At 44.1% G+C, this 72,089-nt stretch overlaps 1 protein-coding gene across 4 annotated transcripts; it reads right to left on the reverse strand.

Moving 5' to 3' along the window:
• Positions 1-31,250: 31,250 nt before the first annotated feature.
• On the reverse strand, positions 31,251-45,215 carry C7H8orf48 (chromosome 7 C8orf48 homolog). Of its 4 annotated transcripts, none has more exons than XM_042480470.1 (6): positions 45,111-45,215; positions 44,228-44,484; positions 41,251-41,379; positions 35,501-35,748; positions 34,677-34,829; positions 31,251-32,167 (listed from the first exon to the last, which is right to left on the reverse strand). In XM_042480470.1, exons 2-6 carry the CDS (start codon positions 44,454-44,456, stop codon positions 32,048-32,050), a joined length of 879 nt encoding a protein of 292 aa, XP_042336404.1. In that variant the 5' UTR covers positions 44,457-44,484; positions 45,111-45,215; the 3' UTR covers positions 31,251-32,047. The 4 variants fall into 4 exon arrangements, with proteins under 4 accessions (XP_042336404.1, XP_042336405.1, XP_042336403.1 ...); XM_042480471.1 differs by lacking the exon at positions 45,111-45,215 and adding an exon at positions 44,654-44,699 and having other exon boundaries at positions 41,251-41,376; XM_042480469.1 differs by lacking the exon at positions 45,111-45,215 and adding an exon at positions 44,654-44,699.
• Between the last annotated feature and the right edge of the window lie 26,874 nt (positions 45,216-72,089).

The following is a 72,089-nucleotide window of genomic DNA, read 5'->3' on the forward strand; positions in this document are numbered from 1 at the left end:
TGTTGCCAGACACAGAAGTTATGACTGCCACCGACAGGTTGGCCGAAAGCCCAGAATTGCATACAGATGTTCCAGAGGAGGAGGTCATGGCATGGCAGGCAGTTGGGAAAGATTTGGGGGATCTTAAGGGGAAGGTACTGAGAAAAGGGGGGCCATCATACAACAAAGCAAATATGACATAATAGGCATCACTGAAACCTGTTGGGATGAGTCTCATGATTGGAATGTGGAAATAGAGGGGTATAACCTTATTAAGAGAAATAGGCCAAACAGGAAAGGAGGAGGAATAGCACTATATGTCAGAGATATTTACACCAGTGAAGAGATCCTGGACATCAATCATGGAAGCCAGGTGGAGAGCATCTGGATAAGAATCAAAGGGGAGGGAAACAACAGGGATGTTACGGTGGGAGTCTACTACAGACCCCCAAGTCAGACTGAGGAATTGGATGATATCTTTCTAGAACAGATGACCACACAGTCAGAAAAGAGAGATGTAGTAGTGATGGGCGACTTCAACTATCCTGATATTTGCTGGAAGTCAAACTCAGCCAAATCCTCAAGGCCTAGCAAATTCCTCACTTGCCTGGAAGACAATTTCATGGTCCAAAAGGTGGAAGAGGCAACAAGGGGGTCAGCTATTTTAGATCTGATCCTAACCAACAAGGATGACTTGGTTAATGGGGTGCAAGTGGTGGGATCATTAGGTGGAAGTGACCATGTTCTCCTGGAGTTTGTTATACAGTGGAAAGGAGAAGCCAGGCCTAGTCAGACATGCATCCTAGACTTTAGGAGACTTAGAGAAGTATTGAGGGCGATTCCATGGTCAGAAATACTAAAAGATAAAGGAGTTCAGGCTGGATGGGAGTTTCTCAAAAGACAGATACTGAAGGCACAATTTCAAACAGTTCCAGTGAGAAAGAAAAACGGGAGGTGTCTCAAGAAACCAGGATGGATGACTAAGGAACTTTCAACCGAGATGAGTTTGAAACGGAACATGTATAAGAAATGGAAAAAGGGGGAAATCACAAAAAAAGGAATTCAAAGAAATAGCAGGCATTTGTGGGGTAAAGTCAGAAAAGCTAAAGCACAGAATGAACTCAGTCTTGCTAGAGAGGTTAAGAACAATAAAAAGGGCTTTTTTGGATATGTCCGCAGCAAAAGGAAGAAGAAGGGAACGGTAGGGCCATTGCATGGAGAAGATGGCAAAATGCTAACAGAAGACAGAGAAAAGGCAGAATTACTCAACACCTTCTTTGCCTCAGTCTTCTCAGAAAAGGCAAAGGGTGCTCAACCTGAGGATAATGGAGCAGAGGACAGGATAGGGGCATTTCAGTACAGAATAAGTAAAGAGATAGTAGAGGAACACCTTATTAATCTAAATGAATTTAAGTCTCCAGGACCAGATGAACTCCATCCAAGGGTATTAAAAGAACTGGCAAATGTAATATTGGAGCCATTGGCAATAATCTTTGAAAACTCCTGCAAAACAGGAGAGATCCCAGCAGACTGGAGGAGGGCAAACGTTGTCCCCATCTTCAAAAAGGGGAAAAAAGAGGATCCCAACAATGATCCTCCAGTTAGTCTGAGATCAGTACTAGGAAAGATTCTGGAGCAGATCATTAAACAGAGAGTCTGTGAACATCTAGAAGGCAATGCCATCATCACAAAAAGTCAACATGGGTTTCAGAGAAACAAGTCATGCCAGACAAACCTAATCTCTTTCTTTGATAAAATTACCAGCTTGGTAGATGAAGGGAATGCTGTGGATATAGTATATCTTGATTTCAGTAAGGCCTTTGACAAAGTTCCCCATGACATTCTTGCAAACAAGCTTGTAAAATGTGGGCTAGACAAAGGAACTGTTAAATGGATCTGTAATTGGTTGACCGGCCGAACCCAAAGGGTGCTCAACAATGGCTCCTTTTCATCCTGGAGGGAAGTGACCAGTGGGGTGTCCAGTGGGGCTCTGTCCTGGGCCCAGTGCTATTCAACATCTTTATCAATGACCTGGATGACAGAATTGGGAGCATACTTATCAAATTTGCAGATGACAAATTAGGAGGAATAGCTAATACTCCAGAGGACAGGACCAACATTCAAAATGACCTGAATAGACTAGAAAGCTTGGCCAAAGCTAACAAAATGAAATTCAACACGGAGAAATGTAAGGTATTGCACTTAGGGCGGAAAAATAAAATGCACAGATATAGGATGGGTGACACCTGGCTGAATGAAACTACGTGTGAAAGGGATCTAGGAGTCCAAGTAGACCACAAGTTGAACATGAGTGAACAGTGTGATGCGGCAGCTAAAAAGGCCAATGCTATTTTAGGCTGCATCAATAGAAGTATAGTGTCTAGATCAAGAGAAGTAATAGTGCCACTGTATTCTGCTTTGGTCAGGCCCCACCTGGAATATTGTGTCCAGTTCTGGGCACCACAATTCAGAAAGGACATTGAGAAACTGGAGCGTGTCCAAAGGAGGGCGACAAAAATGGTGAAAGGTCTGGAAACCATGCCCTATGAGGAACGACTGAGGGAGCTGGGGATGTTTAGCCTGGAGAAAAGAAGGTTAAGAGGCGATATGATAGCCCTGTTTAAATATTTGAAGGGATGTCATATTGAAGAGGGAGCAAGCTTGTTTTCTGCTGCTCCAGAGAACAGGACCCAATGGAGCAATGGATGCAAGCGACAGGAAAAGAGATTCCACCTGAACATTAGGAGGAACTTCCTGAGAGTAAGGGCTGTTCGACAATGGAATGCACTCCTTCCTCGGAGGGTGATAGAGTCTCCTTCCTTGTAGGTCTTTAAACAGAGGCTGGATGGCCATCTGTCAGGGATGCTTTGATCTGGATTTCCTGCATGGCAGAAGGGGGTTGGACTGGATGGCCCTAGTGGTCTCTTCCAACTCTATGATTCTATGATTCTATCATTCAGAAACCTAATGGCATTTACAGTCCTGAAAAGGCGATGCTTTTCCAAACCGATTTCCCTTGGATGCAGTGAAGTGTCTTGGCTTCCTCATCAAAAGCAAGTCTCTTCTCTAATAATGGCATTGTGATACTGCAATGAGTTGTATCTCATTGTGATACAGTATTACAATGACTTGCATCTCAATGAGGAATGTCTCAGCACCCATACCAGCTTTCTTCAAGCAGTTGGCCTTCAGTGATGCTGGACTACAGCTCCCATCATCCCCTGGGGTTATATTCTAACAGATGGATGAGAAATCCCACTCCAGTTGTCCCAGTTTGCACAGAAACCTAAGCATCCCATGCTAAAACGATACTTATCTCATCACTAACACCAAAGTGAGGACCTCCGCTATGAACACAGTACAGTACTTGGGTAAAATTGAAAGATAAACAAACAAACAAACAAACATGTGGGACCTCTGGTTTGTCCCACCACTATGATGCCAAAGTTGCACAATCTCACTATTCAGCAGAAACAAACTTTAAACAAGTTACAGATTAATAAACGACGGCAACAGGAAACGAATATTAGTAAATGCCGAATAGAAGGGAAGTAACATCTATGGAGAATGTTTAATGATGCACAGAATATTACTATCAAATAGAAGGGTAGTAGTATCTAAAGAGATTCTACATACAACTATAGCCTTGTTCCTATAGTTTCTTTCTTTCTTTCTTTCTTTCTTTCTTTTTCATCCTCATATAAAAGGACTAAAGCTAGATAGGCTAGAGAGCTGAAGATACAATATTTACCTCTGAAACTAAAAGTATATATAATAGTATGAATCAAGACTAAAGGATTGGAAGTACTACTGTTTGTTATGAATGTTAGTTTTGTATTTTATGTCGGTTGATGTTTGTTGTCGTTGAATCTTTAATTTTGAATATAATGTGGTATGTTGTTTTTTGGTGATGTTGGGTGAAAGTGGAGGAAAAATAAAGTATTCAGCAGAAAGGTGATGTAGTTAACCATGTAGTTAACCATGTTAACTACATGAGTATAGATTGCAAAGTACAGTGTAGGGTCTCAGCCACTTGTATTTTCAACAATCTTCAGCGTAGGACTTTATCATATGAAGCTGCAAAGTAGCATTTGAACTGGATAAAAGTGTTTTTGGCCGGTATTTATCATGCAACAACCTGTTTGTCCCAAGGCTGCCTTGCATCCCATTGGTTAATGTGGTGCACCTTTTCATTGATGGGCAAAACCCATCAAAAGGCTCCGAATGTGACTGCTCTTCCATTATTGCCTTGCAAGGTAGTTCCTTCTGCTGCAGTTCTGCTTCTCAGGCAGCCATGTGTTGTGAGCAGTCATGATTCTGCTCCTCTCCCCACTTCCATTGCCCCTTATAGCAATTACATCCAACACCTTCCTGGAGTCCGCTATTGTGTACACATTCGCACAGCATCCAGCTTCGAGATTCACCGCTCTGCAATAGCTGACTTGATGCTGGACTTCCAAGTTTATCTTTTACGACCTGGAAAGAGGGAGATATTCGGAGGCATGAAGCCAGTTGTGGTTAATTAATCTCTTTGCGGAAGCCCGCTTGTCACCTCTGAAGCGTTGGACTTCTGCTCCGTCTGCAGCACAAATCATTGCAAGGCAGCAACTTGGAACCACATCTTCCCTGGGGCCAGTAATTAATATTATCCAGATGTTGTAAAAGGGCATCGCAACACATGCTGTAACCCTTCTCAGAAAGCCATCCGGGAGATGAAAAAAGTGGGATGCGGACACAAGCGTTTGATGCCTAGGCCAGGAGTTCAGAACGGGCGACATTAAAGTAAATGTAGCACCTGGGAATGCATTTAGACCTCCAAGGAGACTCAGACAGGCTGAAAAGCTCAGGCCAATCTACCATTTTATTTCTTTTCACACATACACCAGTTGAACAGAAGCTGCAAGCCTACAAATGATTATGGCAAGGCAGGGCAACTGTGGTCCTCTAGATCAGTGATGTCCAAACTCTGGCCCTCCAGATGTTTTGGACTTCAGCTCCCAGCATCCCAGACCATTGGCCAAGGTGGCTGAGGCCTCTGGTAGCTGAAGTGCAAAACATCTGGAGGGTCAGAGTTTGGACATCACTGCTCTAGATGGTTGCTGAACTGCAGTCCCCAAAAGCCCTCAACACTGGCTGTGCTGGCCAAGGCTGATGGGAGTTGTTGGCCAGAAACATCTGGAATGCCACAGTTGCTCAGCTATCGATTACAGTGTCTTCAGCTTTCTTCCCTTTTGGATTGAGAAGCAAGTTGAAAGTGAGGGCCACTGCAGCATGATGCAACAGACCCTTCTTGCAAGGCAGATTGTTTGCAGGAAGGGGCTGGAAATGTCATCCTGCAGTGTCCTGATATCCAGCAGAACAGACCTCCATGGCTCAGTGCAGCTACTCGCTCTTCACATTGGTTTGAGAGCCATTTGCAATATTACCACAATCATGAATACAGAGCATGGTTGAATATGGAGCAATTAGGGATCCGTCACTGTAGGTTACAAATCTGTAACTGCAATGTAGGAGGCCAGCAATACCAATTGAACAGGTGGCTAAATCTTCCATCGGTAATCCTGATAGAACAGTATCCACTAAAGGCTAACTGGGGGCAGAGAGGAAAGACAGGAGAATATCACACAACTAGCTCCTTCCTCCAACACCTTGTTGCCACTTGCCAACCTCTTCTACCTGAGATGCCTTTCTCGCATTGCCTTATGGTAGAGCTAGCCTTCTTGCTACTACTACTACAAGCCCCTTTCTGTTCAACAAGGTTTATTAGTATGTGCCTTCGAGTTCCCCATCAATTACAGGTCCTCCATGGATTTCATAGGGCTTTCTTAGGCAAAGGATACTCAGAAGTAGTTTGCCATGGCTTTCTTTTGAAATATAGCCTGTAGTACCTGGGATTCGTAGGTCGTCCCACCCAAGTACTAACCAGGGCTGTCCCTGCATAGCTTCAAAGCTCAGATGAGATCTGGTGCCTTTGGGGTTTGTTTTTGTCCATTTTCCTCCCCCAAAAGTGGGCACAGGATGGCAGGACATAATTTGCCGGAACTTATTTTGGTGCAAATATGAATCCACATTAAAATTCATTTCCCCCCAATAGTTCATTCCTCATTAAACAGGTAGATTGCTATGAGCCTGGGATGTGTCATCCTATCAACTTAATCCTTTGTTGGAGACATGGCAGGGAGTCATCAATGAAAACCAATCATATCTTTCTTTCTCTTTTCTCTTTCAAAAAAGAACCTTGTCAGATTATTCCTTGAGTCTGTTTTATTAGAATCTCAATTATTCATAATTAGGGCTCTGACGAAGTCGGCATGCCAGGCGGAGGTTTACGTCTGACAAATGCATTACCTAGAGACATGTAATATTCGTTCTGTATCCGAGAAGCCATCATTTCTAGGATGCTCATGGGGTGAAGGAAGGATGAGTTACACACCAAACCAATATGTTCCTTTAAAATAGAGAAGTAAAGGCAGGGCGTTCAGCCTGGAAGACCAGCAAGTCCTCAAGAAAATATCTCCTCTTTCTCCCTTGGATACCTTAGCACTAAATCATTTGATAACTTGCACTTAACCGTTCTTTGGTGGCCATCGATGCCTCTTTTCCAGGAGTCTGCAAAATTAACGAATGGATTTTTCGCCCCTTAGTTTTACAACCAGAGAAAGTTGTAAAATAAATACAAAAATACAAAAAGTCCTGAGGTGTTAAATCTCTCCTTGCGGCCGCACTAAAGAGGGACTCGGATTGTGAATTGGGCCATAATGTTCTTTTCTAAAAGCCCTGGGAACAGTGCTGTACAATGGCATTTTATGTTTAACGGAGCTGCGGATGGTGTCATTTCCCCACCTCCCCATCTATTCCCTTTGAGTTTGGCTGCAATCCTCATAGTAGCAGGGATTGGGAGAGGAACGAAATTGATTTTTATCTTTTAGCAGCAATGCTTTGTTATGAGTTATTCCTATGATCCAGAGTGCTGGGTGTAGCTTACTCTTGGATGTGCAATTATGATCCTTTAGCTTTACAAAAGACCAGCTCTTGATGGGGATAGAGATTTCTGGAACTGAGTTTTATTATAGTGATTGACACAGATGCCTCCACTGATATGGAAGCCGCCAGTTGCTCATATCTCCATCTCCAATTGTAGCCTCTCACTGTTCTAGTTTACCTCCATTGAATGGAGACCTGCCAAAGTGGCTCAGACTAGTACACACACACTCCATTGTGAGGTATTGTGCAGCTTCTTGTGGGTGATTTGATGGTGTATTCCTGCATGGCAGGGGATTGTACAGATGGCCCTTGAGGTCTCTTCCAACTCTATGATCCAGAAATGTTGGCCAACCCTATCTAGACTTGTAAGAGGATGAATGTCTATATCTAATTGGGTTCGTCTCTTGGATGCAACTCCATTGTTTTTGACTACCCAGACCATCTAACAGTCATTATTGGTGCCCAGAGTTCGCATCTGACCTTAGCACAAGATTTTGGACTTATTTCTATAAGGTTTTCTTTTTGAACCCTCCATAGAATAATATTGAAGTCACTTTTTTCCCAGCCAGAGGTGTCCTCTTTATTCCAGGTGACAGTCGCCAAGTTAGGAGAAGGTTGAATAAAACCAAAAGGAGAAAGCGACAGGGAGACAAGGATGCTCCTGATAGAAAAGCAGAACTTGCTTCCCTGCCTTCTGCTGCTCTGATCTCCATCCATCCTAGACTCTACTTCACATCAAAGGATGAGAAAATCCATGTGTACGTTTTAGTCTTTAGTCCCTTAAGCTTAGCTACTACAAGCTTAGATTGATTAGGAGTAGGATTTTAGCACCCGTGCTGTTTTCCCTTGCATTTAATATAAAGTGTTCTGTTGGTTTCTGCTGCTATCTTTTCCTGACTTGTTTCTGCTTGTCCTCAGTTTGATTATTTTATTTGTGGGGAAGGGGAGCTATTCTGGTTAACTGTCCATTTTTAAAACCTTAGCTTATCAGATCTTGCAGAGAGCGTCGAGAGGAGCTTCATCCCCCCAAAAAGACAGTAAACCCAGTGCGCTGTTCTTAAGAGCACATTGCAGAATCTCAGTCAATAATCCTTTGTGCACAGGACTTCTTGCCTCAGGCAAAGCCTTCAGAAGAGAGTGAAGGAAGGACAAGGCAGCCTCATTCTGTGCGCATCAGCACCCCTGGCAATGGCTTCTCCCTCCCCTCCCTTTCTGCATCCAAGTGATGCCTTGGACATCTGTCGCAGGCAAGATTTGCATTTCTGTCACTCTGCATCACCTCCAGCTCTTAACTCGGGGCCGTCACTTCTGATCACACTACCTGGCATTGGGATGCGATGTAATTGAACATGTCAGGGCAACTATAATGGAATTTAACCTATCAGAATTCTCTTTCCCCCGTCATTTGGTGAAAGGTGCGCAGGGAATGTTGATGCGCCGGCAAGGAGGGAAAACATTTGACAAGTCTGGTTGGAGTCCTCATTCTCTCCAAGAGAGTGACAGCTGTTACTCACGAGGCAAGTGATAGCTCTAATGACACTGTCTCATAGGATCCCTGGAGGAGGCATGAGGCCAAAATCCAAGATGGGAATCCTGTATCTCTCCAAGACCTGGTTGGACTGCAAGTCTTAGCAGCCCCAGTCAGTCTATAGTCAGGAATGCTGGGAGTTGTAGTCTGATGTTTGGACCACATCATTCCCACCCCAGTCTTAAATCCAAGCAAAGACTTTGAATACTTCCACAGGCCTTTGGGACTTCACTTTGCAAAAGGGCTTTTAAAGGTTGTTTAAGAACTGCACTGTACCAGTCTTCTATCTTGCTTTTTAATGGGTATTTTTAAAATAATACTTTTAATTCTATGGATAGTTAATGGTTGACGTTCTGTTCAGTAGTTATGAGATTGCAAGCCGTACAATTTTGTAACTGATGGGGATTCTTGTTTGCAGTTATTAATGACTATATGGGACCCAAAAAACCTACACTTTCAATGGGACGGTGGATCTGCAGAAGGGTTTCCAAGGTGCTGCGGATCAGGATGATGAGAGATAAGTGTTTTTATCAAACTACAAATCCCAGGATTCCGTAGCATTGAATTGTGGCGGTTAAAGTGGTGTCAAACTGGATTGTTTCTGCAGTCTCAACCTGTTCCGATCTGGAGAGCCAATCCTCCAAAGACTAAGCCACTATCCAAGGAGAAAGAACAGCATGAAAATTGGTCCTGGGTGTAAAAAATAAAATAGGAGGTAGCGTGACGCCTGCTTGTTAGTTTTCCAGCTGTGTTGGGTTACAATAGAAAAAGACGCAGGGGAGAGGACACACTCTTCTCTAACCCATGTGCCACATTTTGTTAGCTGGAGAGCAAGAGCAGCAATCTGTCTCCAGCTGTGGCGCATTGCAATGTGCTCCTTTTCCTCATGAGACCCTGGTCTTGGGGCTTATGCTGAGATCCCCATTGCGAATATTGTGAATGTCACTCCTCTGCTCCAGCGACTGAACAGAACAGTGACACAAGGGCCACACCGCAGGGGCTGAGCCCTTGCTCCTTGTTCTTGCGCAAAGGACGCCAATCCCAGGAAAAAGTTAATAACACCTCCCATGAAACCTGCTGAGAGCTGAAAGTCAATGTTGCTTCCTCCGTTGGGCACCATCCCTTCCCAACCTGCCCTGCTTTTTGTTTTTCTTCAATCTATTTAGAGCTGCTTTACTAACTGATCTGCCAACACCTCTCCTCCCTCCATAAAGTGTTGTTACATTAAGTTTTGCAACATGACCAGTTTCTTTTTAAGTACTCGGCGTCGATATTGTACAAACGAACGGCACGATGCAAAGCTCCTCTTCTTTGCCTTCAAGGACTGAGCTCTGTTTTGCAAATGCTGCTGGATCTCCTGTACCAGGATGGATGCAGCAAAGATCGACCGGTCCTATTCAAAGCTTGGAAAGTTGCTTTCAAAAAGTAGTGGGTTATAGGCTGCAATGTAACACCTCCTCAGCATAGAGGAAGTATGCGCATGTGGAGATATCCTGCACCAGAACTGCAGCTTAGTGCATAGAAACATCCCCTCAAAGTCAATTTTCATAAAGGCAATAAGGTATACCCATATGTCGAAACTGAAAGAGGCAAATGTGCATTTTGACATTGTGCTGATAGTCACATTGGTTGGTGCTTCAAATCTGCCTCTGGCACATGCTGGGGGAATAAAAGAGCATCTATTCAGCTCCTAAAATCATTGTCGAAAATGATGTACCTGCCACCTCTTTGTCAGACCTTTTGTTGTTCTCTGCTGGTACCAGAAAATGCATTTCTGTGAGGCAAATCCACTTTGCTCCGCTTTGACAATGTTGCCTGGGAACTTGCGGTTTAAGCTGATGCAAGCTTGTTTAAAATGCTTAACAAAACGAGGTACCAGCTCTCGTTGTGTGTGTGTGTTGTGTCACCTGGCCGACTTATGGAAACCCCACGAATTTCCTAGGGCTTTTGTTAGGCAAGGAAAACTCACAGGTTGTGTTGCCAGTTCCTTCCTCTAAACAGACTCTACATCGCCTGTTAGTGGTCTTCCACCCATATACTAACCAGGGCTGACTCTGCTTAGCCTCCAAGATGAGACAGGATCTGGTACCTTTCGGGTTGTTGTTGTTGTTGTTGTGTGACTTCAAGTCATTTCTGACTTATGATGACCCTAAGATGGACCTATCATTGGATTTTCTTGGCAAGATTTGTTCAGAGAAGGTTTGCTCTGGCTGTTCTCTGAGGCTGAGAGCATGCGATGTACCTTTGGTTTCATGTGGGTTTCTTGGACAAGTTGGGAATCGAACTCTTGGGACAAGTTGGGAATCGAACATTGTCTCCAGAGTTGCAGTCCAACACTCAAACCACTATACCATACTACTGTTGCTGTAGCTGTGTGCCTTCTAGTCATTTCTGACATATGGCAACCCTAAAGGCAACCTATCATGGGGTTTTCTGGGGCTGAGAATGTGTGACCCAGAGGTTTTCCATAGCTGAGCAGGGAATTGAACCTTGGTCTCTAGACCCATAGTCCAATGCTCAAACCATTACACCATGCTGACTATCTCACCTTTAGGATATACCCTATACATTTCACAAATGAAGACCAGGACCCATGTGAGATGAGAAAGGATCCATTGCCAAATCTGGACAGTTAAAATATATGTGAATAGTATATAAAGAGTTGGAGGGCATCAAAATGGCTACCCCACCATCCCATGTGGCTCAATCCCCAGTCAAAACCAGTCACTCCAGACCCCAAAATAAGCATGTATCAAGGCTAGCTATGTCCTGCTCTCACTCTGCACCTGTTCATGCAATATAGCTATGCAAAATTGCCTTTTTATAATGAAATTGTCCTGACACCCACGTCTTTGGTTTTGCGCTGCCTACCTCTGCGAAACGCAAAGGGCAGCAGCTGGGATGCTAAAAAGGAGTAATGGGACACCGGAGACTGACAAGGTTAAAGACCTGAGTGGTCGATGTGATGGGATCTATCTTTGTCAAGCCAGGGAGATGCCACCTGCGTTCTTTCGCCCGCCAATTTTTTATTCCCCCCCCCCAAGCAAAATCCAGACCCTGCTTTCTCTCTGTGGCATGTGATAGTTGTCCTCTGAAACGCAACTGAGAAAAGTGTGCTATTGAGGTGGCATATTGTCTTGGTATGTTTGACTTGTCACGGTTGCTCATGTGTGACGCTGGAGAGGCCTTCCGGTCTGCCAGAACTTCCAGCCATGAAATTCAGCACTTTGGCTGAATGGATCTGTCAGCGATCCTGTCAAAATGCCAAATGCATGGTCAGCCCTCCATATCCACAAATTTTTTATCCACTGATTCAAGCATCCACAGTTTGAAAATATTTTTTAAATATATCAGTTCCGAAAAGGAAACCTTGATTTTTCCATTTTGTAAAGGGACACCATTTGACTAAGCCATTGCATTTAATGGGACTTGAGCATCCACAGATTTTGATATCCATGGGAGGTCCCGAAACCAAACCTGGGCAGATACCAAAGGTCCATCGTATTACCATTTCTAGTGGCACAAACATATGCAGGAATCCCACATCACCATCTGCATTATGTAACTTTATATACACTTAGCTATACACTGGTACCCCGGGTTACGAAATTAATTCGTTCCGCCGCCGCTTTCGTAACCCGGGATACTTCGTAAGCCGAATAGCCCATAGGCGCTAATGGGGAAAAAGCCGCGGCTGCGCCGCGGCTCCATTTAAAACAGCGCCGGGGTTTTTTCGTAACCCGAAAAAACCTTCGTAAGCTGAAACAATAAATCCCTATGGGATTTATTCGTATCCCGAAAATTTCGTAACCTGGGTATTTCGTAACCCGGGGGACCAGTGTATAGCGGAGATGCTAAGGAACTCTGTTAATGAATTGTAAAAATGCTTAACAAGATCCTGTTGTGCATTGGTCCCTTTGCACAATGGCCACTTTGTTGTCTCTGCTATATAGTAACGTAACAGTAGCCAACTACTAGATAGAGATGTTATAGAGCTGCCCAATTTTAATTTCTGCAGATGTAACTCCATTTAGGAAGAGCTAAGTCCCCAACTGGCCACTCATTTCTGTGTGGACGAAGAAATGAATAGGATTCTCACATTAATCCTTGGATATGAATTGCAAATCCAGATTGAGAAAGAGAGAGTCAGGAATCTCCAGGTTAACCTGAATGAGTTCAGATCTGCAGGGTCAGACGAATTCAGAGTGACCAGACATCCTCCTTTTGCAGGACGTGCCCTTTTTGAGCATGACTAAAGAGCATGAATTTATACTTATGGTTGTGTTTTGAGGTTTTATGTTGTTATGGCCTGCCTTTTCCTGGAACGTTCTACATTTTGTGGTGTCCACCTTTGCAGTTTTGTGATGTCCACCTGATCCACTGGGATTGCAAAAACGACCTGCCCATTGTTGACCCATGCAACTAGTTACACACTGTTAGTAATCAGGAGAAGGATGCACAGTGTAAAACCTACTCGTAACTATGGGATTGTAGCTATGCACTAGATAAGCACGATGTAGCTTCCCAGCTGTGGTTTTTTGTCTTCGCCGAACGCCCATGACTCTCTTTTCTAAGAGCATCTCAGCGGTGGATCTGGGAGTGGGTGGGTGAGGGCATTGCAAATAGGAATTCAGCCTCCCACCCTGAAATTTTCTCTCACTCTCCAGATCCCTGGCATTGGAATAACTTAAAGATGAAGCCGAGCATTCAAAAAAATATTGTTTAAAGCATCCAAAGAAAAGGGGCAGGCAAAGAGACCGAGGGAATGCAAACGCAGTGAATGGAAGCGCCCTTGGTGCCAATGCTTTTCAAAGTCTCACTCTGCAATGCTAGAAATCTGAGGACTGAAGGAACGTTTTAGGGGGTCTGTGCAGGATTCCCATTTGGGGGACCCATGCGCTCCTGTTTTTCCCCCACCATAGCTTAGCCCTGCAATCAATTGTAGCATCAGTTTCTTACTATCAGTAAGTAAACCTTAGGAGAGGCTTCTCAACATTTGGTTAGGATGGTGCAAAATTCAGGTAACCACTTTCCTTATGGTGGTTTCATGGAAAACAAAGCTAAGTTTCTTACTGTTGGGTGCCTTCGAGTCATTTATGGCGGCCCTAAGGCAACCTTGTCAGGGTTTTCCCTTGGCAAATTTCTTCAGAGAGGGTTTGCCACGGCCATCCTCTTACTTACGTCTTAACTAAACCCTTAGGAAAGGCTTCTCAATATTTCAGAAGAGAACCATACAAAAGATGGCTAACCCTTTCCATGGCCTTCTAGAGAAGACAAGAGGGTCAGCTTGGTCCCGAGTCCCAACCAAGTCCCTACAGTTAGTTCCCCATCTTCTTTTGGAAGGAACAAGTGTAAATCCCACACCGATGATCCTTTCACAGTTCAGTAAACACATTCATGGCACAGTAAACACATTTGTTTAGGGTTTCGACTGGGGCTTAGATGGAGAAAGCTGTGTGCGAATCTGAAAGAAAAAAAGAAAGAGAGGCCCTCCTGGAATATAAATCCTAAGAAGATCGCCATATTGCTGATCAAGATTGGTTTTGCAATTACTCGGGATTGTTGGCGGTTTTAATCAAGCCAACGGCGCGCCTCGCGGAAGAGGTTCGGCAGCTAGGATCGCGTGACGGCTGGCATGGAGTCATCCATCTTTACAAGCCCTGGGGGGAAATTTGCTCAATATTTTCACAGACATGAATCCCTCGACTTTAATCTATTATTGGCAGGCTGCCCAAGTAAAGGAGAAACGGTGCCCTCTTCACAAGGACTGAGACCGTCCGACGCAAAGAGGATGATCGGATTGCAGGCCAACATTTGGAATGCGTAATTGTCATGTAAATATTTGCTGCTGTTTATTTGTTTGTAAAACCCTGACTGTTATTCATCCATGCTCCAGAACATTGGTTCCTAACCTTCAGTGCTCCAGATATGTTGGACTTCAGCTCCCAAGGAGCTTCAAAAGCTTGCAACGAGTAAATTGTACATTTCAGTTGGACATTAAAGTTATCGCTGTTTGGTGGATTTTTGTTTGGATTTACTAAATGGCCGATGCAGCTACCCCTGCACATAACTCCAGACTGTTTACCAAGTTGGATGTGGATTCTGGGACCTGAAGTCCAAAACAAGTGGAAGACCAAAGGTTGGGAGCCACTATATCCAGATACTGGATCTTTCCCAGCCTATTCCACTCCCATAGAGCTGTGCCTAGTCACCATTTGGCAGTGGTTTGCAGCTACGCAAGACCCAAAATCTAGCAAAAACCATCTGTTCACCAAAGCACATGCTTCTCCTCACCTACTCATCTTGCATTTAGTGTGCACCATTTTCTGATTGGTCTTTGGAAGGGAAACCCAGGCAAGTTTGAATGCTGAGGCTCAAATGTCAGGAGATTAGTTTGAAGGATCTGTTGTGGTTGGCATCCTACATCCAGAATGGTTAGGTAAAAAAGCAGCAGCTTTCACATTGCAACTGAAAGGGAAAAAAATGGCCTTCCCTCCAACAATCAATAAATGGCAACTCCACCTCCTATTTTTTAATTTTAAAAGGGAAAAGCCCAAGGAAACAAACAAGCCAAACATTAAACCAATCCCAAAGTCAGCTTTCATTCATGGGAGGACTCCATTCAGCCCTATATCCTTATTCAATGCAAAGTTTCCATTCAAAAGCCTTGTTCGGGATTTAAAGACCTCTGGCTCCCTGTAAAAGCAATGGAAATAGAAGGAGTACTGAACACGGGACTTTATTGGAAGGATTATTTAGGGCCGTCTTGAAAACTGGGTCGCGACATTTAGCAGACCTGTCATCATCACCTGATAATAATCCGTGCAACATTTTTAAAAGGACTTTGATTATTTTTGCAGCAAAAGTATCTACATCAAAGGTTCTCTTCGGTGGTTTTTAATCTCTTTTCCCATTTCTAAAAGCCAATGAATGATGCTGACACCAATAAAAGCAACATGGATTTCTTTGCTCAGATTTAAATCTCATGGAGGCTGCTTTGGCCAATTGGACGGGGAATCTGCTCTGGGTTTTAGTCCTAATTTTAATGGAGTTATCCAAGATCTTGGAACGATTTCAGGGATAAAGCCTGGCACTTTGGGGTTGTTGAGACCATGCATCTTCAAATAATTTTGAACAATTTTGTTATTTATTTATTCATTCTTTATGCAAAGTTTACATAGTTATGCACTGCACTGGTTTGCCTCTCCTCCCAACTGAGCCAATTAATTTACACGATATTAAATAAACCTGGACATAAAGTTGAAGTTGGTTTCTTTGTGCTTCTTTTTCCTTCATTGTATTTGCACCAACAGCATGTTGTTGTTGTTGTTGGGTGCCTTCAAGTCATTTCCGACTGAACCTGCCAACAACTTTTGTTGCAACTTGCAAAGCCTCCCCTATTTGTTGTTGCAACTTGCAAAGCCTCTCCTATGTACAGGTTGATTCGGAAAGAATGGTGTGAAACCGAATAAGAACAGCTTTACTTTTGCACCATTCTCTAAAAATAATCCTGTACTTAGATAGCGTCTTTCTTTCCTTCCAGTCAGTGTTGCACCTCCATTCTGCTCTGCATCCACTTTCTGGATAGAAGCAAGTTGTTGTTGTTGTTGGGTGCTTTCAAGTCTTTCTGACTTACGGTGACACTAAGGCAAACCTAGTAAGGTACTGCACTTAGGGCGGAAAAATGAAATGCACAGATATAGGATGGAGGACACCTGGCTGAATGAAACTACATGTGAAAGGGATCTGGGAGTCCAAGTAGACCACAAGTTGAACATGAGTGAACAGTGCGATGCGGCAGCTAACAAGGCCAATGCAATTTTAGGCTGCATCAATAGAAGAATAGTGTCTAGATCGAGGGAAGTAATAGTGCCACTGTATTCTGCCTTGGTCAGGCCCCACTGGGAATACTGTGTCCATTTCTGGGCCCCACAATTCAAAAAGGACATTGAGAAACTGGAGGGCGACTAAAATGGTGAAGGGTCTGGAAACCACGCCCTACAAGGAACGCATTAGGGAGCTGGGGATGTTTAGCCTGGAGAAGAGACGGTTAAGAGGTGATATGATAGCCCTGTTTAAATACTTGAAGGGATGTCATATTAAGGATGGAGCAAGCTTGTTTTCTGCTGCTCCAGAGAACAGGACCCAATGGAGCAATGGATCCAAGCTACAGGAAAAGAGATTCCAGCTCAACATTAGGAAGAACTTCCTGACAGTAAGGGCTGTTCGACAGTGGAATGCACTCCTTCCTCGGAGATTGTGGTGGAGTCTCCTTCCTTAGAGGTCTTCAAACAGAAGCTGGATGGCCATCTGTCAGGGATGCTTAGATTGAGAGTTCCTGCATGGCAGAATGGGGTTGGACTGGATGGTCCTTGCAGTCTCTTCCAACTGTGTGATTCTATGATTCTCTCATGGGGTTTTCTTGGCAAGTTTCTTCAAAGGAGGTTTGCCATTGCCATCCTCTGAGAGAGTGTGACTTGCCCAAGGTCTCCAAGTGGGTTTCCATGGCTGAGCAGGGATTCGGACCCTGGTCTTCAGAATCATAGTCCAATGCTCAAACCACTGTGCCATGCACCATCCGTTTGCCTTGGACTTGTGGTGATGCCATGAAGGAAAGGCATCCAACGAGACACATCATTAAGTCGATCCATCTGGAATGTGGTCTCCCTCTTTTCCTGCTGCCTTCCTCTTTTCATATTTTGACATATTTCCCCGTGAGTCATGCCATCTCTTGATATGTCAAGCACCGCAGCTTCACTTTAGTCATTTTGACTTCCGATGAGAGTTTGCATTGGGGCCCACTGATTTGTCTTTTTGGGGGTCTGCAAGACCCTTCTTCTCCAGCCCCACTTTTCAAATGAGTTAATTTTTCTTCCTGCCAGCTTTCTTCACTGTCCAGCTTTCACAGTCACTCTTTCAAAGGAGATCAATCTTGCTCTGTCAAATCTGACCAGGAGCAAGAAGAAATGCTCGACGCACTGAACAAATTCCAGGTTTGGAAGAGATGGTGGCTGTTTGTTTTGTTGGGAGAAACCTCACTTATTGATTTCCACTCCTTTCCAATGATGAAAAATAGAAGGCTTTGGAGGAAATGCTCAAGAAAGCAAAGGTTACCCCCCCCCGAAAAAAATGTTTATTCAGTGCCTGATCTACTTTACAGGGTTGTTGTGAAAATAAAGTGAAGGAAGATTGGAAAGCTACGTAGTCTTCCTTGTGCTTGCTGGACAAAAAAGAAATGTTGCTCTCTCTCTCTCTCTCTCTCTCTCTGTGTGTATATATGTGTGTGTGTGTGCATTTAAAATGGTAGATTTTAGATAGATAGATAGATAGATAGATAGATAGATAGATAGATAGATGGCATAGTGGTTTGAGCACTGGACTAGGACCCTGGAAACCAGGGTTCGAATCCTGTCTCAACCATGGAGACCCACTGGGTGATCTTGAGCAAGTCATGCTCTCTCAGCCTCAGAGGATGGCAATGGCACCCCCCCCCCCGAAGAAACTTGCCCAGAACCCCTCGTGAACCTTAGGGTTGCCGTAAGCTGGAAATGACTTGAAGGCTCACAACATTGATTATTAAATAGTATGTTTTAAATTTTGTATGTTGTTATGTTGCTGTGTAGGCCTAAGTAAAGACAGGCTGTTGGACTGTAACTGCTAGCATCCCCAGGCCATATTTTTGGGTGTGCAAAAACGCATCGACTGTGCATAAAATATGCATTGCCGGGAATGCTTTGGCTGTGGAAGAAGGGGCTTGGATCGGATGTCCCTCGGGGTCTCTTCCAACTCTTGGATGCTACAGTTCAACCCCATTGGCATGGAGCAACACAAGGGCCTCATTCCCACTACAAAACAAATCGGGTTTTTGAGTTGAATCGATGAGGCGATTTAGTGCCGAATAGACATTCGCAGTATTCAAGCCATGATTGCAGCTATCCATTTCCATTTAACCCACTTGGCATTCACATTCAGCGGTGGATCCATTCAACATGGAGTCACCTCACAGGAATCATTGCGCCACTGGAACCGAATCAAATAGACAGTGCGTTCACACTTGTGTTGAATAGATTCATTTCAAAAAGAGGCAAGGGAATTGCTGAATGATGATGATGATGATGATGATGATGATGATGATGATGATGATGGTAGCATGTTTATGGCACGTTCCAAAGAGCTGCATGGCTCAGTAACAGTTGCACAATAGTGATACAAGTTGCAACTATTACAAGTGGCATTACATTATAGTTGCACAAGTTGCATTACACAATCATAATTAATTGATTGATTATGATTATTAATTACATAAATACAATTATAATAATGGATCCGGAAGAACCAGTTTAAATGGGGGTGCCCCCTTCTCACCGAAGCGCACCAGAAATTTGGCACAAGTGTGAACAAGAGCCATTTAAACCAGTTCAGATTGGTTTGAAAACCGATTTATTATGCCTTCCTGGGAACCTACTGTCTCTTCTTTTCCAACCCAGAGATAGCATCCATCTTCTATGCCAGCCTTCCTCTTTGTGTCTAAGGAGACCAGAGGCAACTCCAGGGTTAGAAGCATGCTCTTGCATTCCTATGCTCCTCCCTTGCTCTGCCTCCATGCCATCCCTCTGCAAATAAAGTTGCTCGCAGCCACCCAGGTGGGTGCTCTGGATATGTGCATGTATGTGTGTCTCTCTGTGTGTGCCTGTTGTGAGCCTGCCTGTGTGTGATGCTATTTCAGCCTCTTGGAGGCTGCAGTACAGTACTGTAAAGGGGAAAGAGAGAGAGAGAGAGGAGGGGAAGAATTCCTCCTATTCAGCATTCTGTGCCTCCAGCTGGCAGAGAGAAAGAAAGAGAGGAAGGAGAGCTCCAGCAAAATCTGCCTCAGGAAAAAGGAAGGCTACAAAGGCAGAGAGACCGAAAGAAAGACGGACAGAGAGGCAAGGAAGAGGACCAGGAGCCTTGGAAGCAAGGAGGGGATGCAGCCCAAGCCAGGTAAGTGCGACATTTGGGATGCTGAATTGGCATTTTGCATCGGTCCCCTGGATGCATAGGGGACCAAGTTGGTGGTGGAGGGATCTCTGCAGGCTTCCTTGCTCTCCTGGAAAAGGGAACCTTTCCCCCCACTGCTTTGCTTGGAAATGCAAGTCCACCAGCATGTGCCAAGGGGGTGTGCATATATATATATATATATATGGAACTGTAAAAGAATGCAAAGAAGAAAGCCTCTGGGGTTCTCTGCCTCCCAGTACTGCAAGGCTTTGCCTCTTTGCATGCAAGTCAGCACCAGGGACAGCAGTTGCAAGGAAGGAAGGAAGGAAGGAAGGAAGGAAGGAAGGAAGGAAGGAAGGAAAAGGAGGGAGATAGGTGGTTGGATTTCCTTTGAAGCCTGAGTCAAGAGGAATGGAGGTTTCCCCATCCAATGCCTTCCCATGTCATCTGCTACCTTAGGACTGTAGAGGAAATATGTCCCACTACACCACACAAGCCCCACAGAGGCACTTGCATCGCTAAACCCAAAGAGTTGCATTGCTAATCAGTCATTGCACAAGTTACGTTGCATCATAATGATGATAATGTCCATATTTGTGGAGATTTCCAAAGATATGCCTTGCTAAGTAATCACTGCACAAGTTTCATTGCTGGATGGTGATGATGATGATGGAATGTTAATATCAATGCTTATGGAGCTTTCCAAAGAGCTGCATGGCTAAGTAATAGTTGCACAAGTTGCATTGCATCATCATCATCATCATCATGGCATGCTAAATATCAATATTTATGGAGATTTCCCAAGAGCTGCATGGCTAAGTAATAACTGCCCAAGTTGCATTGCTAAATAATAACAATGGCATGCTAATATCAATATTTATAGAGATTTCTAAAGTGTTGTATTGCTAAGTAACAACTGCACAAGTTGCACTGCTCAGTAATGATCATAATGGCATGTTAATATCAATATCAATATGCATGGAGGTTTCCATTGAGCTGCATTGCTAAGTAATAACTGGACATGTTGCATTGCTAAGTAATAATAATAGTGGCATGCTAATATCAATATTTATAGAGATTTCTAAAGTGTTGTGTTGCTAAGTAGTAACTGCACAAGTTACAATGCATAAATAATAGTAATCGTAATTATAATGGCATTATTATTATACATCTGAAGAAGTAGATGTAAGTCTACGAAAGCTGCTGCTGCCAACTTCTGTCTTTCAGTTAGTCTCAAAGGTGCCGCAGGATACCTTTGCAGACTGGTTTCCCAGACTAACATGGCTATGTCTTTGAATAATAATGGCATGTTAGCATCAGTATGTATGGGGATTTCCAAAGAGCTGCACTGCTAAGTAATAACTGAACAAGGAGCAGTGCAAAATTGGTATTATTAATATTATTATGGGTGGCATGTCAATAATATTGATGGAGATTCCGAAAGCTCTGCATTGCTAAGCAATAGTTGCACAGGTTGCTTTGTGTAATACTACTACTACTAATGATGATGGCATCTTGATATCACTATTGATAGAGGTTTCTAAAGGAAATGGTCCTGCAGTCTATAGACCTCAAGGATGGAAGATAGGCTGTCCATGCGCATGGCCTCTCTACTGATGGCCCCATCCGAAATGATCCTTTTTCTATAGGGCTGCCCCTGCCATGCCATAGGGCGAAGTGGTCACCTCCATTTGCCATCAAGAGAAGGGCATAGAATTGGGATCTGAATGGGGCAACACAACTTTTTTTGTGGGGCGGGAAGAAGAGGATAGTTTCTTCTTGTGTTCAAGGGGCATTTCAGGGAGCGAAATATATTGCGGAGGTTACGGTGGGGAAGCACATTGATGTGTCAAGTGTGTAAGCGACTGGATGTGTTGGTTGCTCATGCATCTGTTTCAGTGTGCAAACAAGTAGTAGGTGTGGGTGGGTGAGTGCAGTACAGAGAGAAAACACAATTTTCTTGTAACTGTGTGTGATCTTCACACTTCTTTCCTACACCGTTACACCTTTCCCAAGCACACATCAACTCATGTGCAAAAATGTATTGCAAGGCCCAGACTCTGGGGGTGGGTGGGTTCCCTCAAGAGTAATGAATCACATTTTCTGCCCCATTCACCATACAGAATTCAGACCGAAAGCATTAGTCCACTCACTTCTTTGCTCTTGGAAAGAGATTCTAGTTTCCAAGGCATGGAAAGAGCATGCAAAGGGAAGCCCTTCCGCAGAGCCTGAAACTCCAGCTCTCCTCTCTATTGCACCATTATTTCCCTGCAGGTCTTGCAAACCCTTCTGCAATAGTTATATTACCAATGCAAGCTGTTTTCTGTGGCTTATGAACAGAGAACAATGTGCGGGATTGGAAGAACCTTCCTTGCTGATTTCTTTTTAATCAATTGCTTCCATTGATTTTCAGTTAGTTTCCAAAATGCTGTTTGGAGAAGAGAAAGAAAGGTGCAGGAGCTTGTTTTAAAACACATGCACACACATATATACATATATACATATATATACATATATACATATATATATATATACTACCTAAAGTGTCAAAAGGTACAAGAGACTTTCTTTGCAATAATTGTAAGATGAATACCAAGCAGGGTTCTTTTCCTTTTGCATCTTTAATATAAAAGAGGAGAGAACGTGACTCCTTCCTACATTGCTTTGCTGTGGCACAATGCTGTCCTTTTCCGACTCGACTGCTAGGGAGCCAACTATAAATCAAAATGTGAACGCTTCATAGCTGCGTCGGACGGAGCGTGCAAATCTCACACCGCATCGAATGACCCTGGTTATTTATTTTTTGCCACTGGTTTAAAATAAGCATAAGAAGCTGAATGGCAGCAACAATGTTAAGATGCATGGGATGTGGCCGCCTTGCCGTTTGACCTTGGGGAAAAAGAAGAAGGAAGGCTTTCCTCAAAGGGTTCCTGCTAGATAAGAGAAACACATGCCATATGACAACATGCGCATGAATTCCCATTTACAGCCATAAAGGGCAGCAGGGTGAAGGAACTTAAAATGTATCGATGAATAGCATGCTAGGGCTCCTTGCACTAGGATTAAATGGCTTAAATCAGATAAATAGCCTTTCGAGAAAAGATGCGTTGGGTGTTCTGCCGCCTGCATTCGTGGACAAAGCCAAAGATGATAAAGAACCAAAATAAGGTGAAATGGCTAATCTTGCAGATCAATGGCATTTCCATAGCCTGCACATTCCATGACATAAGAATCGCAGCACAGTTGTTGCTATCTGTTGTTATCTGTTACTGTAGCTTTTTCTGTAGGTTGCCTGCTGGGCATTTATGCACATATGGACCCTGGGGTTGTTCCTTTTTTTTTTTTACTGATTTCCTACTGCAGAGGTCTTGACTCTTGCTCCTTGGCACAGCCATCCCACCACTTGGCAGCACATCTGGATTTGTGCCGGGAGCATTTTTAGGGGGTGCAGACCCTGCACCAGGTGCCACTTTGGAAAGCAGTGTCTCCTAGTGAGCTTGTGGGAAGGCGATGGGCTACTGATGTCTATTGCTATGTCTGTCCATGGAGAGAGTCCTGGCAGTCTGAAGGACTTGAAAAAGACCAGTCAGTGTGAAGACGAAGACTTTCATGGCCAGCATCCATAGCTTTTTGTGGGGTTTTGAGCTATGTGGCCTTGTTCCAGAAGAGTTTATTCCTGACGTTTTGCCGGCATCTGTGGTGGGCGTCTTCAGAAGACCAGTCAACTAGTAGACTAGATCTTTTCTCTTCCATAATGGCCCTATCTACTCCTGAAGGTTGATCCGTTTGTCTGGTAGGATGCCACCAACTTTATTGATGCCACTGAAGGAGGACAGTGTAGAGAAGGAAAAATGGGGGTGCTTAGGAGCAGGGTGACATTTCCATATACAATTGGTATAAGCATTTGTAGACCAGAAGAAAGCATATGGTTTCCTCTTCCTTCCATCTCTTCCACTACTTTATTGGCCTAGGTGCAAGTGTGCAAAAGCTGACTGAATAGTGCTTCTACCCAGCTCTCCCAAATGCACACAAAATGATAGAACCATAGAATTGGAAGAGACCCCAAGGGCTATCCAGTCCAACCCCATTCTGCCATGCAGGAAATCTCAACCAAACCATCCCTGACAGACGGCCATCCAGCCTCTGCTTAAAGACCTCCAAAATGTTTCCAACCATCGGACCCAACACCTATCTGTTATTTAATTTAGACCGCAGCATTCTCCTGGCAAGGCATACTCAAAGGGGCTTACCAAAAAGTTAAAATAATCTATAGCTAATATTGTTTCGCTTTATGTCAGCTCATAATAGGCTTCATAATAAGTCAAGCCATTGGGCCAAACAAGCGCAAGATGAAATCTAGCCTTTGGGCTAAATAAGCTTCATTCAAAATCATGCAATTCGGCCAAACAAGCTTCATACTAAGTCAAGATAGCAGGCCAAATTCTAAGCTTGTTTGTAAGCCAACCTGAGTCCCAGTCTTGGGAGAAGGGTGTGATGATGTTGATGATGATGATGATGATCATCATCATCATCAATCTTGTCCTGAGAAAAAGATGGAATATAAATGAGAGAAAGGGAGAGAAAAAGAAAGATGGTCTGTGCTGGCCAAAGACCTCAGTTTAGTAACGCTTCATCAGAAAGTGATTATCGGAACTGCAGCACCATTTAAGAAAATGCTCATCTGAAACCATATGTTTCTGCGCACTAAGTAATCGTGATCCTTTTATTCGCCTTCTGTTCATATTAAAAGCGATTGCTCTCTCTCTCGCACACATTCCTCTTGACCAGCGGTGTTAATAGGGGCTTATAGGGTCTTTTTGGTGACAGCCATACACCAGGAGTGCAACATTATATTGCCTGCACCCATTTCCTAGTGCCAACCTCTAGGGCTTTGCCTCAGTGGAACAATGGCTCCTCTTGGCAGTTGGGACTTCAGTTCCCAGCAGCCCCAGACAGCTTGGCCAGAAGTCAGGAATGTTGGGAGCTGAAGTCCAAAACATCCAGATGAACAAGGTTTCCAACTTATGCAACCCTAAGTCATGGGGTTTTCTTGGCAAGATTGGTTCAGAGGACCTTTGCCAAGGCTTCCCCTGAGGCTGAGAGAGTGTGACCTGCCCAAGACTAACCAATGGGTTTCATGGCTGAGCTGGGAATTGAAAACTGGTCTCCGGAGTTGTAGTCCAACACTCAAATCTCTGCTCTCTAATAGGACAATTTGAGTAACTGATTTTGAACTGCATTTATTATCGTTATTGCATTTTAAGCTGCATTTTGACTGTCCGTCTGTCTATCTATGTATTTATCTATCAATCAATCGTTTAATTTATACCCCAGCTTTCTCCTAACAAGGCAAAGTGGCTTACAAAAAATTAAACTAAAGTCTAGCTAAAACCATTTCACTTTATGTCAGCTGCCTTAGGCCCCTATTTGGAGAAAGAGAAGTTGAAAATAACCATGTTTAAAAAGAAGAATCTGGTGTCTTTGGTGTGTTTAGACCCCTCATATTAACAAAAGAAGGCCTAAATACCCTGAAGGTACCCGAAACCATCTGATCCGGAAAGCTAAGCAAGATCCAGGATTTTCTTAGGCAAGGAATCTCACTCAGAGGTGGCTTTGCCAGTTCCTTCCTCTGAAATACAGCCTCCAGGACCTGGCATTCATTGGTGGTCCCCCATCCAAGGAATAACCAGAGCAGACCCAGCTTAGTTTCCAAGATCAGATGGGATCTGGTGTCTTTATGGTATTTAGGCCCTACCTCCTGTATAGTCCCCCCCCCCTTCCCAAAAAATGTACACATTTTTGTATGCAAGTGATCATGAACTAACCCCCTGACTTTTCATTTGCTTAGGTCAACTACATGGAGAACCCTTCGCTTTCCTGCCAAGGGATGAAACCTCCCTTTTTGCAGCCCTAAAGGAGCAGTGAGTGTTGCGCGTCAGAAGAGCTCAGAAGAAGAAAGGCGCATGAATATATGAATGCAAACTACTTGGGTGGAATTCATCGTCGCACTGGCAGCCTTTGGAAGAACCAGTTCCTGCCATCAGTAAAGAGATTTTTGAATGAACGCTTCAGTGCTGAGAGCAATCCACTCATTTTAAGTAACCCAAGCTCATTTCCAGTGGAGCCCTGCGGACAACCCTTCACTGTTGCAATGCTTCTAAATTAACCACCCAAGGCTTAAAATCATCATCATCATCATCAAAAGGTGGTTCCCATACAGTGAAGAGCAAAGGGCACACACAGTTGGGATACGCATGATTTGTAGTGTGCCAGCCTTTCCAAGTTGCTTTTCTGTACTAAGCGGCGTCAGGAGCAATAATCCGAAGGAAAATGGTCTTCTGAACCTATTGTCTCATGATAAACAGGGATCCCTATCCCATGCGCCTTTGAAACGAAAGAAATCTAACTAATAAGTTGGTTTCCTGACAATGCGGCCCAGAGTCGGAGGCACGTCTACCCCGGCTTTTTTGGCGGCCGGGGAATACGAGACTTACGCCATCTTGAACACCACACGAGACGCGGAGGCGCAACCAACGGAAGAGTCGCTTTCATCGGCCGTGGCGTTGGTGGTGGTGCTGGCTCTCCTCCTTTCCCTGATCACCACCTCCTTGGTCACCTACTGCTTTCACAAATGGAAACTGAGGAGCAAAAGACTCCAGAAAGCCCACGAAGAGTACCAGAGAGACCACGAAACACGTGGGCTTCACAACACGGCCAGACTTGTTTCCTAAAGACCGGACAAACAGACTCAAGCTAGACAACAACAAACCCATCGACCTGAGCTTGCCAATAATATTTCCAGCATAGCTGAGAACAAAAAAGGGTGCGGGGCGGTTATGGGGACCCAGACGATACGCGGGGGCCATAGCAACGAATGTCGCAACTTGATCCAACAAATATGTCTCATTCAACGGGGTGACATTTTTCCACTGCCTCTCTCTTACGTTAGTTATATTATTTCATGACGGCGTACCGCCGACGCGTTGCAAAGTTGCATTTCGTTTCCCACCACGATTCCCAGGTTGCAATACTCAAACTGGCTCCAAATGAGTCGTTCCAATGTGCAATACTTCTAATTTGGGAACGGCAACCTTTCATTCGGCTCAGAGGGGTCTCTTGACACCAAAGGGCTCAAACCTTAGTAAAAAATAAGATGGGAGTGTAACTGAAACCCCTGTAAAGGTGCTAACTGAACAACTAAGGGATGCGGCCCAAATTTCAGAAACTAGAAAGAAGTTTGCCAGATGAAAGGCTGCAAGATTCCAGTTGAGAAGATATCCTTTATGCAAACCCCAAACTTCACTGATTTTCATGGCGATTCCATTTAAAACAGTGAAAATAAATATGCATGCAGAAAGTGTGTAGGAACCCAGTGGCGAACTCAAGATGGCATTTCGAACAGGGAAATGTCACTATAAGGTGTGAAATAATTCTTCCAGTCCTTCTTGGTGTGCATTATTTTTCCCCCTGCACCTAACCATAGCATAGGTGCGTTTTAATGGAAAATTAACACTCCTTTTAAAAATGTTGTTAACTGTTAACTTTAGAGGACCAAGTAAGCAAGCATGGGAGAGTCAGAGTTTTCCTTTTGGGATCGAAGCCCCATACAAAGAAGAAGAAATGCAATAGTTGTGCGAATAGTGCTCCATCAAGTAAGGGACTGCTAATGGCTTAAAGTCCAACCCGTGTTTCATTGGAACAAGGGTTTAAAGGACAGTGTTCTACATTTTATGGTTAGCAACTCTGCCAAAATATTAATGTTCCCTAATAGCTTAAAATGTGTTTGGGTTGCGGTGAGGGGTTACAGTTGTTGAGCAGCTGCTTCCAACATCTCTTACTATTGACTATGCTGCCTAGGTTTGATGGGACTTGCAGTCCAACATCTGTAGGGTCGCCATTCCCAACACATGGCTTACGGAGTTGACAGTGACATACACAGATATTGATGGTCTATGGCAAATTGCTTACAACAACAAAGGTGCATCCAAAATATATACAGTGGACCCTTGGTATCCGCTGGGTTTGGTTCCAGGACTCTGCATGGATACCCAAATCCATGGATGCTTAAGTCCCACTAAATGCAATTAAAATACTAGAACATAAAGGTGCTATGTGAGGCAGAAAGACTTTAGAAGAGGTATCCTCTTCGTCTTCTCTATCAAAGGAATGTCTAAGACAGAAAGCTTCATCGAAGACAAGGCAAGGGAAAGTGAGACACCCGAGGTCCATTTCTACACACATGAGGGCCACCCAATTATTATTATTTTGGGGGTGATATAGCTTCTCTCCTAACCATAGTCTTGGGATCCAGGTTTGTCACGGATCCCACAAGCCACTTTGCCTGACATATGGGAGAAAAGCAGGATATTAATTAATTAATTAATTAATTAATTAATTAAATACACAGATATTTGATGCTGTATGGCAAATACTTGACCATCGACTTACGACAATGAAGGTGCATCCAAAATATATACAGTGGACTCCTGGTGGTTTGGTTCCAGGACTCCGCATGGATACCTAAATGCTTAAGTCCCATTAAATGCAATTAAAATACTAGAACATAAAGATACTATGTGATAATATGTCAATGCAATATTAATTAATTAATTAATATCCTGCTTTTCTACCATGTGGCACACGAAGCAGCTTATGGGAACAGTGGTCTCCTATAACTAACATTTGCCCATCCTTGACCTAAGATGATGCCCAGCTGAAGCATGTACATGCATTGGGAGAAACCTATCGTTTAACTCATATGCATATTTAAACAATTAAAACCCATAGGATTAACCCACAATTTTTCCTTGGACAGGATTATAAGCCTCATCCCTTACCTAGTTGCGCTTCCTATTCCTTTTGAGCAAGCCTATAAGAGCATGTTTCTATTTTCATCATTTATGACATTTGCATCATAGGAAAAAGAAACAAGTCCGGTGAATTAATTTCTTTTAACTGGAATATAATGTAATAACATCCAAATAATTCTTTGGCTCAAATTGGTTTATAAATCAGTAGTGTGTGTATATAGAGATATAACCTTTCTGCAAAAGTATATAGCTTTGCTTGCGATTATCTTCATTAAGCCAATGTAATGCTTATTCTTTTTCCCCCAATGCGCTGTGAAACTGTGGGAATGCTGTACATCTTTCTTCTGGAGGCAAAGAAATAATAATAATAATAATAATAATAATAATAATAATAATAATAGTGTCCGGTTTTAAATATCGCAGAAGGAATATTTGGGGTGAAGGGGGAGACTATTTAAAGTACGAAAACGGTTCGTCGGAGGATGCAAATATGCATCCGGTTCGTCAGAGGATGCAATTTCGTAGTACATTCTCGGTTCAATTGCTACAGAGATATTTTGGAAACAGTATTTATGGACCATGCATAAATGATGCCAGGTGGGAACCAAACAATACTATTTTATTACTGAATAAAAGAAATGAATAAGCAGTGAGCATCAATGTTTTTAGGATAGATACGCCTCAGCCTTTCTTAAGGTCCAAAGCATGACTGGTTTCAATGGAGCTGATCTGGAGGCACCTGAGATTTAAAAGTCCAAAAAACGCCCTCAAAGGCGGGTAGTTTTTCAGACGCCATCAGCATCAATGGGAAATAACGTAACATTAATCCGAACTGAAAGTTGATAAAACACGCTCGTTTTTCCTTGTGGGGAATGTCTGAAAGTAAAAAGGTAGGTTTTTTGTCCATTTTCCATTCAGATTAATGTTGCGTTATTTTTCATCAGCATCAACGCCTCTGAAAAACAACCTACTTTTGAGGGTGTTTTGCAGACTTTTAAATCCCATTTCTGCACGGGATTTAACCAATTTGCCTCCAATTTGCCTGTGTACCATAAATTCCATTGTGAAGAACTGCATCCATGGAACTTATGGATTCAAGTGTGCCTAATATCTGCTGATCAGTTCACTATAAAGCTATTTCAGCGACAGATATAGATGCATAGAGTTGGAAGAGACCCCAAGGGCCAACCGGTCCAACGCCATTCTGCCATGCAGGAATACACAAAGCACTCCCAACAGAGGGATATCCAATCTCTATTTAAAAACCTCCAAAAAAGGAGACTCCATCACAATCCTAGGCAGTATATTCCACTGTTGAACATCTCTTACTCTCAGGAAGTTCCTCCTAATGTTTAGCTGGAGTTTCTTTTCCTGTAGTTTGAATCCATTGCTCCAGATCAGTCTCTGGAGCAGCAGCAAACAAGCTTGCTCCCTCCTCAATATGACATCCCTTCAAGTATTTAAACAGGGCTATCATATCACCTCTTAACCTACTCTTCTCCAGGCTAAACATCCCCAGCTCCCTAAGTCTCTCCTCATAAGGCTTCATGGTTTCTAGACCTTTCACCATTTTGGTCACTCTCCATTGAACATGCTCCAGTTTCTCAACATCCTTTTTGAATTGTGGTGCCCAAAACTGGACACAACATCCCAGGTGAGGCCTGACCAAAGCAGAATAGAGTGGCACTATGACTTCCCTCAACCCTCTCACAATTGCCCAGAAGCACCAGTAATGTTCTGCTGAAGGCACCAGCAATGCATCCCAGATACTGGCCTATCATTGCCCCTGGGAGTGATGTTGAATCAGGGTTTCAGAGCGCTTCTGCTTCCCTTCCCAATGGAGGATTCCAAAGCCCTGAATTCCATGAAGGACAGACCAACCCCGACCTAAATTCAAGAGAAGAGAGGGAGCATGTGCTGGAACCTTTCCTCATATTAGCTTTCAAGTCGGCGAGCGCCTTGTGCGTTCTCTCAGGTAGCATCAATCCTGGGGATGTGACATTACGTTGATGTATCATGGGCCTTCTCGTTCCCTGCAGATCCAAGAGAAGGAACAGCTTGCAGCTATGAAGAAAAGGGGGCATGCATGAGTACGCTTTGAAGAAAAGAAATGTATGAGTGTGGAGCAGCCTGGCCCTGTCCTTTTGCATCAGTCACCGTTCTGGCCATGGGTCCCGATTCCTCCGAGGCAACCAACAAAGCCACAGGTCAAGTATTAGGAATGCAAACCTTCACTTTCATGTGAGATATTTCAAAGGTTTTTGCACATTTTGGAAGATAGTTTGCATTTGGGGCAAAAAGATAAAGCACTCTGCAAACATTTCAGAGGCTTCCTGGCAGAGAAAACATGAGTCTTTATGGAAACACAAGGTCTCCTGTGTACCAAGATCAAGACACCTTTCTAATTCAGACACCTTTCTAATAAATGCCCTCTAGGATGCGGAGGCATTTTCTCCATGCTTTCTATGGTCTAAAAGCCCGGGGGGGGGGGGCTAAAATGTGACAAAATGCCCCCAAGGGTTTCTCATCCTTGGAACTTTAATCTCTTCAATTGTTCCTCATTCTCTCAAGCAAGGAAACATGCGGCCCTCCAGATGTTTGTTCGGCTGCAACTCCCATCAGCCCTAGTCAGTAAAGCCAGTTAGGAAGGATGCTGAGAATCAGCACATATATCCCCGCTCCTGTTCTAGGGATGCACCCATGTTCCTTCCATTACTTCTTAGCAATCATTGCTTTGGTATCCATCCATGGTTGGAGCCGTACAAATGCAATGCAGACGGAAGCAACAATCCATAGCCATCATTCTGATTCTGCTACACACCTTATAGGAAAACAGAGGTTTTATTTACACCGCTGTTGTAAACCTCTTTTCTTTGTGTGGCTTATTTTGCTTTCCTCCAATAAATATGCTTCCAATGCCTTTGGTCATATTCTCAAGGCAGTTAATAACAACACAAGTGAAGCAATTAAAATATAAATGCAATATAAATGATATATTTATATCTATCTATCTATCTAGATACAGATATAGATATATATCATCATAAACTTTGTAGGGTATAACTCCCCCAAACCAGTCATCGACATCCAAATAGCAAACGCAAGAAGAGCGTTTGGACATTTTTATTACAGTTCCGTCAGCTGCTTCAATTCTCTTCTTGCTCCAGCATCCACAAAGTGACATTCCTAATTTAATATCACCGCTTGGTGCCTTGGGATCCTCAGGGTTACGGATTAATTCCAATACATATTTGTCATTGTTTGCAGCAGTCTCAAACACTCTATTTTACCCCTTCTGCCGTTCCTCGCTCCCCATCCTTACCCTTTTTCATCTACCGGGCTTTCAATTTAACAAGCGGCAGCAGGCGCCGGTGCAGCCGAAAAACCCAATCATTACACCTCCTTGGTTTGAAAAACAGAACCATTCGTTTTCCTTACAGGTGGAAAGCAGCAGCTGCGAGCGGCTCTCGGGTCACAAAAGGAAATTGACAAAAAAACAATACTGGCACCTTGCCAGAATAATAATAATAATAATAGTCCCTTTCCGTAATTTGAGGTGAAAGAGAAAGGTTACATATTGCATTAAGGGTTTTTTTTTGCACTGGGACAGGATGAAGAACTGCAACACGGCACCAGACCCAACGGTGCAACATGGATGTACCCAGAGAACAGCCGCTTGCCAGTATCACAAAGGCTTTATTCCCCTTCGTGGATAGGTTTGCATGGATTCAGCCTATTTGTTCTGCTTGGATTGACGTCCCACAGACAACTAGGAGGCATCACACTTTCCTTGCACGGCTCTCTTGTTCAGTTCCTGCCAAACGTTTCTTGGATCTTCTGAAAGCTTGGGAAGCGTTTGGTGTATTTCTCCAATGAGGGTGAGCGGATCCTAGAAGGAAAGAGATAGAAAGTGAGATGTTTCCCCTTGGACAGCGGTTATTTGTAGATCTTTAATAATAAGCTTGTATGGCGCTGGTCAATGCAGCCACAATTCCTCAATACCAGGGATGGGTATCTGCACAAAGGCCAACTCGCCTACCTCTACATCTCCCGCCATGCCTCCAAATTCCTCTATCTCAGTGGTCCTCAACCTTCCTAATGCCATGACCCTTTAATAAAGTTCCTCATGTTGTGGTGACCCCCAACCATAAAATTGTGTTGTCTCGGTTCCTAAGACCATCGGAAATATGTGTGACCCGGTGAAAGGATCATTCGACCCCTAAAGGGGTTGCGACCCACAGATTGGGAACCGCTGCTCTATCTTCCTTCAAGTCCCCCCCAAAGTGGCAACCATAAGTGACTTCATATGACTTCTTGTTACCATTTTGAGGTGGCTGGCTTTAATTTCCATTGAGATGACTTCAATTTATGGTGACCCTATGAATGAGAGTCATCCAAGTCACCCTGTTATTAATGGCTCTGCAGATCTTGCAAATGCAGGGATATGGTTTCCTTGGCTGTCTCCATTTAACTTCTCCACTTCCAAACTGGGGAACTGACCTAACAAACCATTTCCACAAACCGAGTGCAACAAGCAAGTCTAAATAAGTTACTCTTTTGTTATATTACACTTGTGTTTTCCCAAAGTAATACCCCGTCCAATACAAATATCCTTGTTTTACTTAAGGGCAATTTAATTTTTGGAGCCATCTTATTACAACCCCCCTCCCCCCAACAACCCAGGTCTATATATCTGCAGCAAGAAAATATGCCTCAAACTATTGTTACTTCTTTCGAAAGTAATTTTAAAACTAACCATTAAAAGAAATGAAAGCATAGCGGGTTTTTATTTTTTTTTAAAGTGTTCTTAGAGGAAATCCTGAAACGCTTTCCAATGTTACAATTCTATATACATCCGTCTGGAAATAATCCTCATCCTCACCAATAATTAGTTTTGCAATGCACATCCATGGATTGCGCTCTTAAGGTCCAGAACACACTGCAGAAATAATCCAGTTTGGGACTACCTTAACTGCTTTGTCTCACTATTAGGAAATCCTGGGAATTGTAGTTTATTGTGGCACCAGGGCTCTCCGACGGAGAAGGTTAGATGTCCCAGTTCCCTAAATTCTCTAGCATTGAGCCAGGGCAGTGAAACTGGATTGTTTCCGAAGTGCGATTTGGACCTCAGAAAAGCAAGAGCGTGGTGCAGCTGGGCATCTCTCTGTTCTCTGCTTGAGACCTTTTGCGCTGCTATTGCCTTGGTTTCTTTGGAAGGCTGCGGTGGGAAAGGAATGACCCATAGTCGGAGATGCATAGTTCAATTCCCAAGGGAAGAGAATTAATTTGACAGGGAAGCAAAGTGCCCCTATGCCTCAGCTTCACTAAATAAACCACTCTGTAGTGGTGACCCTGGCTACGGTTGGCCCAGTATTCTCCAAGGGAGCATAATAAATCATTCACAACTCTCCGTCTGCATGGGGTTATTTTTGTATTCAAGCAGGCTGGCCTCCTTTGGAAGGAAACAAGCACCAGAAAACCCACCCAATCAATATATATATATTCCCAACGTAAATGTCCTGAAATGGTTTGAAGAAATAACATTAGGGAAAGAGGCATTTCGTGGAAGCATTTCTTCTGAAACTGTTGAGTCGATTTCATACTGAAATCACTGTTTGCATTCAGTCTTGCAACCAAAGGCAATGCATTATAGACACTCAGCTCAAGCAAATGTTTGTGAATCCCTGGATCCCTAGATCTGGTAGTGAGGCCCAACTAAGGGGTTTATCACACCGGGGCTAATTTCGGCATTAAAAAGAGATTAAAGCGCATTTGAAGCATCCTGCAAATAAGGTGGAAATGGTGAGTAATTGCTCAAACGATTATCACATGCAATTGCACAAATAAAGTGATACCGGCAATGCATTGTTGCTGAAATCCCGAAAGTAAAAAGATGCGAGTCGGATGCTTCTTTGTGACCATTTTAACGGCAGGTTTGGTGCGATGTCGCGTGAAATCGTTACATGTAATTACACAATTTTTTCTAGGATATTCATGGGATAAACTCCCAATCCCCTTCGTGTGATCAACTCCTAAGACAGATCCACCGAATCGACTGCCGAATGTTAAAATTAATACTTACGAAAATCTCACTGATTCAATGGGGCTACTCTAATTGGGACTAGCAACTGGATTTAGAGCAGTGGTTCTCAACCTGTGGGTTGGGACCCCTTTGGGGGTCAAATGACCCTTTCATGGGGGTCGCCTAAGGCCATTGGAAAACACCTATTTAATTACAGTTATGAAGTAGCAATGAAAACAATTTCATGGGTTTGGGTCACCACAACATGAGGAACTGTATTAAAGGGTCACGGCATTAGGAAGGTTGGGAACCACTGATTTAGAGCAATACAGTCTGCAGAGTCATTTGGAAAGCTGCAAGGGTGTCTCTCGCTTACTCTGGTGTACATCTGTTCTTCCAGCTTCTCTTGGAGCAAAGCCCCTTCCATCAAGGCCTTTCTTCGTCTGAGAAAAGCAGATTTCGCCAACTCCGCTTTCTTCTTGGTGCAATGGGGACACCGCGAGGGTTGATGTATTTCCATTTCCGCTAACTGAGGAGCAAAACAACAATTAACCAAGGTTTTGAACTGGATGACCAGAGTTCAAATCCCCATTCAGACATGGAAACCCAGCCTCATTCCCACTTACAGATAAGTCAGTGTGCAATCTGAATCGATAGATCGATTTGACATCGGATCATGATTTACACTACACTTGCCCTGATCACATTTTCTGGCATCAAAATAACCCACTTGTGGTTCACATTCATGAATGAATTGATTCAAATGATTTGGCTACAGCCGGCCGAAGGGCGAATTTAAATCGATTCTGATCCGCTTCTGGTTCATGCTTGCGTTCAATCAATTCGGTGAAAAAGATGTGGAAAAAAACAGCATCAAAAAGATGCAGGTTCAATGGGTCTGGCGCATGGCTCCCTTCACTGAATCGCTTCAGCAAATCAATTTAAGTGGGAACCAGGATCGTTTGAACTGGTTCAAACCAAGTTGCAATCCAGTTTAAAGCGTTTTGGGAATCAGACCACATTGGATGTCCTTGGGCAAGTCACACTCTCTCAGCCTCAGAGGAAAGTGATGGCAAACCCCCTCTGAACAAACCTTGCTGAGAAAACCTGTAGTAGGCCTGCCCTTCAGTTGTCACAGGTCAGAAACGCCTTGAAGGCACACAACAACAACCATCCAGTATTTGCCATGTCCTTTAGTACCTGCTTCATAGTCTCCTTGATATTTCTCAGATGGAGTCTGTTCACTAACTGATCAAGGGCAAAGCAGTTCACATCGGACATCAGAGGCTTTTCTGAAGTGCGTCCGTGCCTCTGATCATGATGCTTGTTCCTCTTCTTTGGTGCCAAAGTTGGCGGATGACAGATCCGGTTAATCTTGGTGGCGCAAAAAGACCGGAGAGCGCCCAGTCCTTCCTCAGATCCCTCAGGAATCCGTGTCGGTGCTGCACCTGCCAGACAAAAAATATCAATTACTATTTGAAGGGCAGGAAGAGCAGCATCCGCTTCCCATCTGTGCAACTTGTTATTTGGAGATTAGTATTCTCAAAGCATGAGAGCTTTCGGCACTCGCTATGATCAAGGACTAAACATATGGCCCTCTACACAGGGAAATAGATGACGACCAAATCAGGAAAGATATGGCAACCAAAGGGGGAAAGGTATGTGTTTCGGAAGAACCACGAAATGCTTGACGCCGGAGAAGAGCTTGCGATGATTAAGAGAAAATGGAAATGCGGTAAATACAAGTGACACAGAGATTACTCTTAATGCAAGACAGTAATTTGAACGCTTTCGGATAATTGCCTAATTAACTCTATTTAAGCAGAAATTACATTACAGGAAAGCAAAACTCATGAAAATGTCAGAAGGATAAACTCCAGATTGTCTTGGTCTAGGATGCCATTAATAAGGACTCGGTTAAACCAACTTTCAGGGGTAGCTGCGTTGGCCATTTAACAAATCCAAACAAAAACCCATCAGTGATGCCTTTCTTGGCCAAGCGAAATGCACAATATACTTGTTGCAAGCTTTCGATGCCTGATGGAGAAGCCCATGGAGCTCCAAAAGCTTGCAACAAATACCGTATATACCCCAACACTTGCCCTCAACTTATATATAACTATAAGTCGACTTCATATATAAATTGAGGGCAAGTGTTGGGGCCAAACTTATGGATTTTGACATGACCTGTGGCTAAATGGAGGGCAAAACTTAGGGGCGTGTAATGAATGATGTAAATGATGAAGGAAAGGAAAACGATGGCAAAGAACTTACTAGATCCCAGCAGGTACAACTATTTGTGCACTTACTAAAGGCTGGATGGATGACAGAGTAGAAGGGGGTCAATGCTTCCACGGCAGATTAAACTCTTGCCTTTCACCGTATACACACACACACACACACACACACACACACACACACGCATGCGTTAAAATACAGTACTTACATTGACCCATGGATAAGTCGACTCAGGTTTTTGGGGTCAATTTTTTAACCTAAATTTCTAGACCTATACATGAATATATACAGTATATTGTGCATTTCGGTTGGCCAATAAAGGTATCAGTGATGGTTAAACAAAGTGATTCTTAGGAAAGACACACCAATCCAGCAAAACATGTGCAAAGCAATTGGGGGCTATGTGTGTATAGACACTCTGGATTTGCCCAAATCTTTGCAAATATCTCACCAAGGGATGAAGAGATAACTAAATCTAGTCCCTCTTTTCTTTCTCATAAAGAAGTGCTGCACATGCACTCAGCCCTAGCTATAGAAATCAACCAGGAAAATACACGCAAAGCATTAGCAACTCCCCATACAACTAGGGAGACAGCAGAGAAGCTTGCATTCCTAAAACATGGAGTAGCCTCTGTTTCTCCAGTTCTGCTATTGTCAGACATTCAACCTAAAGACAGCTCAGGACTTAACTGAGTTGTTGTGCTAGGAAACTGCGCGGCATTTTAATTAAGTCCTCTGGGTGTGCGTCTTGAGAATGCAAAAATAGAACCGAACATCAAATGTCCAAAAACAAGTTGAAACAGCATCGCAACAACAACCGAGCGAAAAGGGAAGGGGCCAAGATGCAAAGAAAGCAATACAATGCAGTGGGGCCTTAGGTTGCGGTTCCAGGATAATAAAATCAGTGGATGCTCAAGTCCAATTAAATACAATGACACAGTAAAATGGTGCCCCTTATTATATAAAATGGCAAAATCAAGGTTTGCTGTTTGGAATTTGTACATTTTTGCCAGTATTTTCAAACCGTGGATGCTTGAATCCATAAATAAAAAAATCTGTGGATACAGATAAAAGGAGATCTTCTTCTCCTTATATGGGAAAACTACGGCGAAGCACCTGATATAACTCCGTGTCATTTGCGCCCACCTGAATGCGCTCAAGGCAACGCACATCAACAAATTTATTCGATTAAAACAAGAAATTGGTTGTACAATGAACACAGTCAGTGCATTCTCCTATGGATGTTGTGGTTCAGGTACACAGCTGGCCATTTTGCATCTGCTGATATAAGAGATGCATGCCCTACAAGAAGATCCATGGTGCTCAGTGCAAAGCTATGCACATGAGTGAGCTTAACAGTTCCTCTGTTTAAAATGCCTTCACTTCCCTATCCATATTTGGACTAGATATGCCTGAATGCGCACTTGCTGCCTAGAGTAATGCTCTTAAATGTCACAGCGTGTCTCTCTCTGTGAGGAACCCACCTGCCAGCGGTGATGATTACTCCAGAGTCAATGACGCATGGTTGCTTCCAATGAAGTCATGGGCACGATACACCCCAAATGGACTTTCGGGAACTGTAATTTGTTGTGGCACCAGAATGGCGCACTGGTGCCATAACAAACGACAATCCCCAAAATTCCATAGCATTGATCCATGGCAGTTAAAGTGGTGTCAAACCAGATTACTTCTGTAGGCAGATGCAGCCTAGGATGGGGAAACTCTTTCAGCTGGATGAGCCAATTCAGTTACAGAGAGCTGAATATGCGGGGGGCATATTTCAGCTGTGGGGATCTTGGAAATGCAAAGGAGTGGGGATCCAATAGCAAACAACCTAGTTTAAGGAAAGGCATTTCAATCGCTCAGGACAGGACAAAAGTGTACTAAACAATAGTGTCATGGAGATGCCCCAGAGACCCTAAAAGACCCAATGCTGGCTGGTTGGGATGTAGGATAGACATAGGAAAAAATCCAGAGAAGAGTCAGAAATGGGGGAAGAAAAAAGGCACGACGGGGTACATTGAACACTCCACACTGCAGAGCATTTCCATAGATATTACAAACCACTCCGGTTTAATTGAAGGGGTTTGTCAGCAAGATTTTATTCCCCCGTTTGATTCAGGAGCCTGAGTGAGGGACTTCAAACATGCCTTTTTTGAGAGTGCCTCAATAGCCAAGTCAAGTTTGGCACTATTACAGTAAAGTTGGATTATAGCTTTTTTGCAGCATCACCTGAAAAGTAATCCTTCAAACGGACAAATTGTTACATCTTCCTAAGCTTACAGAGCGGGCCTTAATTATCCTGCAGCTAATCTTCAATTATGCATAAAAACGATTAAACAGTTATTCCGATCCCTTTTCCAAGTAGATAAAACAAATTGTGAGAGGCTCCCATAGCTGCGGACTCCGGCGTTTTATTAAATTCAAAGAGATAACGTTTTTTTTGGACTTCGGAACATAAAAGCAGCCGCGGTTATTTCATGCAGGTTATTGTTCTGCCTTCGGAGAGGCAGCCTGAAGACACTGCTGGGATGGTTAAGGATATATTGCTTGACCCAAATATAGCACTTAATATAGAGCATCTGCCAGGGGCTCAGGAAAGCAGAAATCAGAGGCAGGGTGCTCTTACATTTCTGACAAAGGATCTCAATAGGATGGTTTGCATGACCAAAAGCACTTCCGTAAAGATCCTAATGGGTTAAAAGTAAGGGTTTTGTTCACTGGCCAGAAGCAGAACCCAGAAAGAAATGGTTTTAGTGGACAGAGGCTGGCATATTATTAGTGACACATGTCTATGTGTTGCGTGACATCAAGTCTTTTCTGACTTATGGCGACCCTAAGGCGAGCCTGTCATGGGGTTTTCTTGGCAGGATTTGTCCAGAGGAGGTTTGTCATTGCTTTCCCCTGAGGCTAAGAGTACTGACTTACCCAAAATCATCCAGTGGGTCATATATTAGCCCTCTGTATCCACAGATTTGTTGTCCATGGATTCAAGTATCCATGCCTTGAAATTATGCAATGTGTGCGTGTGTGTATTCCAAAAAGCAAACCTTTTGCCGTTTTATATCTCTACAACAACCAGCTCTGCTGTCTTCACTCAATGAAAACCCCTCATTTGCTCAGTATTAGCACTGAAGTTTTTTTGTTGTTGTTGTTATTGTTGTTGTGCACCTTCTAGTCATTTCCAACTTATGGCCAACCTAAGGTGATCCTATCCTAGGGTTGTCTTGGCAAGATTTGTTCAAAGGGGGTTTACCATTGCTTTCCCCTGAGGCTGAGGGCATTGACTTACCCAAGATCACCCAGTGAGTTTCATGGCTGAGCTGGGAATCGAACCTTGGTCTCCAGAGCTGTAGTGCAATGTTCAATCCACTACACCGCATATATACATTTAAGTTTCACTTATGTCCTTTTGGGGACACTGCAAAGGATGGCCTTGTCTTCCTCTTTCTGCAGCACCCAAAGCCCCCATAGCCCCCAACTGAAGGAAGGGATTCTGAAACCCACCATCATCACCACCATTCCCTGTTTCATGGAGAACAAACAATATTGCAAAAGCATTCCCCTATAACAGTAATGGCAAATGTTTTGGAGACTGAGTGCCCAAATTGCAACCCCAAACCCACTTATTTATTGCAAAGTGCCATGTCCCTCTGACTTTCTAGTAACAAACTCTGGCGAACTCTGTTCTGAGGTGATGGTGTGTGTGCCCACAGAGAGGGCTCTGAGTGCCACCTCTGGCACTTGTGCCACAAGTTTGCCACCACTGCCCTATAGCCAGACACAAAATGATGACATCAGTACTAAAATCCATTGGGGTCCTCCAGACATCTCTGCACCACTGTGATCATTTCGCATCTGGCTACGAGGCCACACTTCTGCAATCCTATGTGTTCCCCATGAAGCAGGGGATGGCTTCACAGTGGGGAGCTTCAGAAGCAGTCAGCCTAGGTTAGGTCTGAATGTGGACCCTCTACACTGAGCCAAAGAGGACTGCAACTGAAGTATATTCCATGCAACCTATTCTAGTCAGTGAACCAAGCTGCCATCTTTGCTATCCTTCAATCAGCTTCTTCTCTGGTTCCCTACAATCATGGAAGGAAAAAGGCAATTCTAGACTTTGCTGGAAGCCCTGCAAGAACCAGTGTGCATACACCTGGGAAGCACTCCGATGCTATGGCAACCAAATGCAAAAAATCATCAGCAACCAAAAGAGAGGAAGGTCACATTGTACCATACAAAAGCCACCTCTCTTGAGGCAGTTGAGTCAAGGGCCAAAGACAAAGAAAACCTGCAAAGGCAAGACCAGAAAAAATAAATAGATAAGCTCACCTTCTCTGGTGAGATCATACTTTACAATGAGTTATCGCTCCGAATCTATTACTATTAGAGGATTTTTAGGATCAAATTAGAAATATAAAAGGGGCCAAAGATCCCAAGTTATCAAGGAACACAGTTTACTATGTGCTTTGCATGCAGAAGAGTCTCAGCTTCAATATGGGGCCATTCCATTCCATTGACTGATTGACTGGACTTAAAGATTACAGGGTATGGGACATTCCAGTGACAGTCCCTTGACATAGTATCAGGGATGGTCTCTCTGCATGAGCATTATACTCTATAGCCACAGGTTGGTGCACAGATCTTTACACAAGCATCCATTCCCACAACCATAAGTACAAGCTTACAATCGACAATGAATATGAGCTCACCATTAGGTGGTTTAACAGCAGATCTGGCTACTGCAGCAGTGGTTCTGTTGGTGTTCAGAAGACTGATCCATCTGTTAGTTAACTGCTCCTCTGCCGCTGTCAGATCCAAAAATTCCACCTTTTCTACTACTTTTAAAAAAGAGGAAGGGGTTGTATGAATGCAGTATTGAGAAAGCATTAATGCCTATATATGAGCCTCTTGTGTCTCTAAGCTCTTAAGGAGAGGGCCTTCTCTCTGTCTCACTACCTTCCCAGGCTCTTTGGTGGATACAACAGAGAGGACCTTCTTGGAGTTGCTCCCAGACTTTGGGACTCCCTCCATAGGAAGGCTGTCTTCTTATCTCCTTCAACCAGTGAGTAAAAACTTTGCTATTCCAGCAATTGACTGTGATGGGTTTTTAATGGTGCACAGTGCTGTTTTGTTATTACTTTGCTGACTTATGTTTGAGTGTTTGTGTGTGCACAAGAGACACTATATGGTTTTTAATCACTATTAGTTTTTCATCTGCACTGATTTGAATAATTTTGAGCCATTTGGGGGGAAATAATGTTATCTGAATTTGCCTTTGTAAGTGGCATGATGGTACATGGTTCCAAATGAACAGATGTCAATGAAGGACACCTAAAAGCCAAGTCTGGTCTACCAACTGCATCAGTGCACCCCTTACATTCAGGTGGAGTCCCTGAGTGACGCTGTCTACCCTTGAAGATACAGAGGCTGTACAGATCGGCCATTAAGGTCTGTCTGGGGACAGAGTCGAGATGTGGTGTCCACACAACGCACACCCCAACTCTGCCCCCAGGTTGGCATGGCGCCATGCACCACACAGAGGGTGGCATCATGGCACTCCTCTGGCACTGCATCAAGGCCAGTGGCTATGGTGCCCTTTCCATGGCACAGAAAGAAGCCGCTTTTTGTGGCTCCTTTCTGCGCCACGGAAGGGCAAAATCGGGGCCGTGGCGTGTGGTTGTTGCGGCCCCTATCTAGCACTAAAAGGGGCAGCCTATACAGCCCCTAAGCATGCGGACCCAAGACAAAGTTCCAGTAAATACTATGGAAGCTATTTCCAATCAAACATGAATCCTTGGCACTCTTCCTTGAGAGTTAAGCTTCACTGAACTTTTTAGGGCACAATGTCAGAATTAACCTTACAATTGCATTTTAGCATAGGATCCCTAAAATGGGGCAACTAGCTTACACTTTGTAAATGGCTTAGTACATCGGTAAGTGGGGTAGAAAGGTACTTGCTATTGCCATTGCTATTGTTAGCCAGTTCAGTACTGACACTTACCCAGAATAGCTGCCAACTCTTGGCCTGCGCCAATCTCCCCATTGCTATGGCAGATGGGGACACAGCCACTCTCAGCCTGGGCTGAACAGTTTGGCTCTGCGATACGAACTAAGAGTGGGCTTATGTGAGAAAAATCTGCGCAGAGCCTTCCTCGTCATCTTTGATCAAGCCATTATTAATGCACTGGTGTGAAGGGACACCACAAAAGACAGAAGCTGCTGTGGGTGCAGGAGCTGTCATTTGATTCTTATATTAGTTGCCTCCTACAGTCTTATTTTCACCCACGTGGCAACTGCCAAAGCTCAAGAGCATCAGTTGCCCACAGCTGTCAGCCAGCAAAAGGGTGCTAGGGATCATCTGCACTTAGTCACAGCACGACCTCTCAAAACCCACAAAGGGTAGAAACAACCATTTGCCCCTCCAGATCCATCAAGTGGGTGGGTTGGTGGTGCAGGACAATTTATAGTGATATACATGGCAACCCTGCCCTGACTGGGGGTGCTTTGGGGAGCACGCTTTCACTTTAAAACAGGGCACACACTATCCACACATATTGTTTTAAACTACAGGTCGGGTCTCTCTTATTCAAAATGCTTGGGACTAGAAGTGTTTGGGATTTTTTAAAATTTTGGAATACAGTTGGCCCTCCGTTTTCATGGGGGATCTATTCCGGACCCCCCGCAAAAACGGGGACTTGTGCATATTCAAGCCACATAGTCTTGAAAGGGGCACATCCCTGTGTGCATGGACTGTGTGCGCACGCGCCATTGAAAATAGCAGAGGTTGCCCCTCTGCAGATATTCAAGGTCGTGGATCTCAGACCACGAATTAGGAGGGGCGACTGTGCCTGTATTTGCAATGCAATGTGAAGAGGCCCAAGCCTAAACACAAAGTGCATTTACGTATCATATACACCTTATGCACATGGACTGAAGGTGGTTTTATACAACATTTTAAAAATAATTTTGTGCATGAAGCAAGCTGGTGTGCACTGAACCATCAGAAAGCAAAGGTGTCACTATCTTGGACACCAATGGAAATAAGTTTTGGTTTCTGGAATGTTTCTGATTTTGGAATTCCAGATAAAGGAGACTCAACCTGTAGAAGGAAAACCCATGGAAAGATCTAATGCTTCATAAATTTTCCATGGAGCACATGTGGCTTCTTTTGGGTATCTTTGCAGCTCCTATGGACCTATGCTGCCAGAGGCTTTGCTGTGGTAGGAAATGGTTGCTTCCCTTTAAAATTTGGCCTTGCAGAGACAAAAGCAGTAAGAATAATACCAGTAATACCACTTTCCAGAGCTTACATTGAGTTTGCAAGACCTGAGCAGAGCAATTCATAACCAGTGCTCCTTGTGGCCTTTCATTCAGAAGGTCACCATAAGTTAGAGCAGACTTGATGGCAAATAATAATAACATTGTTCATGTTTCAGCTACCTCTGCTATATCACAACCTACACTTGTCCCCCTCCTACCTAATACATCATGCTTTTCATGTTGCAATGTTACCCTGCTTGTATCAGACACTCTGGCACATTTAGAGGATTTTGTTATTTCACACAAAATTCATGCAGTTTTCTTTTCTTTCCGCCACCTTTTGTGTTTTTGCTGATCTAAGCCTCTTCCCAATAATTGCAAGGCTGCACAAAGACATGGACAAAATGTACAGTGAGCCGAACACACCTTTGTCATTTGGATTCAATGACTGCCATGTGCTTTCAGACAGATCCGACTCAGCAGGCCATTTCGAGTCCTCTCCGGAGGAATAAGACACAAATGGGTCATTGTCATAGTCTCTGCAGGTTTCTTCTTCGCTGAAGGATGTGAATGTATCATCTGAATAGTCTGGAACAGAGTTGCTCTGGTTCCAGCTCAGCTCCATCTGCTCTTGTAGATAAGTCCAAGGAGCCATCGGTCCATTTGGTCACCGCAGGCTTCACCTAAAAATAACAATGGCAAAATTAATTATAATTAATTACCGCTGGGCTTTGGTCCAGGATCCCCCATGGATACCAAAATCCGTGGATGCTCCACTCCCATTGAATTACAAGGGCATAGCAAAATAGTGTCCCTTATATAAAAGGGCAAAATCAAGGGTCCAAAACACACCGCAGAAATAATCCAGTTTGAGACCACTTTAACTGCTCTGGCTCAGTGCTAGGGAATCCTGGGAACTGTAGTTTTGTGAGACGTTGAGCCTTCTCTGTCAGAAATCTCTGGGGCCACAATAGACTACAGTTCCCAGGATTCCCTAACACTGAGCCAGGGCAGTTAAAGATCCAGGGTGCATCTCAGCACTGTAGAAACAATCCAGTTTGACATCACTTCAACTGCCACGTGGCAGCCTGGGATTTGCATTTTGTTGTGGCTCCAGATCTCTCTGATAAAGGCTAAATAGTTCACAAAACTGCATTGCTTCATTGCACAGCAGCTAAAACGGTGTCAAGGTGGATCTTTCCTGCAGTGTGGACGCAGCCAAAGATGCTTTCCCCCATCACTGTTCCAAAGTGCAAGGCATTCATCCTTCCTTTTCTTTTTTCCCTTCCCTCTCCGATGAGTTTCTTACCTAAACCCAGCTGGCATTCATTATCTAAATCCGGCTGGAATTCAAAACAACTCTAGCCTGGCTTTGTTTCGTCCCGCAGGCCGTTTGCGTTGCCATGGCACCGGCCGAACGTGACGGGAGTCGCTTCCATTACGTTCCCCCCTTCCCTGGATCATGTTGCCAACGCACTCAGGTTCCGCTTGGCAGTCCTTCTCTAACTCAGCAGTTCTCCCTTTCCTTTGGGCAACAACCCTCGCACTTCGCAACACCTGTTTCTTGATATTAGGTCTACTGTTCTACTGCAAATTCAAAACAACCAATCTCAGGCCCCATTCCCACTGGGCTATAAAGCGAATCAAGAATCGGATTATAGGGACATCGTTCCCATTTGAACTTGCGTCCGATCCTAGTTTAAGGAAAGTCGTTCCCATTTGAATCCGCGTCCAATTTTCTCTAGTGAAAACCTGAATCAGCGGTGGATAACCCGGGTCATCCTGACACCACTTTTAAAGCGGTTCTTTTTGCAGCTGCCATGTCAGATCCGGGGCAAACGAATGGAAACGACAGGTGTCCAAATCAGCATTTTAGAAGGAGAAGAGCAATATTCAAGAGCACCTAAGTGCCTCAAAATACAATGGAGAAATATCAAAGGGAACGAGAACATGGGTCAAGAAAATCCAAGTCCGTTTGCTCCCTTTTGTAATGGGAACGATGGGCGTGATTCGAATACGGATTGGAAAACCGAGTGGCTGGTTGAACCAAGCCTTTTATGCAATGATGCCCAAACTTTGGTCCTCCAAGTGTTTTGGACGTCAGCTTCCAGAAGCTGTATTCTGCTTTGGTCAGGCCTCACCATGAGGAACGACTTAGGGAGCTGGGTATGTTTAGCCTGGAGGAGAGAACATTAAGAGGTGATATGATAGCCCTGTTCATATTTTTTAAAGGATGTCATATATAAGGAATCTGTGTATATGGAGGACCGATTGTATATGCCAATACAGGTATTTCAAAATCCAAAACAAAATAAAATTTTAAATTTTTAAAAGCTTTTTTCCTGATGCTCCAGAGACAAGAACACGGAGCAATGGGTGCAAGCGACAGGAAAAGAGATCCCACCTCAACATTATGAAGAACGTCCTGATGGTAAGAGCTGTTTGACAAGGAAGAGTGGTGGACCTCCTTCTTTGGAGGTCTTTAAGCATAGGCTGGATGGCCATCTGTCAGTGGGGATGCTTTGATTGAGAGTTCCTGCATGGCAGAAGAATGGGGTTGGACTGGATGGCCCTGGAGTGTCTTCCAACTCTAGGGAGTTTATCACACTGGGGTTAATATAAGGACTCAAGGCAGCGCACAGCAAATCTAAAACAATACAATTTAAAACAATACAAAAACATTAAAAATATATAAATACAAAAATTAAACCATTTCCCCTGATAAATCAGGATATTTTGGGGGGCATGAGGCTTCCCAGAAGATGCCAGAGGTTTCCTACATGAGCCTCAAGGGCGGTTTTCATGCTCAGTGTTGTGGTTTGCAAGCTCAGTTACTAACAATATCCCCCCCCCTTTTTTTTTTTACTATTCAGATGTTCATATTTTGATGCGTATCGTTCTTGCAAGCCAACAGTTGCTTTATGTGCCAACCCTGAAAGTGCTAATGGACCCACCGGCCTGGATGTGTCATGGGATATTAAGATGCGCCAGGAGCGGTAATGTCCCCAAATTGTTTCCAAACAGTGCTTTCAGAGCCGTGACATGAGAGGCTCTGACAAGCTTTTAGAGCAGTTTGTTTCATCAACTTTACGTCGGGTGAAATTTAAAAATATCCGTCGCGTGTCAAACCGGGGGCAAACATTCACGGGTTCCCCATTATTATGATTTAGCAACATGCGCATCTTATTAAACGTATGCTTGTGAGTGTGCATGGATGGAAAGACTGCATTTTTCCCAGCACTGTTTTGCTAGGGCTTGGAAAAGTCAGTGGCTGTGCTGGCTAGGGGATGCTGGGAGCTGTAGTCCTCCAAAATGTATAATGAAATTCAAATTTGGGGACATTACCTATTCTTTAGAGTGTACTATAGAAATACATGAAAGCCAGTCTGAGTGTTGGACTATGATTCTGGAGACCAGGGTTCGAATCTTGGTTTGGACATGTAAACCCATTGGATAACCTTGGTCAAGTCACACTCTCTCATCCCCAAAGGATGGCAATGGCAAACCCTTTCTGAAGAAGCTTACCAAGAGAAGCTCATGATAGGTTTGCCTTATGGTCGTCATAAACTTCACAGCACACTCTACAACAATAGTTTCCCCATTTATATTGTTTTTAATATGTTGTTAGCCACCTTGAGTCCCATTATTGGGATATAAACAAATAAAATGAATACATAAAAATAAAGCTTGCCTCCATTAATAGAGTACTAGGATGCAGCAATCCAAAACCCAATCCTGGTTTCCATTTCTGTCTTTTGCAAAGCAGCTAATCTTGGAATAAAACCTCGTTTGCTTTCTACTGATCGAGGAAACGGAGGAATTAATCAACGTTTTAAAGCGAACTGATATATTCTTCAAAGCTCATTTATAAGAACGATAATTGAAATATGAAAAAAATAAATCACCGGACCGATATTCTTATCGACATCGCTTTAGAAAGCGCTGCCAAGTTACTCTTGGTCTCTATTTATCATGCCAGAGGAGGATATTGCATTTAAAATGACTTGAGATATGCAAATTTCAAGGAGCTGGCTGTGTTTTTGAGAAAGGGCTTCAATTCCCATTCATTCACTTTTTCTGCTTTCGCTTGTTCTGCATTTAACCCTCGGCGGAGTAAAAAACCATGCATGCAGATGACATTTTAATAGTATCTGTTGCAAGATGAGTGAGAGCTGGATAAGATATCCCTGAAAACACAAAGTCATAGCAAACAGGGCTATAAAACAATTAAGATTTGTAGCTGTTGTTATTTTTACACCTATTTTTGCTTAGTTCCAAAGCTTCAATTCAAGTGTTTCTTGAAGACAGAAAAGAGAAAGTGTGATTTTTCCAGCACGATCTTTCACTCCGATAATGATGTTAGTGCTGAAATGGAGTCTAAAACTGAACAAGGATAAGCTTTTAAACCGAGTCTTAAATAAGGATCTTTAGCATTGGTTGGAGGAGGAAAATATGGGTTGAAAATATGGGTGCATTAGTTGAAAGTGTGGAAGAAGTACTTGGTGGTAAGAGTTGGACTCCCTTGAAAGATGATGGGATCTCCTCCATTGGAAAATTATAGACAGAGGTTGAGCAGATAGGATTGTGCTTGCTATGGAAATATGCAAACCGAATGATAAGAATATGAAAATGATGGTCCATGTTCATATTATTGGGGTAAAAGCGGCAAAGTCCAGGTTTCTAGACTTCTGGCCTAACTAGAAACTCCAAATGATCACTTCTTCATTCTGAGATTCATTTCCCGGCAATGAGAAGATGTTTCTTTCTCATTACACATCCTCAGGCACAAAGACACCCAAATTGGATACATTATAATGCAAATAGACTTGCAGGTTCCCAGAGTTCAAAAAATCCAGCGGCGGCATTCAGTGCATTAAAAAGAAACCATGCGCTTCCTCGCTCACATGGCAGAATAAGCTCTCGGGTTAACATTCGGGACAAGTCATTATGTCCTTTTGACATTACTGCAGATTTTGCTAAGAAAGGATGGAAATGGAGGGATGCAACAGATAGCAACCCCTGAGTTGGGCTGGTGGGTTAAAGGAGAAACTGGATCAAGGATTTCTCATGGCTGTGTTCAAGAGGGACTTTGCTGAGCATGAATAAAGGCTGGTGCATGATGCCCCCAACAAACAGGATACTAATTTTAGTGACCAACGGACGGATGCCAGGCTGAGTGGACCTGGGATCAAACTCACAACCCTGTGATTGCAAATGGCTGCAGTATTGGCATCTAGCCACTGTGTGCCACCAGGACTCAGGCAAAAGCAACCTGCTGCAGCCATTCCTGGCTTATCTCTTCTTTCTCATTCATAAATTTTAATGCCTTGACCACATTCTGATGTTGCTTGGCCATGCGCGCTCCACTTTTCATCCAGGAAATGTTGGAGGGGATGCATCTGAAGAAGTCCAGGACCATCTTATGCTCATTGGCAGCAACGCTCCAGAGTTTTGTGCAGACGTCTTTTCCAAACTGAAGCGAAGATGCTGGGGTTTGAACCCCAGGATGGGGGTCTTCCCTATGCAAAACATGTGCTCTTGTCACTAAATTCTGCTTCAGGACGCCAAGGATGGAAAGATAACAGGGTTATTTTCAGAACCAGATTCACTGCTAGGTTTGCTACACCGCATACATCCCATTAGAGCCTCTCAAGACTTATTCTGGGACTTTTTCAAGTTCCTTCTGTAACTCAGGCAGTTGCAAACCTTTTCCTTTTAATGATGGCTTCTTTTCCCCCCCAGAACTTCGCTCAGTTACTGATAGTTTCCTTGGGTTTCCTGGCAGGATCCTCTTTGTGTCAAATTATCCAAGAGGATAGAATACATTTCCATAAATTGGCGTTTGCGGGTGCGTGCGTATGTGTGTCGGCTTCTCCGTTAGTGATGCTTTGAAGCGATGGGAGCGTCGCTTCCTTTTCATGGAGACGAAGAGCGGCGGCGGCTCTAGCAATTTCTTCCATCTCATCAAAGAGATGAGAGCCGGCTTGTAAAAGAGACGAGGAGAAGAGGGGAATAATGTGATGCAGACCTGGAAAAGCAGTGGAAATGTGCACGCTTTAGGATGATTGGCTCTTGAACGGAGCCTGCTGTGAACTTTATAAGTGGCTGAGATGTTGCGAGGTCAGGAAACATTCATAAAGATAGAATCATAGAAACTTAAAGTTGGAAGGGTATTTCCTATGTGGAGGACTTTGCAATGTATCGCCTGATGCAGGGTCTCAGCCGCGGCTGCTGTTTTTACATAACCAGACATTGAAAATAGAGGCAATCTGGCACACCTTGCAGGCTGGTCTCATCCGACCCATGATTGCTGAATGGCTTGTTGAGATTTGCAGGGGAAGCTATGCTTTCCTTCTGGATGGCCATCTGTCGGGGATGCTTTGATTGAGAGTTCCTGCATGGCAGGGGGTTGGACTGGATGGCCCTTGCAGTCTCTTCCAACTCTATGATTCTATGCCAAGCTGCAATCATAGCTTTGGCTGATGTCACATAAAGCAATAAGGAGGCCTTTGGCTGGATGCAGCTCAATGGTCTGTGGCCTAATGGAGGGGACATGTTTGATTTGGAAGGCCATTCTCTACTCAACAGTGAAAGCTGTTGCTGCTGAGTACGTCTCTGAACTCCGTAGGATGCCTCTTAAGCGTCAAAATGTCCTGATCAACAATTAATTCAATGGGCGTTTAAACCACCTTCTCTAGTGGTAGCAGGTGGCTTCCGCGTCAACGGAAGGCAGCCAATCTACTCCTGGTTTTATTCTTAATTTTTTTAATGCAATTAATTTTTGTATAAAGAAAAAAATTACATGGAAAAGGTAACAGCACAAAAACATTGAAAAATGCTTACATGGGACACAGGACACAACTTATGTTAACCTGCTCTTGAAATGCAAAGCAAATCCCCCTACGATTATTCGTATCTATTGGATTAAGCCTTTCCAAATGGAAGCATACGTAAATCGATGGGATATGACTTTGTTCCTCATTAATCTGATTCATGTAAGGAATAAATGGAAACTATGTGGCCTCAAAGGTATTACTATTACTACTACTATTAGTAATAATAATAATATTTCTGTTCTTTTGCTCGTCTTACTCGTCATGTTCATCTTTCTCATAGTGCTCACTTCCAAACCTTTTCATACCAAAGGTCTAAGATGGATGCTATAGGATTCTTCCAGTTCCTGGCAATAACCTATCTGGCTCTTAATAACAGAAATGAAAGCAATTCTTTGTGTGTTATTATTTGCATGTTGTTTCAGTCCTTAGTAAAGATGGTATGCTGCCATGCAAGCATCTAACATCTCCAATTGTGTTTCTTCTTATTCTCCTGGTTGGTTTGTAACATCTTGCATGACAAAGAAGAAGCCATGGAGCTTCGAAAGCTTGCAACAAGTCTATTGTGCATTTTGGTTGGCTGATAAAAGGTATCGCTGATGGATTTTTGTTTGGATTTGTTAAAATGGCCAACGCAGCTGCGCCGCCATGTTTTCTTAGTTGTACCAGTCGCTGTTTTGTATAGCAGCACTTCCACCTTTGGGCCTCCTAAGCCTGATTCTGACTACCTATTAAACCAGATCGCAAATCGGTTTGAACCCGTTCAAATGACCCTGGTTCCCACTTGAACCAAATTGCTGAAGCCATTTGGAGAGGGAGACCGTGAGCTAGACCTATTTAACCTGCATCTTTTTGATGCTGGTGTTTTCCACGTGTTTTTCGATAAATCGATTCTGCGCAAGTGTAAACCAGATGCAGATCAGAATCGATTTAAATTTGTCCTTCAGACGGCTGGAGCAGGTCCGTTTTGATCAATTCATTCATGAATGGGAACCACAAGTGGGTTATTTTACAGGGGCAAATATAGTAGGAGCCACACTCTGATGTCAAATCAACCCATAGATTCGGATTGTGCGCCGATTTACTTGTAAGTGAGACTGAGACCGTAAACAGAAGTAACAATCCAAGGCTTACCTAAGGAGGAAAAGTAAAATATTTCCAAGAGGCAGACACTTTTCCAAAGTGCAAACGACGCTTTCCTGGAAGAGCCGAACCATTCGGCTGCTCCCCTCTTTATTGGCACAGCGGCATCTCTTTAATCCACAGCCTTCCTTCCTGGGCTTTAAGGAGCTTTTTGTTAACGTCAGGTCAACATTTCTCTTGAATGCCTTGACTTTCCAAGCTCTTGAGAGAAAGAAAAAGTGCAAGTGAGGTTTGTCAGGAGGCATGCCGAAAGCATGAAGAAGGGTCTTATAGTCCGTTCTGCCGGCTTCGCTGTCGTCTTGATCTTAAGAAATGTTTTCGGTAGGAGGCCGGGCAATCCTTTAAACTGCAGCATGCGGTGGAAAGAGGCGAGAGCAGGCAGACTTTGATGGCTAGAAGGAAAAGGAAGAAAGAAATAGCACAAAAACTACTCTTTAAAAAACCCTTGATTCTACCATTTCTCAAACTTGGGCACAGGAAACGTTGCAATAGAAGAAATGGTCTATGGCAAGAATGGATGAAACGCTCGTTTGCTGCTTCCAAAGACTCACCGATTCCTTTTATAATAATAATAATTTAATTAAAAATTTGTTTTATTTATATACCACTATTCCAAAGATCATAGCGGTGAACAGCAAGTACTCATTTTAGCTTCCTCCTCGGAAGGATGCAAGCCTGAGTCGAGCTTGGGCCCTTTGCTGGTCTTGAACTCGCAACCTTGTGGTTTTGAGTGAATGGCTGCAGTACAGGCATTGAACCACTGCGCCACCAGGGGAAAAATATGGTGTTTTTTAAAATCCAAATGTGAGAGAAAGCAACATTTGCAGATCGACTTGTCAAGAATGGAGGTTTGGATGCCTTGAATTAATGTGTGGCATTTGCAGGTGTATCTCAGTTAAGAAAGCCTCCGAGAAAGAAATCCCTTTTTATAGAGTCGTTTTTGCACTCAGCTCTTTTGTCCTTGTCCTCTGTCTAGATGGAGATTTTATTAGCAGCATCAGCACTGGGAGGCAGCCAGCATAGCGAAGTCGGAGGCTTTCATGGCCAGCATCCATAGATTTTATAGGGTTGGGGGGGGCTGTGCGGCCATGTTCTAGAAGGAATAAACTCTTCTAGAGCATGATCACACAGCCTGAAAAAACCCACAAAAAGCCAGCATAGTATTGTGGTTTGAGTGTTGGAGATCAGGTTCAATTCCCTGCTCGAGCATAAAAATCCAGTGGGTGACTTTGAGGAAGTCACACTCTCTCAGCCTCGGACGATGGCCATGGCAATCCTCCTCTGAAGAAACATGCTAAGAAAACCCCATGACAGGGTCACCATAAGTATAATAATAACAACTAGCAGTGTCAGGCAGTGTGTTTGCAGTAAACAGTGCATTATTATTATTATTATCATTATTATTTCCTTTTATCCCTATTATTATTTGCTTATATCCCTCTTTCTCCCCAATATTGGGACTCAAGGCATTTGGGGAAAGGATAGATTCTGTTCCAGCCAATCTTACTATAGCCATGTGCTTCTGCCTACAGCAGGCAATGGAAACAGCAGCTGCCTCCAAAATCCCATTTATGATCAGCAAGACAGGATAAAAAGGTGAAAGCGGATAAGTTCAAGAAGCATGGGTCACCTATAAGTCTGGAAATCGTAAGTGGAGACTGAGATAGAAAGAAATAATCCTTGGATGTATTTTGGACCAAACATCAGCTATAGCAAAGTTACAAAGAGTAGAGCAAACCATTTCAAAAGGTCGGAACAAAAACCCGACACACATCTTTATTGGTGGTTTGGTGCATACATTGAGAAACATGCAATATGTTTTGTTGTCTTATTCTATTCCATAAACTTTACTTACTTACTAGGAACAAACGTTCAAAGAGTGCCTGTGCTAAAAAATATAAGCCAGCTTCTAGCATGCAAGAAGCATCGAGGTCAAAAGATACATATAGTGTTTGCTGCTTGCATTTATCCTTCAGCATTAATACACAGAAGTGGTCAGAGAAGAATTGGGGACTGTTCCCAAAATTTGGGGGAGACAAAACCAATGTGCAAACAGGGTTGGCTGGTTCCAAGAAGGAGACGGTAAAATTTCAAGTAAAAACAGCTGTGCAAATGGGTAAGTTGATCCAAAGCGCTTCACTTGGGAGTGAAGACACCAAAGCTCAAGTGTTTCAAATGGTGATTCAAACGGTATTTTGCAGTGCCTTTGCCGGCAGCATTTGCAGAGTCCATTTCAGAGATAGTCAATGGGAATTAGAGTCCATCAACATCTGGAGGGTAATGATTCCCATCCCTCCTTCAGCAATAGAGCCAGCTTTAGGGAAGGGAGGGTGCCTTGTTTGTACTTGAAGGCAACCCAGAAAGGTCTGGGCCTTTGAGAAACCATTAGACTGCAACTCCCAACATTTTCCCCCATTGCTTCTGCAGGCAAAGGCTGCTGGGAGTTGCAGTCCCCCCACATCTGGAGTGCGCTGCCCCATTCCTGCCCCTGTCTTACTGCATCCTTTCAGACTTGACTCATAAAATGACATCTTCTAAAAAACCACTGCATTTGAGAGCAAAGAAGAGTGATTGCAACAGTACTCCTTTTGCAAAACAAGAGGAGTAGAAAAACACTTATTTTTTTAAAAGAAATTGTCCATCTATGTACTTAGATTTAATTAAAAGCATCAGCATCATAATTAAAAGCATCGGCATCATGGGACTGTGATTTGCAAGACACACCAGGCCTCTGAAAAGAGGGTCATAGCCAAAGATGGGGTTCATGGGGCCCTCCAGCTGTTGATGGGTTGGCCAGCAATCCAACAGAGCCAGTGGTGAAGAAGGTCGATTACATTTGGACAGCCACATGATTCCCACCTCTGGAGCAGATCATCTTCAAAGCCAGCTTCCAAGAAGTGACCGCTCCAACCAGAAAGCCTCTTAAGACAACATGGGGTGCATCTACATGGAACAAATAATGCCATTTGACACCCCTTTAAGGGCTGTAACTCCATCCTATGTAATCCTGCTAAAGAAGGCTTGTGCCTCGCCAAACTACCAATTCCAGGATTATGTAAAATGGAGGAATGGCAATTAAAGTGGTGCAATGATGTTATTTCTACAGTGTCGATACACCCATGGTAAGCCCTGGCTCTCAAATCTCACAGCAGAAGTGCTCAGGAAGGCTGTCGTTCCAAGCAGGGACTATTTGATGGTCCTCTTCTGAACTGGAGGACAACGTCTCATGGGAACTTTCCCAGCTGGGGAAACACTCGCTCTCGGAGAGTATAGACAAGCCGGCATCTTCTTCTTGGATCAGACGAGTTTCCTCTTCATTGGATCTGGACCTCCACCAGTATTTTGTGCAACAGTAGCAAATACCTTGGCAAACCACTGCGGCCAGAAGCAAGCCAACGGAAACCCCAAGGATGATAAACCAGTCTGGAAGCAAAAGAAACACAATGGTCAACAGAACAAATCAAGTCTCGACACTCCTAGAAGCTAAAAGGACTCAACTGCAACTGTTAGGATGCTGGATCTATTTGCGTTAATCTTTCAATAACTATTATTATTATTATTATTATTATTATTATTATTATTATTATTTCTTCCAACCTTTCTCCCAATGTAGGGACTCCCAACATTAGCGGAAAAGTTGGGTTTAAATAAAGTTCATCATCTGCAACAGAACAACTCTGAAAATGAAGGAGCGGGCCTTGAAGCAGATGAAATGGAAACCCCGGTGCATTTAATCCTTAAAGAGTGTCCCATCTTCTCGACACAAGACACAAATCCTGACGAACGATTTTGGAACCGTGACTAATAGCCCCGGCCGTTTCAATATAAGTTTAAGATGATAGCTGCCTCGAGACGAGAGCCACGTTTCCAAAGAGGAATACCCGAATTTGGGTCGGAGAATCTTTATGGACCGTGGAAAAGGAGATTTACTTTTGCAAAGATATGAAACAGTTGTCGTTGCATGGCTTCAAGTCACTTTGAACTTGCTGCAAATGTAAGGGATTTTATTGAGTCCTAGTCCAGCACTCAAACCACTATGCCATGCTGGCTCTATATATAACCCAGCAAGGAAGGCAATTGCGAACATCTATGTTTTCCAGCGCTTCAGAAAATGTGGAGGTTTGGCACCACAACTCCCAGAATCCCCAAGCAATCATAGCCATTGGAAACTGTCGTCCACAAAAGGACACTTTCCCCAAACTCCATTCAGGGCTGTGGAGCTCTCATAGCCCTTATCATGGTCTAGGCCGGAGACATGGGGCAGGATGTTATCAGTACGCTGATGACACCCAAATATATTTCTCTATGTCTCAGACTGATGCAGTGACTAAGGATGGCATCTCTCCTCTGAATGCCTGTCTTGGGGCGGTAATGGACTGGATGAGGGAAAATTGACTCAAGCTGAATCCAGGTAAGACGGAGGTACTTGTTATAGGAAACCCAAGCCCAGGTATGGAATTATGTCAGCCAGTTCTGGATGGGGTCACACTTCCCCTGAAAGACTCTGTCCGCAGCTTAGGGGTGCTCCTTGACTCGTCGCTTCACCTGACAGCTCAGGTAGATGCGACAGTCAGGAGCACTTGTTATCAGCTTCGGCTGATACGCCAGCTGTGCCCCTTCCTGGAGCAGGGAGACCTTGAAACAGTTGTACGTGCGCTGGTCACCTCTCGATTGGACTTCTGTAATGCGCTGTACATGGGGCTACCCTTGTGCCAAGTTCAGAAACTTCAACTTGTACAAAATATGGCAGCCAGGTTAATTACAGGTACTCATCGTACCGATCACATAACACCGGTTTTGAAATCCCTTCACTGGCTGCCAATTAGTTTCCGGGCAAGATACAAGGTGTTGGTGATTACCTTCAAAGCCCTACATGGCTTGGGTCCAGAATACTTAAGAGATTGCCTACTTCCATACTGTCCGTCCCGCACTCTAAGGTCCTCGAAGGGGAAGAATCTACTTCAGCCAATAAAATCTAGGCTAAGTTCAGTCACCCAGAGGGCCTTTTCCATCGCAGCTCCGAAGACATGGAATGACCTGCCGAAGGAGATCCGTGACATTTCTACTCTTACAGCCTTTAAGAAGGTTCTTAAGACGGATCTCTTCTGGCAGGCCTTCCCTACCTAGTTCTGCTCCCCATTTACTGTGACTTATGTCACTCTGTCCACCAATTCTTCTCTTAAATTTAATGAGAAGAATTAAATTAAAATTAATTAAAATAAAATCCTTGCCTCAAGAAGAAGAGCCCTCCCTCCATGACATCATCATCAGACCTGAGAGGGAGTGAAAAAGAGAGGCCCAACTTCCATCAGGCCTAACTGTGAATGTACTCACTTTGCTCTCTTTAATTTTATTGTATTTTATTTATTTATTGTATTTTATTTTCTTTATTTTTACTGTTGTAACCCGCCTGGATTCCTTGTGATTGGGCGGGCTATAAATAAATCATCATTATTATTATTATTATTATTATTATTATTGGCCTAAATAGGATAATTCCTTCTTGGCCAGCAGCATCCAGAATCCCCAAACCAGCAAAGCTTCTGGAATGTGCAATCCCCCCTTTTAAAGTCCTAAGCTTTGCAAAAAAAAGTCCTAAGCTTTGCAAGCGACATCCAGTTCCATAGCCCTCCTCAAGTACTGGGCCTAAATACGACAAAAACCTTTATTTCTTGCTTTGCAGCTCCCAGCATCCCCAAGCCAGCCGAGCGTCTGGAAGGTGCAGTCCCCCTGCCCCAGAAAAGTCCCCTTCCCAAGCTTTGCAAGTGACCTCCAGTTCCATAGGCCTTCTCAAGCATTACAACAAAACCTGGAAAAAGTTCCTTTCATGCACTACAACTCCCAGTAAGCCTTCCTCAGCTAGTGGCAATGCTGACTGGCAGGAGTATGGGAGATGCAATTCAATAATAAACTCCCCCAAAGCTCTGGGAGGTCAGGTCCTCTCCAAACCACCCCAAGAACTCAAGAAGGTAAGGGTCATCTTACGTGGGGCAATAGTGAGCGATGGTTGGACCTCTTCCCTAGAAGGAGCAGTTGGCTTCCTTGGTTGCCCACCATCAACCAGGCCCCCTGATGGCTCCATGCCAGCTTCTTTGGGCCAGGAACTGGAGGGCAGATGCCCACAGGAGCAACAAGAGAACCCGTCCGTGCCATCAGACCTGGGAGCACTGGGAAGCCCTGTCTTGGAAAGGCAACCTAACTGGGATGGCATGCCCTGAGCACTGGGAGAGGCACCTTGCCTTGAGGCCCACAGCAATGCCAGGAGAATGCCCAGCAGCCTAGCCTTTGCCATGGCCCTGGAGAAGGGCAACTTCTGTTCAAAAAATGGCAAGCCCTCTTTCCTCCCAGTCCAACAACCTCTTTGACTTCCTTCTCTTACCTAACCCTTTCCAGAGCTCTTTAAATCTCACCCAGAAAGGTGAAGAGCCCCAGGAGACCAACGCATCTCACCTGTCCTGGCCCCGATCCTCCATCCATACATCCACTAAAAGATGCCTCCTCCTCTACCACCATCAGCAGCAATGGGGGAAACGGGCTCAAAAGGAACAACACAAATCACCTCGCTGGCTTTTAGCAACCATCTACACCTTGGAAAACAGCTCCTTCCTTCTCTTCCTGCCCTCCATATGTTTCTTCTCTCTCCAAAGGTGAATCCAGATAAGAGGGACTTTTATCAGCTTCAGCTGATATGCCAGCTGTACCCCTTCCTTGAATCGGAAGACCTAAAAATGATAGTGCATGCCCAAGGGTGGACTTTTGCAATGCGCCCTTCAGTGGGCTACCTTTGTACCAAGCTATCATAGGCCTGTTACGGACTGCCAAAATAAAACTGCTTTGGGTCTCTTTGGAGGTATGCTGTTTAAGTGATGCATGCATCCTAAGAATCTGGAAGCTGCACCAAAGCTGCACTCGAGTGCTTAGGAATGGAGTAAGTAAGTAAGTAAAATTTTATTTGTATACTGCCTTTCTAAGACCAAGGCGGTTTCCAACATTCCACATAACAACACAACAATATATCAATACAAACAATATAAAATCACAAAGACATAGCATCAATACCTTATACAATAAAAGCAATAAAAACCACCATTCATGCCAGCTGACATGCTGACGAAGGGGGCGAGGAGAGAATACTTCAGGGGTCAGAAAGTCAGGGGTAAGCCTGCTCAAATAGGAATGTTTTTAACCCCTTCCTAAACTGAGTAAGTGAGGCAGCCGAGCGGAGCTCAAAGGGCAGCGCGTTCCAGAGGCTGGGGGCCGAGATGGAAAAGGCCCTCCTAGTAGTAGCCACTAATCTGGCCTCTGGAACCCGTAGCAATTGCTGCCCGGTTGATCCGAGTGTGCGGGGCAGATTGTACGGAGTGTGGCTTTGGCGCGACCTCCGGACTCTTAGGACCCATGCATCATTTAAATAACATACCTCCAAAGAGACCTGAAGCAGCTTTATTTTGGCAGTCTGTAACAGGCCATAGGGTTTCCTTGGCAGGTTTTTTCAGTGAGGGAATTTGCTAATGCCATTCTGAGGCTGAGAGAGTGTGACTTGCCCAAGGTCACTCAATGGGTTTCCATAGCCGAGCAGGGATTTGAACCCTGGCCTCCAGAGCCACAGTCCAACACTCAACCCACTGCACCACCTGTGCTCTTTCATGGGTTTTGCTGTGTGTCTTCAAGTTGTTTCTGACGTATGGCGAACCTAAGGTGAACTTATCATGGGGTTTTCATGGCAAGTTCCTTTAAAGGGGGTTAGCCATTGACATCCTCCGAGGCTGAGAGAGTGTGACTTGCCAAAGGTCACCCAGTGGGTTTGCATGGCTGAACCAGGATTTGAACCCTGGTCTTTAGAGGCATAATCCAGTACTCTAATCATTACATCATGTCGGCCCACTTCAGCTGCCACAGCAATATCCAATGCAATCCTGGGATTTGGAGAAGAGTTTTGAATTCTCTGCCAGAGAGAAATAGTGCCTTTGCTGTTATCATTTGCCATTGAATTAACTTCAACTAATGGCGACTACATGGATGAGAAACCTCCAAGTGTCCCAGATTATCTGGTTTGGCAAGCCTAGGGCAGCCATGGCTTCCTTGCTTGACCCAATCCAATCAATCTAGTGCTTTACCAAACTACAAATCCCAGGACTTCATAGGCTGCAACCATGGCAGTTAATGTAAAACCACAGCATTGTAACTGCTTCACATGCAAGGGCCCCAAATCACAAATTGATTCTAGTCAAAAGTGTGAAACAAACCATGCCACAAAACCAGTGTCACACATGACACAGAATTTTTTTTTATTAATGAAGATATGTTCATTTAAATACATACATTTGCAAACATACAATTGACTCAGAGCTATTAAAATAAAAACACAGCTTCTCAGGACCAGAAGTGTTTAAATTCAAGAGGCACACATCTCTTTTGCCTCTTTGTGGTTAATACAAAAAAATAATGGTCTTAGCAATATTCAGGTTTTAAAAGTCTTGGGGCATCTTCTAGCAAAACTCTAGAAAGCATACAGATATCTTCCAGCCTTTGTGCCAACAAGCTGAGGTTACTTTTCTGCAAACAGAATTATTCATCCATTTTAGACAACCGAAAAAAGGGAACTTTCCCACCACCCAAGAGTAAAAATAAGCAAAAGATGATACCCCCAAGTGTTTCCTATGGCAGTTCAACAATACTTGGTTGTGTGTCTGCTTCACTGGAAGCTTTAAGGTATTGGCCAGAATAGAAAGGATGATCTTGGATCCATGCTGTGCTGATCTGGTGGTCTTTCTATACAGATCTGGCAGCTTTGTTATGGGTTACATCTTGCAAGTCAAAGTCCTCTCTCCTTACAACCTAGGAGTTGGTTACCACACAAGTTACTACACAAGTCTTCCCAAACCCATACCCTTTTCTTTTTGAATTATAAGACACTGGGTGCATCTACAGTCTGAAGTCGCAGCAGCTCAAGATTGTATTAAATGTCACAATGCCTTCCTATAGGATCTTGGGTATTAGAGCTCCACTCTTCTGTGCTACAGTACTAGAGAGAACTGATAGAATTGTAAGTACCTCCCCAAACTACAAATCCCAAGCTTCCACAGGATAGAGCCATTACAGTTAAAGCGGGATGCACTGCAACAATGGTGTCTTGTAGATATTGTCTGTCTCTAGAGGTCAAAACCCTCCAGCTGTCATTTTCGAAGGCAATGTTTTTTTGCCTTCATGGTGCATTTGCACTCAAGAAGTCTTGTTTTCAGGTTATACCATCCAGAATCCCCCAGACAGTTGCCACACTGAAATCTGGAAAGGGCTCCTGTACCTTTTAATGGTTGTGTGGAAAGAGGGAATTTCAGCAGATGTGACTTGTCATGCAACTGGATAACAACCAACCCATGCTGAAATTCCCTCTTCTACACAACCATCAAAAGATACAGGACCACCTCCAGATTTGTTTGGTAATGTTAATTCTGGGAACGGTGGTCCCAAAAGCACCTTGCCTGAGCTTAGTTCACCCAAGATAAAACCATTTCTACACTGCTAGGTTTGGTTCAATTTCTAAAGAAGGAAGCAAGGATCAAGACTAGGTTGAAATGCATAAATATCACACTCTTTTCAGTACAACACAGGAAAGAATAGTATGAAAAGATGATCCGTTTCCTCTCCATACATTCAATAGCGAGTAGGTCTTGTTGCGGACAGTAACATTTATGACACACGGGTGTATTGTTTGCAACCAAATGCAACACTTTGGGCCAACAGAATGCATCCATACTTGGAGTTAGATCAAGTTGATTCCCACTTTAACTACCATGGCACCATCCTATAAAATCCTGGGGTTTTAGGGAATTTAGAGGGGTCTAGTCCACTTCTTTAAAATACAGCATTATTTCTGGTGGACATTATCTAAGGACCTCACCAAACGACAGATCTTAGGTTCCCAAAGGATGGAGCCATGGCAGTTAAAAGGTCGTCAAACTATGCAGAGGAGAGAAAAGTCTACATAATAATAATCAGCCTAATAGTAAACATACATTAAAAACATAATAAGGAGTAGCACGCTTCCATGATCCTAAAAAGCAAGCTGTGTCTCGCACACACATGGAGTTGTGATGTGGCAGCTTGCCTGACCGCTCCTTTTCAGGAGGATCTCTCATCACTAGAACGATACTCCAACTGTCATGATTTCTTCCAGAGAAGGTTCCAGGATATCAGGTGGAGGAGACGCCGGGGTGAAGGTGGCCATCTCATGGTTTCCAGAGCCTGGCGGAGAAGGTGGCACCTTGGGTGGGTTCCTTGGGCCTGGAGGCATCTCCAGGGTTCCTTGATGGGCCTCAGCATCTTGGGATGGTGGGTCAACATCCACATGAGCATCATTTGAGCGCGGGACGCGGGCAGCAGCAGATCTTAGAAGAGGAGTGGGTGCGAGAGGGAGACGGACTGTAGGCGGAGAGGCCTGCCCTTCCCTCGAGGAGCAATTTAGGTTTCTCCCATGCTTCCAAAGATATGTGACAATCATGAACAAAGATATGCATATGGCAAGAACTGCAAGGCTGATAGGAAGGAGCCAGAAGTAGTTCCAGGAAACTGCAGAAGAGAAGAGAAGCAAGATGCGGCTTAGTTATTTTGATGACATACCAGGGGTAGCTGCGTTGGCCATGTTTGTTGTTGTTTTCAAGTAATTTCTGACTTATGGTAATAACTAAGGCGACAAGCTTCTCAAGGGGTTTTCTTGGCAAGTTTGTGACCACTTTAATGGCAGGTTTTGTACAACATCATGTGAAATCATTACATGTAATTATGTGGTTTTTCTGGGATAAACTCCCAATCTCCTTCATGTGATAAACTCCCTAGTCCAACTAGTATTCCCACCAAACACTGGAACTTGAAGGTATCCCTGTGTGGACTACAACTCCCAGAATCAGCGAGATGATTTTTAAGCTGCTGGAGACCAAAAGAGGCAAAAATGAGCCCCCCCCCCCCAAAAGCACATATCCAGAATGATGGTTCCCAACTCACCTCTCCCGCTCTTTAGATCGAAGTTGGTGGCATTCAAGGAGGTATAGTTTCCTATTTCTCCTGAGTCGATGCCCCTCAGGTCTCCCCCGGAAGGTCCAGATTGTGATGCGGTCATATTTAAGGTGGTGGCACTCCTGCCCCTACTAACAGAGGCGTCCTGGAGCTCTACCAAGATGTTGGCGAGGCATTGCAGCTGGTCTACGCGGGCTGCTTTCGAGGCGCAACAGTAGGGCCGGCGACAACTGCCACAGCAAAATTTGGCCTCCGTGTTGTCCCCTTCCAGAGGGCAGCGGAAAGGGCCAAATCCAAATTTGGGCCAGATCCCAAGCATCCAAGAGCGACACATTTCCCCCTTGGCTATAGGATCCCTTGGAGCTAGCATTAGGAAGAGGATGCATAAGCAAGTCCTCTTCATGACCCAACTAGAGATGGGACGGCTGTGTTTCCAAAAGAGATGTCTTCCTGTCTGCCCCACAAGGTAGCCCAACCTGCCCTTCTAGTAGCCCAACATAAAAGCCCAAACCTACCCAAGAGGCCTTTATATCCAGGTGAGAAAGGGTTTTCTCCAATTGCCTCTGGCTGAAAAACCTAATTCATCTCAGCTGGCATGGCCCCATCTACCTTTGCACCATCTTCCTCCTTTTGGACCACTTTGCAGTCAGAAATGGCCTTCACCTGAAAACTGGGTGACCCCCATTCATTCCCTTTTGGATAATAATAATGTTTGCGTCCATACTATTTTTGAAAGTAACCTTGGAAGAAACTATAATATAAGTAATTTTGGCAAAGAAGGGAAAAGGGTAAAGATAAGCTGGAAGAATGATAGGATGTGAATAAACATAAAAGTGATGCAATCAGAAAGAAATGTATTTACTTCGAAGCAAGGCTTTGTGAGTTCATTGGGATTTTGTTGCATGTTGTTTAATTATTTATGTGTTTCATTTATATTGGCTGTTGGGTGCCAAATGGATTTCCAATTCAAGGTAACCCTATTATAGGGGATTCAAACCCTGGTCTCCAGAGTAGCCCAACACTCAAACCACTAGGCCATGCTGGCTCTTTGATGGGATTTGTTGTTGTTTCTGAATTATGGCAACTCTAAGGTGAACCTATCATGGGGTTTTATGGCAAGTTTCTTCAAAGGAGGTTAGCCATTGCCATCCTTTGAGGCTGAGAGAGTGTGACTTGGGCTTGGCCAAGGGGTTTTTTATGGCTGAGCAGGAAACTGAACCTTGGTCTCCAGAGTTGTAATCCAACACTCAAATCACTACACAATATGCCAATGGCAATATGATTATATCACATTTTTAATTGATAATTTTGTTGCGTACATTTGAAAACATGCCATCGACAAGTGTCTGTGCTAAAACTAATGTTGTGCGTCTCGGAAGCCTTTCACTCGGGAGGCAACAGAGCGTTGCTCGCCTGCTTTGCCTCTTTACGTTCGGTGCACCAAAGTGATTGTGCAACATTCAAGTTTTTAAAAGCTTTAGGGATGCATGGAGGACATAGCCTCTGAGGAAACTATGCATCCATGGCCCTGTCTTATCACAACAGAGTCTCACATAGGAATGACAACACAGGTAAACACTAAACATCCAGTCGGAGCAGCCCTACAAAAAGAATTATTTTAAAATAAGCTCAATTTTGTCATGTCTTCGTTGGCATTGCTTAAGAACTTCATTCCTAAGACAGTCTCTTTGCCAGCAATAGGAACCGTGTCACTCTCCAGATGCTGTTGGACTGCAAGATCCAGCAGTCCTAATCATTATAGCCAATGGTGAAGGATGCTGGGAGGTGCAGTCAAACAACAGGGGCAGTGCCATGCTCACCTTTGCAATGCAGTTCATAAACTGGGGAGCAGTAAGCGTACTGAAGGCTTAGCATAGAGAAAAGCAGCAAATATTGGAAATCCTCTGTGCCAAGGTGGGTTGCATGGACTGCAGCACCCAGCATCCCTAACCACCTGAGAGAATGATTGGAGATACTAGGAACTGGAGGGCTGCACTTTGTTCAGCCGGCTCTAAAGCTACTGCATCAGTTGGAGAGTAAAGATTTAGTGCAGAGGTGAGCTATTCCATCTGTTGGTGGCCTGGAACTCCCATCATCCTTCACTGCTGGCTAGGTTGATTGTGGCTGATGGGAGTTGCAGTCCAACATAATCAAAGGATTATGAGGTGATGCCAATATCCTGTTTGCAAATTGGTGAAAGGCAACTTTGGAAAAGTCATTACATTTAAAAGAGTAGCCAGCTTAGTCAGTATATGCAGTGATTCCCAAAATTTGGTCCTCCGGATGTTTTGAACTTCATCACCCAGAATTTCTGACTGTTGCCTGGGGCTTCTGGGAGTTGGAGTCCAAAACCAAAGTTTGGGAATCACTGATATATAAGATTAAAAACACAGTCACAGAGGAATCATTGATTTTCTTTACCCTAAAAAGCAACCCACGGCTATACAAAACAGAGTGCAGCGTCTGGGCCATCACAGCCTTAAACCGTGTCTTCTGCTTCCAAGGTGATCTCAGAGTCTGTTCTCTCCCAATGGACATCTGTGGTCTCAGTGGTCTCAGAATATTCTGCATCCTCAAAAGCAGCACTGTCCCAAGCATCCATTGCATGGGAGGACTGTGTCTCAAAGGCACCATAGTCGTTGCCAGAGTTGCGGTTGAAGATCCTCAAAAACATATTCATTCTTGCACAAAACCATTCGGTGCAGAAGGTGATTCTCTCCAGGAAGCAAGGGCCGCAGAAGATGAACGCAAAGAGCAACGCAACCACTAGAACCAGGAGGCTCAGGAAGACAGTCCAAGCCACTAGGGAAAAAAGAAGGGGAATAATATATATATGAATATTCAGTTAATATTTGTCCATTTTAAGGGGCATGCCTCTAAAGTAATTCTACTGATAGCTTGGTTATATTTTAGGTTATATCAGCCCTCCACATCCGCAGATTCGTTGTCCATTGATTCAAGCATCCATGTCTAACCTCACTGAAAAATTTTCATTTGCTCAGTATTCGCATTGAATTGTTTCTGTTGTTATTTCCAACTTATGGTGACCGTATCCTAGGGTTTTCTTGGCATGTTTTCTTCAGAGGTTTGCCATTGAGGCTGAGAGTGTGTGACTTACCCAAGGATATTTAATGGGTTTCATGGCCAAGCTGGGAACTGAACTCTGGTCTCCAGAGCCTGAACTACATGGCAATAAATATCTTTTGTAGAGAGATAGCATGGTGTAGTGTTTGAGTGTTGGACTATGACTGGAGACCAGGGTTCAAATCCCAGCTCCGCCACGAAACCCACTGGGTGGCCTTGGGCAAGTCACACTCTCTCAGCCTCAAGCAAGGTGAGAAAACCCCAGGATAGGGCTGCCATAAGTCAGAAATGACTTTAAGGCATGCAACACACACACAAACACAAACAAACAAACCATATAATTTGGGTCTTTTCCTTTTAGAATCATAGGATCCTAGAGTCGGAAGAGACCATAAAGGTAATCTGTTCCAACCTTCTTCTGCCATGCATCCCAAGCAGATGGCCATCCAGCCTCTTTTGAGAAACCTCCAAAGGAGACGCAAACTCAACTACAGTCCAAAGCAAGGTCTTCTATTGTCACTTATTCCCAAGCAAGCTTTGTGCAAGACCCTACTGGGGGCTACTGGAACCTATAGTCCCCCAAAGCAATTTCCCAGGGCTCTGGTGGTGGTGATGCCTATTGCCTGACATAGTGGTGGGGTCTTGGAAAGTGGCCTTACCATCGAAATAGTGGATCCATTCGTCGTGGCTGTAGTTGGCCTCCTCTTGCGCATGGTGGGAGCGGGAGACGAGCCAGTCTCCTAGGGGCTCCCCATGCAAGGAGCAGTCAAATGGCCTGCCGGGGCTGGCTGTTCTTTGGAGGGTGGTGTCTGGAGTTGGAGAGGGGGTCCTTCCCCGGATGGAGACCCCCAGGTGGCCTGATCCACCATTGGTCCCCTGTACACAATGTAAGAGCAAAGCCCACAACAAAATCTGACCCATATGGTCTGGGCTGCAAGGCCTTCTTTCCAACCCAGGCCTCCTTGTGAGACAGTCTTTCCCGTCTAGTGACTCCCAAGAAGCATTGAGAGGGCCCTTCCCATCTATAGGGCTTTTATTCTCTTCTAAGGACCGCTCCTGGATGGAGTTGCAACTAATGCAACTGGCCCCAGCTGGTTGAGCTGCAGACCTGGCCCACCCCATCCCTGCACTTTCTTCCTTTCCTTCTCCTCCTCTTGTGTCGTTGTGTGCCTTTAAGTCCTTTTCAACCTCAGGTCACCCTTTGTGGTGGTGGTTGTGTGCCCAAGGTGACCAGAGGTCCTCCTTTTCCAAGAAATGGCTTCCGTTTCCACCTTCTGTCGAGGAGGAATTCAAAAATGGAGTTCCTGGCCCTCCAGATGTTTCAGTCTACAAAGCCCTACACAGATCACAGCTTATCACACACCTTTCCCCCCGTTGTGGGAATTGGAAGGGGACACTCAGGGCCACACGCGACCAAAAATGCATTTTATCACACAGCGAATCGTCCTCAAAAGGACCCTGTTCCATCCCCCGGCGCCAAGCTGTCCTCATTCAGTGCTGAGGAGCATTAAATGTTCTGGTCGTTAGTCTTCCAGAAGCAATCCGATTGCTCAGATTGATTCGTCTCCTGGCCCCAATTCGCAATTTGCTCACAATCCCAGCCTACTTGCCTCTGCTCAGTAAATCCCACTGTGATGGGTGAGCCTTACTCCTGTGTAATGTGTGATTTGGGACCCTCTATACCTATCTCTTGTGTCTGTTCCCAGCCTTCGTGTCTTTTCCTAGCTTCAAAACTACCAAGTTAATGCAGAATGTATTTTACCAGCCCACTAGGGCTGCTGCCAGACTACAGAGTTAATGCAGTTTGATACCTAACACAAAAAGAGGAGGGAAAGTCAGGATATTTCAAGAAAGCATTTGGGTGCGAAAACATGAATGTGCAGGTAAAATCCAAACAAAAAGAACAGGAAAGTCTTGATACTTCCAAGGATGTTTGTCCTTTCTGGATAAGCCCTTACTTGTATCATGCTTCTCAAATATAGATCAGATCCAGCCAGGTTTGCCTTGGAATTGCATGCTTACCTCTTAAGCAAAGCAGCAACGCTGAGAAGCCGTCTCTTGATCATTGAACAAAGACTAGCTGCAAAGGCAACTGATGCTGAACCATTTAATGAGTCCAGTTTTTAAAATGACATCTATTTTTTATTGATAATTTGGTACACACATTTTAAAACATTCGTCGGAGAAATACCTGTGCTAAAAACAATGCTTTGCATCTTGGAAACGTTTTACTAAGGAGCCAGACTGCTGCTTGCTTGTCTTTGAGTTCAACACCTAGAAACAGATGTGCAAGGTTTCAGTTTTTACATTTTTAAAAACGGTTGGATTTTAGGTAGCCTCCAGCATCACTAAGCTTGGCACATGACCCTGGCATGTGCCAAGAGAGATGCCACCAATTGCTTAGAGGAATTGTCACAATTGTTCATAGCTAGACGATAAATATCCAGTTTGGAAATGGCGCAGAATGACAATTATTGATATGTACTGTATAAGCTGTCCCAAAGCACATTGCCCCAAATTTAGGGGTTTCAGAGGGGACTTCAGAGGTACCACTTAGGGGTCCCAAGAATGACCTATGGCCCATGGGCTTCACTTTGACTATGGACACCCTAAAACTAAATATAAGTGCTCAAATCTAGAGTCCAGCCACACTTGGAGGGCAGCATTGTACCAGTCCTTCTCCATAGTTATTAAGTGGGAAGAGGAGTAATGGTTATACATAAAGGGGAATTTTGTAACCCTGCAGGAGACTACACTCCCCATCATCCCCAACCATTGGCTAAAGTGATCATGACTAGTAGGAGTTGCAATTCAACATGTGGAGAGCCACAGTTTGACCACCGAGGCATGGAAGGCTCAAGCTGAAATGCCAGCCTTGCCTTTGGAAGGTGGTGTAGGACAGCTTTGGGAAGGTCCTTAAATTCAAAAGCGTAGCCAGTTCAGTACATACATTGGGATTAAAAGCACAGTCGTGGAGCATTAAATCATTTTCCTTATTTTAAAACAAACACAAAACGTTAAAAACTACTGTATATGGAATGGGAGTGTACATATGGGCAGTGTGAAGCATCCTGAGATGGTCAGCATGGCCACCACTGCCTAGTCCTCATCTTTAGTGTTCTTGGTTAGGTCAGTCCATGGTAAATCCTGTCCCTGCCATGGGTCAGGCTCAGCCTTGGGAGCTCTATGGAGCTCCACCTGGGAATTTGCAGGAGCCACAAGGTCATCGATATCCCCAGAACCCAAGCCCTGTGGAGTTGAAAATCCTATAGCGGCCCTGAAGGTCCCATAATAGTGAGAGATGGTCATCGGAATATATTCAGGCTCTATGGGGCTTTCCGGGGAGGACATCAGCCACCAACGCAGGAAACCGGCACAGCAGCAACCGAAGCAGGCAAAGGAAGCAACCGCAACCATGAGGGCAAAGACCTGGTAAGCGAAAACTGCCAATAGAAAGAACAGAAAGAGGGGGAATAATAGATTTTAATAATAGATGTTATTTATATCCCACCTTTCCAGAAGGATCAAGGCGGGTTACAATAGAATACATAAATAAATACATAATGCATACATAACTAAATATTACATATCCACTTATCCCTGACCTTAGAACTAAAATACCCACACTATAAATACAAATACAAGGAGATTCAGTTACTGCTTCCTGCAGTGGTTCTTTAAAGTTAGCCTTCCAGGTGTTTCGGATCTCCGTGTCCAGCAGCCCCGGCCAACTTGGCCAAGGAAGCTGGGAATCGAAGTCCAAAACACCTGGAAGACTTGGAGAACCACTTGGGGGATTCTGGGACTTCTCAGCCCAAAGGTTCCAAGTTCTGATGAGGACAAACACAGAGGAGACTGTGGCTGATGGATATACTCAGCGGCGTCCTTAGGGTTGGTGTCACTCGGTGTGGTTAACTCATGGCGGCACCCCCCCCCCCATTCACCTCCTCCCATTTTACACCATACAGAATTCTTAGCAATGCTGTTTTACACTAATGTCATAAACTGTCATTCCCTTATAGCGGTGAGCATAATGCTAATGTTTGTGACACGAACAACTAGCAACATTAAAATGATACCTTCAAATTACAGTATCAAAGGCACAACCTAAATGCATTTACATATGTATCGTGAAGATTTGGTTAAAATGTGATGTTTTTAAAGAAAGGTGTTTGAGGAGCAATGGTGGCACACACCCCTTAAGCTGTCACCAGGTGTGGTCCGCACCCCCCGCACCCTCCAAGTTATGCCACTGGATATATTCATACCTGCATCGCTGTCCAGATGGATGTTTCCACACCCCTGACCCTCGGCGGAAGAGTGGGACTCATCAGCGGTCCAGGGAATCGTAGATGGGGAAGAGTCTTGTTGGGTGCAAGTTGTCGTTGGGGCCCAAGTAGCATCTCTCTTTGGCTTCGGGGAAGCTTGGACATCGGTCTTCTCCCAAAGAGGATTCCAAATTGGGTATAATCCGCTTTCGTTTCTCATCCACATGTCACCAGGGACGCACAGCAAGAATAGGGTGCAAATATGCAAAAAACAACCCATAGTATGCACCATTCCAGACCAAGATTAAAACTGGTGCAAAGCTGCTGGGGAACCCAAAGACTCCACTCATGGGAGAAAAGCTCAGCTAGCTAACCTTTATCCACTTCCAGGAAGGTCTCCTTTTAATCAGGTCTGAACCTCAACTGGATCCAGCTGTTGGCTTGGCCCCGATCCTTGCTTGCCCTATCCCCGACTTTTCCTCTTTCCTTCTCTGCTCACCAGCAAAGCTGAGCAATGTCTACTCAGAAGTAGTAACTTTTCCCCATGACTTGCCAGGTCCTGCTGTTTTGCAATGTATCACTCGAGGAGACCTTGCACATATGCGCTGAGAGGCCCCATGGACTTTACTGTGCGTTGAAGTGTGCTGGGATTGGGGTCTTATAGGAAACTGAACTATTTCACCAGCGGTGCCTATTGATTCAAAAAATATAGCTATTACCAGCACTACCCCAGTTTCATACCAGTCCAATGGCCATGGCTCCATTTTAAGGAATGCTGGGTTTTGGAAATAGGGAAAGCAGCCACTAACTCTGCTGTTACACTGAAGGCAGTACATCTGTTTTTTAGGAAGCAGTTTGGTGCCAGCTGCCGGTTCAGCCAAGGATGCTGGGAACTGAAGTCTATAATGCCTTGAGTACTACTAGGGGATTCTGGGACTTGCAGCCCTTCCTGTTTTAAAAGAAGGCCCATTCCAGGCTTAATATAGTATTGGGGGGGGCACTTAAAAACATGGTGAAAGTGCCGCTGCCACACTTCCTACAGGATCTTCAGAAGCATTGAAGGACAAGAATGTTTGTAAAGAAATATTTTGCAGGGAAGGTGCGGTGACGGTGGTGGGTTTTGCAGCCCTCCAAGGTCTGCTGGGGGGCTAGTGTACCTCCACATGCCTCCTTTTCAGTTGCCCACTCCAGGTAGAATCATGGAGTTGGAAAACACCACAAAGGCCTTCCAGTCCAAACCCCTGCCATGCAGGAAATTACAACCAAGAGATGGCCATTCAGCCTCTATTTAAAAATCTCCAAAGAAGGAGACATCTTCCACTGTCAAACAGCTTTTACTGTCAGGAAGTTCTTCCTAATGTTTAGGTGGAATCTCTTTTCCTGTAGTTTGAATCCATTGCTCCATTGTCTCGTATTCTCCGGAGCAGCAGAAAACAAACTTGCTGGTGCCATGCAGGAACACACAATCAAAGCATCCTGAAAAGATGGCCATCCAGCCTCTGCTTAAAGACCTCCAAAGAAGGAGACTCCATCACAATCTCTGAAAGAGTGTATTCCACCATCGAACATCTTTTACTGTCAAGGTCTTCCTAGTATTTAGGTGAAATCTCTTTTCTTATAGCTTTCATCCATAGCTCCATTGTGTCCTATTCTCTAGTCTAAAGCAACAGAAAACAAGTGTGCTCCATCCTCAATATGACATATTTCAGATATATTTAAACAAGGCTATCATGTCGCCCCTTAACCTCCAGACTAAACATACCCAGCTCCTTCAGTTGCTCCTCGTAGGACATGTTTCCAGACCCTTAACTATTTTTGGACACACTCCAGCTTGTCCGCAGACTTCTTGAGTTGTGGTGCCCAGACCTGGACACAATACTCTTCTAGGTGATATGATAGCCCTGTTTAAGTATTTGAAGGGATGTCATATTGAGGATGGAGCAAGCT

Source organism: Sceloporus undulatus, chromosome 7 (genome assembly GCF_019175285.1).
Source record: "Sceloporus undulatus isolate JIND9_A2432 ecotype Alabama chromosome 7, SceUnd_v1.1, whole genome shotgun sequence".
NCBI classification, from domain to species: domain Eukaryota; kingdom Metazoa; phylum Chordata; class Lepidosauria; order Squamata; family Phrynosomatidae; genus Sceloporus; species Sceloporus undulatus.

Bases quoted from the DNA above. Each gene is read 5' to 3' on its own strand.
- C7H8orf48 (XM_042480470.1), bottom strand. From the start codon at position 44,456: ATGGCTCCTTGGACTTATCTACAAGAGCAGATGGAGCTGAGCTGGAAC. The intron at 34,830-35,500 runs GTACTAAAGGAC...TTTGCTCCTCAG, and splicing joins TCAAGGAGACTATGAAGCAG to TTAGCGGAAATGGAAATACA. The intron at 32,168-34,676 runs GTAAGCGAGAGA...CTTTCCTTCTAG, and splicing joins AAGAACAGATGTACACCAGA to GATCCGCTCACCCTCATTGG.